The following is a 72,089-nucleotide window of genomic DNA, read 5'->3' as shown; positions in this document are numbered from 1 at the left end:
ACAGGTTCCAATTCCAACTATTAAGGAACCAGAACTGGCGATTCCGATTCCTTCACAGGTACTAGCCCACCCCTATCATCTACAATATTTTCTTAATCTTTGTGATATCTACTAATTTGACAAACATTTGTGGGTTTTCTATAAGTATCCCTTTATTAAATAAATAAATTTTAAACCTTATTTAATATTTTAAATAAATTATATTTATTATGCATAAGAGCATATTAGGTTATTTGATTAATATGTTCTTAAAAAATTTGCAATGTTTAGATTTAAGTTACAAAATTTTCCTTTTTCTAATAAGTGAATTAAGTGAAAAGTGGTAAAACAAACAAACAAACCCCTCCATCAAAGCAACCGTTTACATGCAGTGGTCACTGGTTCACAATTACATGTAGGCATTTTATATATAGTAACAAACACTAGTTGCAACCTCTTAAAAGGCAATAAGTTTCCTATTTAAATGCTCTCCAGTAGAAGCTCCGAGACCATGATCATGATCATGATCATGAAAAACAAGTGTCAAGATTCCAACCAAGCATAGCACTGATCCTACAAGAAGTTTGTCATACCTCTCCACCCAATGAAATTTCAACTGGCTTGCGCCGTAAAATGATAGAGCCACCAGTGAGGTCATCACCGTTATCGTGCTGCAACGAAAAATACAATAATCTTTTCTCAATCTCAAGCTTCATGATATCATCCGATTGATAATCTTAATAAACATTACACCATTCAGTCAAGCATGTTGGGTAATGTATTAACTTTATAGCAATTGAGTACATAGTAACTGCAGCAGAGTAATTAAATATATAAAATTGAACAACCCGAGTTTAGAAACTAGAAAATCCACAAAGTCACAACACTTTCTGCAATCAGTCAATTAGGGATATGGAAGTGAGAAGCCAACTCTAAAGTATTTAAACTTGAATCTAGCGGGACATATTGAAAGATGATAGCATTACTAAGAATTGAACCCAACTAAACTGACCCTCAAATTGCTCATTTAAGAAGGGAAGCTACATGAAGCAATTATGGTCCATGGAACCCTTTCACATCCGTATATATATGGAATTGATGAAAATAAATGATGACACATTATGGAGAGAGAAATTAATGGATCATGTTTCCATTTGTCAGCCTATATGAAACTTTCTTGTGGCCTATGCAATTTTTAGCCAGCTTTGCTCCAAATTAGTTTTTGCTCGGTCAAACAGACTGAGGAAACTTATTGTTCATGATTGTCATAAATTAATAACATAAAACCAGAATAAATTAATTAATTTTTCTTATGCCTTCATTACTGATACCTGAATAGAAGCACTATGATGGCAAGTACCATCATGGAGGATGAATTCCCAACAGCAAGAAACACTGGAAGTGTGGTTGCACAAGGAGATAATGCCGGAACAAGAACAAGCCCAGCAACAGCCATTTTCTCCATTGGCTGGTTGTGAGAATGACTGTGGCCACCCTTCCCAGACACAAACAACAAGATATAGCTACCACCAAGAACTACAAGCAAAAGTGAAGCAAGTTTATGCACTGTTTCTTCACCAGCAATAGTGTTTGCCATGGTGATTGCTGTTATTCCAAGAAGTGAAGTGGATATTACATGCAAAACTGCTCCAAATGCAGCTGCATGATAAAATATAATATAAAGAAGAGTATCATTAGTATTGCCTCAACATTATTTAAAATAATATCTTCATTGCCTCTTAGGCATAAATTTCATATAAATAAAGGTTAAAAATAAAACTTCCAAAAAGAGTCATCAAAGCACTAAGTCCAGATTGCAACTTATACAATTATGACTATTATAGGTAAACTCAGATGATAATCGAAGACAGAACATAATACAATAGTACAGTTTGGTCAAGATGTATAAGATAATTCTCTTTTTCTAGAGCTGACCACTGGTCTGTCCAAACCCATTCTGCACTGAGATGGGGTAAGTTATAAATCAACCCATCTTCCCCAATTGCCTAAATTATGTAGTAAAATGTGAAAGGATATCAGAATACTTGCTTACAGAATAAACAAAAAAATAAAAAATAAAAAAAAATGATACTACCAAATTATATTTTCTTCTAACTCAAGTTTGAATAAATTAAAAGGGGCAAGTTCACCTAATTAAGTTTGATAAATGTAAAATTCACTAAAAAAGATTACTACAAGAATAACTTCCACCCAATTAAGTTGGATAAATGTCAATTTGCACTAAAACATGATCACAAGAATAACTTTCTAGTTGAGAACATATCTGACGGTTTTTTTTTTTTTTTTTTTTTGTATAAACAGATTGACTGTCTCCTACATGTTCAATGAGTTCTAAACTGGGGCTACTTCCAAAACCTACAATATCAGTTGTGAAGATTCTCGTGAAATATAATATAAAGGGGAGATTATCAATTCAGGCACAATGTTTGTCAAAATGATAAAAAACAGACACAAGTTTCAAATCATTAATTTAGAGATGTACAACCGTAAATAGTTGTTACACTTAACATCAAATAGAGATCTCTGAGTAATTTTATATTATATAAATTAAAAAATAAATGATAAAAAAATTCAACTAAAAATCTTCTATCTATTAAAACATTGACATGTAAAAACTTTTCTCCAATGAAATGCTGACAACTAGTCCTCCACTAAAAAAAAATTAAAAATAAATCAAAAATCAAAAACTAAAACTAAGAACATATAAGAAAAACTAAAAGCAGCACCACTAGTCGCCAGCACCACTGGCCAATATCTGTCTCGGAGTGCCTAGATCGCGCAATATCATTTACGGTCAGAGTAAGGAGTGCACACCCCACGTAACATCTGGATCATCATGACATCTGCATAGTGGAGGTTCAGTAGTAGGTGTTCTATCCATGTAACAATCATTTGTCAGAGGTTTAACCCAAACAACAATTTGGTTCTGTTTGGAAGCTATTTTCATCTTTCCCACAACGGTGCTCATTTGTTTCCAAATTCTTAGAACCTCTTCATCCTGTCTGGAGACGAGAAGGCAAAATAGCCTCCTGGCCGGACTAACCTATCCAGCTATAGAAGAAGAATTCCATTCCTTTGAAGCTAATCAATCCTAAAGCAGTTGTTCAAATTTCTTAACACACATTCCTCTCTCTAAGGTAAAATTGTATTTGGTTTTGATGAACTTGACTTAACATGTGCAATTGAATGAATATACTTATCAATTCCATAATGAAAGTGGATGCCTAAATTGAATAAACATTAAGGGGTATTTAAGACTTTTCGGTTTTTCTGCTAAAGTTAACTGTAATGACCCTTAAATCCTAAATTGAATGATTTAAAACTTGTGTCCGTTTTTAATCATTTCGACAAAACATTGTACCTAAATTCATAATTCCCTATTTTAAGTAGATGGCCCTAAGGGGATTTGAACTTTGAGCACAAAGAAATCACTCATTTGCTTAAGTCGGGGAATAGAAAACTCCAAGCAAACTGAAAGCCTTTCCAATACGGCTGAATTCATATTTTCTCAAACAAATGAACATAAACAGTCATAGTTTGTTAAACCTACTAACTTCAATCCAGAAATCCAACTTGTCACCATCTCAAAAATCATTGTCAACCACAACATATTCATGATAAAGGATCCAAGGTTACACAACAAAATTGTTATTCAAAGATCTACAGTGATACTTTCCCGTTCAGTCAAAGTAGACTCAAACTAGCTCTTTCTCATCTCATGAACCTCCTATTCTCCTATGTTACCTTTTACAACTAAGATGTGNGAACGACGGCTGCTAACGTGCGCCGGAGGACTGTTAGAGGCGGTGGTCTGCTAACGTGCGCCGCCCATGTAAAATGACCAATTTACCCCTTTACCGTTACATCAAACGTTTTTCCGTCACTTTAAGGGTGGGAATCTGGAATAAATGAAACCAGTAGTACTAACTTGGGATTTCGTCAAACCTTGGGTGGGAACATGTCGTTTACTCTTTTGAAAATAATGAATAAATAAGAATAATTTTGGAATTTTAAACAGTCAAACCTGGTCAAGTTATAATTTTGATGGACGGAGAGTCATGTTGGGTGGCACATATTAGATTACGAAACTAAAGGTGGAATCGTTGTTTCACGAAACATAAGAAAATGTTATTCGGTTCTTTTTTTTTTTTTTTTTTTTTTTTTTTAAATCATGCCATTAAACATTGATCTATTAATTTTGTAGTGCTCACATATATTATTTATAAGAGACAGTAAGTATCGATCGCCGACTGAATTAAATGATCTCTCAGGACTATATGAGCATTAACCTGATTTTGAATGTAAATACTTAAAATCTAAGAAAAGCATAATAAAGATCCCAAATCAGCAAGTATATCCTTGAGTTATATAGTGATTGAAACTTTTATACAACTATATCCAAACCTTAGTACCTTACAAGCTGCATATACAATAAATCCATATTTGTCACATTGACGGTTAAATTCAAATGAAAAATATTTGAAACGTTACAAATATGACATTCCATGCCACAAAAATCACATCTTAAACTACACAATATTACAAAACTTCTGTCGATTGCTGTATTCTTACCCCTGTATAGCAGCAATTTCCCAAAATTATACATACTGCTGAAACTTCCAATATCCAGAAATTCCAAAAGAGATTCCAAACAAGCTTGTTGCAGAAGAACTATACAGAGGTTTTCTCTATATACATCTAATATGATGGTCTTCAAATTCACTGTGCAATTAATAGTTGTGGTATACAAGGAGCGGTGTTATTCACTCAGTTTCAGTGAGTAAAGAAATTTCTCACCTCCCCTCTGCAATTATGTCACTGAACCCAGGGGCTTATTCTGGAGAGCAATGGATCAACTCCAGGGCTAAGATCAGTTACACTGCCACATTGGCTCTTCTTTCTGCTATAATTTCTTGTCGATGAGGATGTAACAGTATCTTTGTTCAAAAGGCTATTTGTTATGTCCTTATAATCCTTATCAGTCAAATAACTTGGCTTTGAAGCACCAGTTTCCACTTCGATGTCTCCAGCAAGCTGTTAACAACGCGTGACATTGGTAGCAGTAACATTGGTGACAATTGAGTGCACAAGAGTGCAACTCCTATTACTTGTACAGTGCCAATTTCATTGAACTCAGATAATTGGGAATTTATCAGCCCCAAACTTCGGTTACTTTCATGAAGACTCCAGGCCTACAAATACCATAGAGACAATTCAAGGAATAAGTTTTTTTAACACTAGGATACATAGAAGAAAGCATTAAAAAAAAAAAATGGTAAAAGTGCCCATTCAAGAAGATAAATCTTTTCCCTATCCAGGTTAGTCTCAGAGTTTGCCCTTCCACTGATAATCTCCAAAGCAACAACACCAAAACTGGATACATCAGCCTTTTCTTTCAAGTGTCCAAGCTTTCCATACTTTGGTGTCAGATAGCCACTGCAAGAAAATGAATGTTTCTCAAGGTTAAAATCCAAAAGAAAAGCTTCGGTATATAGATTGCTCTCAAACTGGATTCAATAATCAGCCCTATTCCAGGCGCCCACTTGCCTTTACAAAGTGAAAAGCTTTATAAGTTAGCAAATCTTTCCTAATACAAAACAATTACATCATTATCAAAGATGACACAAAAAGTTTCTCAACATACATTTATTGCTCTCATAGTCATTCTCATCAATACATGTATGTTGAGCATGATGAGCACTTTGAAATACTCACAACAAAATCCACTAGATGTTTTGAAATACTCTGCAGCACATTCTAAAAGGAGTATTAAGGAAGAATGGTAGTCAAGGAATGATTGAAGGAGCTTACATGGTCCCTGCAACTCTGGCGCTGATGTGAGTTTTTCTGTCATCATACAACTTGGCCAATCCAAAATCTGATATCTTTGGGCAGAGTTCTGCATCGAGTAAAATATTGCTTGCCTTGACGTCTTGATGTACAATCTTTGGCCTAGAATCCTCATGAAGACATGCTAGACATATTGCAGTTCCCAAGCATATATTGAACCGGGTAGGCCAATTGAGATGCAATTCCCTTCTTCCTGCAGAAACATGGCTGCAATCATTAAGAACTTCAAGAGTTATTGATATGGATAACTGAGGATTCATGGACAATTTATCCCCATAAACAATTTGGAGCTCAATAAAACTTTTACAATCAGCTCAAACCCGTTTGTGCTCTTATTTGCCCATTAAACTTGCAGTTTTTTCTATATATATATATATAACTAAACACAATTTACATAGGAGAACAGATATTTGTTTCTTTAAACCTTGCAATGGTTAAAACATTTGAAAGTCAGCAAAATAGTATTTTGTACTTAAAGATTTATTGTTTATAACTGGAAGCAAATCATAGGAGAGAAATCACATGCATTAACATTGCAGTTGCTTGCAAGAAAAGCAAAAGTAGAAATTTTAAACTAAAGTTGATCATCAATTAGCATCCTCATACCAAACAATACTTAATCAAGGCTTTTGTTTTCAAGGTACTCATAAAAAAAGAGGAGCCTAGTTCCCTCAATGCAGCGACCATCCAATTTCACAAGATTGCAATGTTGCACTGAAGTTATGGTAGCAATCTCATTAACAAACTGATTTTACCCTTGGAGGGATCCTAGAGAAAGTTGCTTCACAGCTGTAACCCTTCCATCAGAAATCATACACTGTAGCACCAGATTTATAGACATAAATTATATATGCTACATCTTTGGTGAGTATCCAAAAGCTGAAATTCACCTAGTTTTCTTGTTAATAGTGTTAAACTATGATAATGCATTTCAAATACAACATTGCAACCCAAGTTCCCTGTGTGCTAAACATTGTTTGTAACTTGTAAATCAAAAATGTAAATGTAAGATACAAAAGTTACCTTGTACACAGGTCCAAATCCTCCCTTGCCAAGCTTATTTGGAGGGTCGAAGTCTTATGTTGCAGGTCTCAACTAGGCATAACTGAAAGTTTTGAGTTCAGGTCCTATTCCAAGTAGCACTGCATATCAAAGCAAGATTACATAACATTGAGGATTTGCACGACAAGTGATGAATTACACCAGCAGCTTTGCCTATTTCATGAACAAACTCAGTTGCACTAGGACAAAATTCTTACTTCTCTGGAATCTACTTTTCTCAAATGCCCAGAGAACCTTTAACTTTGTGCCCAAGTGAAATGCAAATTCATAAACTTTCTTGAACAAACTTGGTTCCTGATACTTCAACTATTATTAATTTAAAAATCTCTTGGGCTCTCTTACCTTCCGCATCGTCATTGTGCTTTTTGTCCTCATGTAAAAAGTTAAAAATATCAGTATCAAGCTCGAAATTCCGAGAGCTACTAAAATACCAACAATGAGCCCAGTCTGGTTCTTCTTATGTGCAATAGCAACAGTTGGNAATAAAAAATTCCATATCCAACAAATTCCACCATTTAACATTAATATTAATAGAAACCCAAATCTTCATTATTCATACAAAAAAATCAATTTGGCATAAAAATCTTCATTATTCATACAAAAAATCAATTTGGCCAGAAGTTCAAATTCTTCCTACTATTTTTTAAAATTCGGCACAAATCCTTCTTTAATAAATGCGAAAAAGGAGAAGGAGAAGAAGAAGATAAGAGAAGAAAAGAGATATACAATAGGGTGTTCTTCGTTTCTCTTGGCTAGGGTTTTGTGGTGGGAAAAAGAAGATAAGAGAAGAGATGAGAGAACTTGGCTTGTTTTGTTCAAAGACAAAGGGAACAGAGAGAGGTTTTGTGTGGAGAAGAAGAAGAGAAGAGAAGAAAGGGAGGAAATTTAACTCCTTGGACATCCCAAGTTTGCATTTAAAAAAATAACCTTGAAAAATTTTTGTAATTTTCTTTTAAGTTAAAAAAACTGATGTGGCACACTTAGGATTCATTAAACATGTAAAACGGGTTAAACTGAAAAGATTTAAACATATTTGAGTAATATTATAATTAATGAAAGTTTGTTTAAATTGTGAAAATTGCAAAGGACCCCCCTTCTCCAATCAAAATCGATTAAGCGAACTCAATCGCTTAATCAACCCTAAAAAAGCCTTGACGAAATAACCACCCTTCATCGCGTTTTTCTTGTCATTTTCCACCACCCATTGTCGCAATCGTTTACTATTTGTATTAAAGACATTCCCTCTTACTTAAAAGAAACAATGGCTGACCTAAACAAAGATTTTGACAAAGAGCCAGCCCCTCTTCAAATCGTGGACGTGAGTGGTGCGAAAATTGGAGAATCGGAGGTTGCAGTGGAGCAAATTCTGATGACTGAAGTTGGTCCAATAGTAGACAATACGACGCTGGTAGAAGACAGCCCGCCAGGTGAACAAGGGAGGGCAGGAGCTGAAATTGAAAATGAAGAGGAGGATGTTGGCACAACGTCAAGTGAGAAGGAGGAAGAGGATGAAGTAAAGGTAATAATCTATATATTTTATGAAATTATTGGTTGTTTTAGGGGATATTTGGTTGGTGTGTTGTTAGGGTTATTGTTGCATTTTGTTGAACAATTGGAAGGCATTGGAGAAGTGGGTGTTTTGGTCTTCCAGAGGACTGGGGAAGCCAATGGAGGCCCTAGGGAGGTTGTTTGTGGTAGTTTGGATGGCTTTTGTTGGCAAAGAGAGCAGAATAGGGGGGCTAGGGGGCTGCCCTGCATATTGTAGGGCTATCCACGTGCAGCTAGCCCTATAATATGCAGGCAAGCCCTGAGCCCCCATTATGCAGCTCTCTTCTGCGAAGTCCAGAGCACCGAACCTGCCATAACAGCCTCCCTTGTCTTCACAGACCTTTGGAAGCCAAAAACAGCCACTCCCCCAATGCACTCCAACATGTTGCTTGTTTTGGTTTTTTGTTGTACTGATATGTAGTGTATATCAATTGTGCAATGTTATAAGAGCATAAATTATAAGGTTTATGGGCTTGATGTTGTAAATGATGTTGTGCCATACTTCCCAGCAAGGGTTACCGTTAGGTCTAGTTGGCAAGTGTTTAAGAAAATTAAGGACATTCTAGGTAAGCACCAGAAAGGGATGAAGCGATTCAGAAACTGATGTTTTGGTCATTTTGTGGGGTTGGGAGATAATTGGAGTAAGGCCTTCTGGGGGTAGGGTGCACATATCTTTTGGTGCACGTTGTTAAATGCAAAAAGAAGAATGAAATATGGTTTTTGGTTGATGGAAAGCCGATTCGGTTTGGGATGATGGAATTCGGGCCTAAATTATGGGCCATTTCTAGACGTAGAAGTTAAAGAAAGGGTAAAGAATAGCAAGGCTACTGAAACATTTGTTAGAAAGGTGTTCGTAGGGCAACAGTCAATTACAGGTCATGATTTAAAGGAGAGGTTAGAAGCGGAAGAAAATCAATATAGCTCTTCAGAGAAGTTCCAAATGTGCTTGGTATGGTTCGTGCATTCAGTCTTGATGGCTTATGACTCAACGAAAGTCGTAAACCAGGATTGGGAGCGATATGCAAGTAATGAGGACTTCTTTTATTCTTATCTGTGGGGGAGGTTGTCATTTAAGTTAACCATCGATTCCCTACAAGGAAAAGACATGGTGATTAAATATCGCTAATATGCCGAGAAGCGGAAACCCAACACATACAATTTGCTTTGCTTTGCTTCCCTTGGGCAATGCCGGTAAATATTAATAGGTTTTAGTTAATTTCTTTGTATTATATGTGTTTTAATTCTGATATGAACTATTTTTTACAATGTAGGCTTGGATATATGAGGTCGTCCCTGTCTTGGCTAAGGCGGGGAGGGGGGGGGGGGGGGGGGGGGGGGGGGGGGGGGGGGGGGGGGGGGGGGGGGGGGAGGGGGAGTTCGGATGAGGCATTGTAGTTTCCTAGGATGTTGCAGTGGCACACTGAAAAGAGCGTCCATTAGGACTATGAGAAAATTGAAATGGAAATTAAACTGGTTCCGGTAAGATTAAAGGATTTGTGTTTTGAATATATAATAGATTAAATGGTTTTTGTAAATTTAATTGATTTTTTTTAATTTTTGCAGGGAGTGGTCCATCCGTTCATCACTCCTACTAGAGCTGAATTGGTGATGAATTATGTTACATCATTCAAACTGTTGGACGATGTTTTTGATGAGAAGATAGACCGCCTAATGCGGGACTTAGAAGGAGTCACACATTTGATTGCAGTGGAAGGGTCGTTTGTTGAGCATGTGACTAAGGCCGAAGGCCAAGTAGGCGGGATGGATGAGGAGGAAGACATGGAGGCTCCTGTTCGTACTTCTCCTTCTAATTGGCAAACTGGTACACCAAGTATTAGTTTGCCACCAAGTACCGGTTTGCCTACGCATCCTGAATCTAAGTTGGTTGACCTCATAAACGGTTTACACAGCAAGTTTGACTTGTTAAGTGACAAGTTTGACATGTTGAGAAGCACTGTCTATGAGAAGGTAGATAAATTGGAAGAGAGGGTGCAAAGGGTGGATGAGAAGGTTGATGTGTTGTTGGAAATGGAGGAAGTTCAACCTAAGAAAAGAGAGACTCGAAAAAGCAAGCATGTGACATCTCCTTTCATGTAATTAAGGTATGAAAAGAAGAGGAGAGTTGCGAAAGAAAATGAGGAAGTGGGGAAGCTAAACCGGTTGATACAGAGGAACAAGGAGAAAGTGGGGAAGTGAAGCAAGCTGATACGGAGGAACAATGAGGAAGTGGGGTAGTGAAGCAATTAAAGCTTGATTTGTTTAGGGTAGTAGATGAGGAAGGGAAAAAAATCCTTTTATGCCTATTAAAATGATGAACAAAGCGATGTGGTTGTGAAGTGTAAGACCGAGGATTATCCTCGGAAGTGGTTTGATCAAATTTTAACAATGGGTCGTTGGGTTGAAGACTCGGTGAGTTATTTTCCTGTATTTTGCCTTATTTTTGCTTATGTTTTGTATCGTCTGATCGCTTAAGCAATTTGTTTTGTTTACAGATTGGTTAAGTGATCTGTTTTGATTTAATGACACTTACCATGTTTTTTTTTTTTTTTTTTTTTGGGATGTAGCACATTGATGAGGTTTTAGCACTTAAGACGTTGCAACAGAGCATTGAGGGTGACAATTTTTATCCGCATTGTGCCATAACCGATGTGTCATTTGGCCAAAGCCTAGTAAGCATACATGAGAAGTTAATGAAAAAGGCCAATGATGGAGGAGTCATAAAGGGAGGCAAGCGGAAAAGAATGGCTGCAAATAAGTATGACAGTGTCTTTGCCAGTGATCGGTTTGATGAGAGGATGATGCAGTATGTGAGAGGGGAAAGGCCCAAATATGGCAAGAGTTAGGCAAATATGAAAAGAGTATACTGCATTGTCAACATCAAAGATATGCATTGGATGACTGTCTTCTAGCAATTGGAGAAGGGCTTGCTGCAGATTTTTTATTGCAACCCCAATATTTGTCGAGGGAGGCAGTTGGAGAAAGAGATAGAGTCGCTGTGTAAATTGTTCCTACGGTTGTTGCAAGAGAGCATCATGTTTCAGCACTTGGGCGATGAACTACTGATGCGAAAGTGGCAACACAAGCACATCCCCGTCCCGACAAATGACGCAAGGTAAATTTTGTATAAAACTTACATAATACAATTGTTCTATAAGCTGATTGTAATATTAATGTCTTCCTCATATTGTAGTGTTGATTGCGGGGTATATGCAATAAAATTTCTTGAGTTCGACATGACCAACACCCCAATGGACGGCTTGAATGACGAAACAATGAGCAACTTTTGGGAGCGCTTGGCTGTTGAGTGCTTTTGCAGTCATATATGTATCTGTTAGTTACCACGGAAGGTATGCTTGTGATTACTAATTTGTACCAGTTCTTTAATTTTGGTTGTTTTCATTATTAATACAGATTTTGCTGATGTCTATTAGGATTGTGAAGCACGCCATGGAAATGATCAACCTTTTGGCTGTTAGGCTCATACAGAGACGTCGTTGAATGCAACCCCTAGAGTCCGGTGATTACAGGGAAGATTAGAGTCAAGGAAGATGGAAAGGTAAAAGAATTCATCTCAGATACTACTGGCCAAGACTGAGCAAAGATTGCATCAATTATGTCAAAAGGTAGTATTAATGGGTGTGCCAGTTGCATTCAATCCAAGCCATTGTTGATGTTGTCATCAACAGGTATGGAAGTTGGACTTAGACTTTTGTAGTTTATGTAAATTTCATTTCTTATATGGATAATTAGGTTGTCTTGAATTGGATAATTGGATTGTGGTGCATTAAACTGATATTGTTGGAAAGGTTGTTATAGAAGAAGACAAAAAGGTTGTTGTTGTGTTGTTGTTGCTGCTGATGCTGATGCTGATGCTGATACTGAAGCTGATACTGAATGCATGCTAGATAACTTTGGAGGATGGGGAAGTGGCTGAAGACAATGATGAAGAGGGAGGATGGAGCCTGCCGAGGCTATTGTTAGTTTAGGTTGGTTTAGGACATTTAGTTAATGTGTATAATATTGTATTTTCATGTAATTGACACATTTAAGTTTTCTAATAAATCAATTTAGTATTTCTTTCCCTTTTTTGACTTTGAGTTTATTTAGTAATGTTGTTAAATGGAATGAATATGTGTTGATGCAAATAGGTTGTCAAATTGAGAAAATATAGAGTTAATATGTGCTGATGCAAAAAGGTTGTCAATTGAGGAGAAAATACAGAATTAATATGTGTTGGGCATGATTGCTTATGCGACGACGTATATCACTTAAGCGATCAAGGGTTTCATAAACTGGATCGCTTAAGTGAGACCTTACATCACTTAAGCAATCATGGCCAAGGGATGATCTTCATTCTGCCTTTCACTTGATTACTTAAGCAAACAATGGTATCACTTAAGCAAAGAAGGCTAGATACACTGGATCGCTTAAGCAAGCAATGAAATCGCTTAAGCGATCGCGCGCTTGAGGATGATTTTGTTATTGCCTTGGACATGATTGCTTAAGCAATGACTGTATCGCTTAAGCGACGAAGGCTGAATAGATTGGATCGCTTAAGCGATCGTACACGAGGGGATGATCTTGATTCTGCCTTTCACTTGATCGCTTAAACGAAGCATGGTATCGCTTAAGCGACGAAGGCTAAATACACTGAATCACTTAAGCGAGCCATGACATCGCTTAAGTGATCATGCGGTTGAGGATGAATTTGTTACTGCCTTGGACATGATCGCGTAAGCGATGACTGGTATAGCTTAGGAGACGAAGGCTAAATAGACTGGATCGCTTAAGTGAGACATGACATCGCTTAAACGATTGTACACGAGGGGATGATCTTGATTCTGCTTTCACTTGATCGCTTAAGCGATCCATGACATCGCTTAAGCGACGACGACTAAATACACTGAATCGCTTAAGCGATCATGCACAAGGGGATGATCTTCATTCTACCTTTCACTTGATCACTTAAGTGAAGCATGGTATCGCTTAAGCGACAAAGGCTAAATACATTGAATCACTTAAGCGATCGTGCACTTGAGGATGATTTTGTTACTACCTTGCACATGATCGCTTAAGCGAAGTATGGTATCGCTTAAGTGACGAAGGCCTATATATATTGGATAGCTTAAGCGAGAAATGCATCGCTTAAGCGATCAGTTTTTTGTTTTTGGATTATTTGACAACCCCATATTAGGTAACGTTAATGTTAACTTGGGACGTTCACAACATCACAAGATTTGTGATAAACAAAGAAAAAAGTTATTGTGATAACAGCAGCCACTATTCATAGTAAAAAAGTTTTTGAAAAATTCAAGCACTCACTCGGTCTACAGAGTGCAGAGCAGATGGTTGAAGAGTTCAATTTTATATAAATATTGTATTTATTTATATATTATTTTCTTGCCAAGAACTAACACAAATAATAGAATAACAATAGATCATTCAGTTTTATGTACGATGCTGACTGACAAAGATCGAAGTATTATTTTCACATTCTATTGAAATGAAAAAAATTATTAATAATAATAAATATTAAATAAAAAAGGACTAACAATAGTAATAGAATAACTGTAGATAATTTAATTTTATGTACGGAGCTGTAACTCTGCAAAACCATATGCACAAACAATCTTTTCACTAGTCATTCAAACTTCGTTTACTCCTTAAAGTAACAACTCTTTTTAAAATCAAACCGAGAAAAATCTCAAAAGAGTGTAATATTTATCAATGCTCTAAAAAATTTCACCATCTTCTTCTCCGTCCATATCTCAACTCTGAAGCCATTTTCTTGCTCGAACTCTTAACATCTTTATATTCCGAAGAAAGAAGAAGAAGATATGTTCACTAAGCTTGCATGGTTATCTAGTTTTGTTCTACCCATCTAGTTATGTTCTACCCAAATCTCTACCCTTGAATTTGAGAATGATTATTGTAGAGTACAAAGGAAATTAGGCATGATCGCTTAAGCAACGCGAGATATCGCTTAAGCAATCATGACTTATGTATATAGGATCGCTTAAGCGATATATAACATCGCTTAAGCAATCCTGTATTTGACAATGATTATTCTACAAAAGGAAATTCGGTTGATCGCTTAAGCGATGTAGGCTGTCGCTTAAGAGATCTTGTATACATAAGCCGTGATCACTTAAGCGATAAACCACATTGCTTAAGCGGTCAAGGAAAATTTCCTTTGTACTAGTAATAATTCACTCCAATACACGATTGCTTAAGCGATTTAGTATCTCGCTTAAGCGACCCTGTATACATAAATTGTAATCGCTTAAGCGATATACCGTGTCGCTTAAGCGATCATGGCTAATTTCCTTTTGCACTCTGCATTGATTCATTCTCAAATACAGGATTGCTTAAGCAATGTCATGCCTCGCTTAAGTGATCTAGTATACATAAGCCTTGATCGCTTAAGCGATAGACCACATTGCTTAAGCGATAGACCATGTCGCTTAAGCAATCAAGGCTAATTTCCTTTTGTACTCCAATAATTTTCTCAAATACAAGACATCGCTTAAGAGATTCAATATACATAAGTTGCGATCGCTTAAGCGATAAGGCTAATTTTCTTTTGTACTTGGAATAATTCATTCTCAAATACACTAGATCGCTTAAGCGATATCCCACGTCGCTTAAGCGACCATGGGTAATTACCTTTATACTTAATAATCATTCTAAATCACGGATCGCTTAAGCAATGTGGCTGTCGCTTAAGCGATCCGGTGTACATAAGCCCTGATTGCTTAAGCGATAAAGGCAAATTTCCTTTTGTAATTGGAATAATTCATTCTCAAGTACATGATCGCTTAAGTGATTTCATATCTCGCTTAAGCGATCTAGTATGCAGAAGTCGTGATTGCTTAAGCGATAACCTTAGTCACTTAAGCGATCAAGGCAAATTTCCTTTTGCACTTGGAAAATTCATTCTCAAGTTAGGATCGCTTAAGCGATGTCTTCTCTCACTTAAGCAATAACCCAAGTCATTTAGCGATCAAGGCAAATTTCCTTTCGTACTTTGAATAATTCATTCTCAACTACAAGATTGTTTAAGTGATTTCATATCTCGCTTAAGCAATCCCATATGAATAAGTCGTGGTCGCTTAAGAGATAACCCACGTCGTTTAAGCGATCAAGGCAAATTTCCTTTTGTACTTGAAAATTCATTCTCAAGTACAGGATCGCTTAAGCGGTGTCTTGTCTCGCTTAAGCGATCCAGTATACATAAGCCTTAACGCTTAAGCGATCATGACTAATTTCCTTTATACTTAATAATCATTCTAAATTAAGGATCGCTTAAGTGATGTGGGCTCTTACTTAAGCGATCCAATATACATAAGTCGTGATCGTTTAAGCGACCAAGGCAAATTTCCTTTTGTACTTGGCATAATTCATTCTCAAATACAGGCTCGCTTAAGCGATGTCTTATCTCGCTTAAGCAATCCAGTATACATAAGTCGTGATCGCTTAAGCAATCAAGGCTAATTTCTTTTGTACTCTACAATAGTCATTCTCAAATTCAAGGGTACAAATTTGGGTAGAAGAGAACTAGATAACCATGCAATCTTAGTGAACATATCTTCTTCTTCTTTCTTCGAAACATAAAGATGTTAAAAGTTCGAGCAAGAAAATGGCTTCAGAGTTGAGATATGGACGAAATAGAAGACAGTGACAATTTTAGAGCATTGATAAATATTACACTCTTTTGAGATTCTTCTCAGTCTGATTTTAAAAAGAGTTGTCATTTTAAGGAGTAAACGAAGTTTGAATGACTAGTCAAAAGATTGTTTGTGCAGATGGTTTTGCAAAGTTACAGCTCTGTACATAAAACTAAATAATCTACGGTTATTCTATTACTGTTGTTAGTCCTTTTTTATTTAATATTTATTATTATTAATAATTTTTTCATTTCAATAGAATGTGAAAATAACACTTTGGTCTTTGTCAGTCAGCACCGTATATAAAACTGAATGATATATTGTTATTCTATTATTTTGTTAGTTCTTAGTAGGAAAATAATATATAAATAAATATAATATTTATATAAAATTGAACTCTGTAACCATCTGCTCTACACTCTGTAGACCGAGAGAGTGCCTGACTAATGTAGTAACCTTGGACTTGGTGTTGCTTTTTACAGCTCACTCGTGACTAATTCAATAAATTGATTGATTTGACATGACAATTATTTTGATAATATTTAAAATGGATGAAAGTTACAAATAATTAATTTTATTTAATACCATATAAAGGATGATTTATTCAAGCTTCTCAAAACACAAATGTAATGTCATCACACATTTACAAGATATAACTATTGTGCTGAAAAATTTATTGTGATGGCAAGAGCCGTATGTTTTAAAAAAATTATTTAAAACATACTTCACGACTATATCACCACCTTAGCAACTCAATCCACCTCTTCTAATAATTTCATCAATACATCATCAAAACTAACTTTTGTACTCACCGCAATTGGTTTAACTTGCTTACTCTTCCCAATCCTCTTCTGGCAACTTTCTTCCTCCACCCACTCACCAAAATATTCAACACCCCAAACAACTTGTCACATATCTAATAATAGCCAAGTACCTATAATGCAAGAAAACAAAAATTATTAATTGATATATTAAGGGTTGATAGATTTTAAAAAGCATCTGTAGAATTGCTTAAGCAATGTGGTGTATCGCTTAAGCGATCTGCTATATCGCTTACTGGATTGCTTAAGCGATCCAGTATATCGCTTAAGTGATCCAGTATATCGCTTAAGCGATCTAGTATAAATAAGTCTGATCGCTTAAGCGATCTTATGCCATATGCCTAATCACTTAAGTGATCTTTAATCTGCTGCATTATACGACATACCAGATCGCTTAAGCGATACACCAAATCGCTTAAGCGATCCATCAGATCTAGAACATATTTTCAGTCATCTCCACCTACAATCGGTGCTACCACTGCCAACTACCCACAATGCAAGAAAATATTTAACAAATTTAACTCCTTTCAACTTGCATTGCATCAAACACAACCCAACAACCTAAACAACTAAATCAAAATCATAACCCAAACCCAATCCATCATTAAATCTTTGTAAATCGAAATATAAAATGGAAAGGGGAGATACACATACCTTGACGAAATGTCAGAAGGAGGAGGAGGCGGATCTGTGGTGGAGAAGATGTTAATGGCGAAGGAAGAAGATAGTGTTAATGGCAGGAAGAAGAAGATGTACAAGAAGGAGAAAGAAGAAAATGTACAAGAATAAGAAGATGTAGAGGAAGAAGAAGATGCAGACGAAGTTTAGAATAAACAACAACCAGGGGAGGGATGTGTTAATGGCAGGAGGAAGAAGAAGAAGATGTTATGTTTGGGTTTGTTTGCAATAATTTCAGGTTTTTGGGGACATATTATAATTTTTAAAAGATTACACAATACTTCATTAATCCTAATTAAGCCATGATTACTGTTTAATTATTATTAGTTTGTCTTAATAAAAAAAATAAGGTCAATTAGTAAAGACTAAAAAACTACATGGCCTTTTAATTAAATTCAAGGCCAATATGGCCTTTTAATCATTTGCCCCGAAGAAAGGAAAGAACTTGACTTAGTTTGTTTGCAAGGGGCGCTTACAGTTTTACTTTTTAGCTTATAAAAAAGCTTTTTCAAAGTGATTGGTACATGAGTTATAATCCAATGGTAAAAATTCGTTGTGAGATGGGGGTTTATTTGTAACTTTTTAAGGGTTTATTTTTATTTTTGAAACAAATATGGATCATTTTGTAAATTTATCGCGTTCCCGAAACCGGAAGCAAAACCTGTTTTGCAGGTTCCGGTTACAGCTATTAAAGAATCAAAACTGATTGTTCCAGTTCCTTCAGAAAAGGGCGGGTACTCACACCCATCCACCCCTACTTTAGACATATATCTTTGTATGAGGACTTTGTAAGTAAAATATTATTCACTCAGGAAATCAATTTTGGATCCAAGTTTGAGTAATACTCATACGGGTTCCAAGTCTTCCCGAACCAAATTTTGTACTTGGATTTAAAAAAATATGTTATATTATTTAAGTGTGCATTTGCTTCAAGGAATGTTGTATTATTGAGAATATTATATTAATGGAAAAATAGATTACCTTGAAATTATTGCGAATATTTAGGGAAATGTGTTTTGTTAAGTTGAAATAAATTGGTGGATATGTTATATTGATATGTTTGGTTGGGAGGCTAAATTGGTGGATATGTTATAGAATTACTAAATTGCCCTCCTTTTTAAATATTAATATAATATTATTTTTTGAATCATTTTTTTTAACTCTCTACATTTGAAAATTTGCTAAAACACCTCAGCCATATAAAACTTTAATTTGTAACAAAGTCAGCCCCACCCACCCCAAGCCATTACCGATAGCCAATCACCACCGTGGTAGTCGCTAGAATGGGGCACGATCGATTGGATTTAGTCGGTCGTGTGCCGTTCTAGTGATTGCTAGTGGTGGCCGGCGCTGGTGGCCAACGACGATCAACAACTAGCAGTCCTCTTGGGTGGTTGGGATGGATGTGGTCTTGGGTAATTTGGTTTAAGTACAAGGGTAATTATGTCTTAAAAATCCTAAGTATGAGGTTAAAACTATCCATAAATTTATTGTAAATTGTTTAGATAACAAGGGCATTATTGTCCTAAAATTTTATCAATAAGGGATAAAATTACATAAAAATTAAGATTACCAATTAGTCTTAAAATACCTAAGAAAATGGAGGTGATCAGATTACTTCCTATATAACCAATATTATTTACTATTGGTTTTGGAAGATTACCGGAATCTTATATTACTTGATAACCAATTGTGATAATCAAGTAATATAAGATGACTTTACCTCAGTAATGGGTAGAGATGACAATGAATTGGGCCAAGACCAGGTACCCCTTGGCTCGGACCCTAGTTTGACCCCATGACAAAGGCCTAGTCCTGACCTGGGCTCGTCATGGGGATGATGGGTAAAGCCCAAGCTTGGCCCAACGGGCTTTTTATAATCTCAGTCTCGGCCCAAGCCCGCCCTTTTTTATAATGTGAATTTTTAAATATTAATAAATTTCAATATTTTTTTTATATTTTTAATTCTAGAAAAATTTTTAAATATTAATTTATTTTTTAATACTCACTAAATATTAATAAATTTCAATTTTTTTTATATATATAAATAGGATAATTCTGTAATTAAATATATAGTATAAGGGTAATTTAGTAAATTAATAGTAAAATTGTCGGGTTGGGCCCGGACTGAAGACATACCCATGCTCGACTAGTACCCAAGGGCGAGCCTTAAAATCAATCCTAAGCCTAAGCCCAAGCCTACTAACACCAGGTAAAGCCTAGCTTTTTCAGGAAGGGTCGAGCCGGGTACCTGAAAGTTCCAAGTCCATTGCCATCTCTAGTAATGGGGGATTACCCTTAACCAAACACACCCTATAAGTTATTAAGGCAGTACTCAGCTTATGATTTGTGCGGTTTGTTTTCATTTTCTTTACATACAAAATTGTAAATCTTTGTTGCTTCATTAGTTCATTATTTTTAGTGAATTTCAATTAAGAAAATGGGAAAAAGGCCGGTTAGGAGAGAGAAATGTGGGTCCTGGTTACCATGAAAAAATTAACAAATGTAAGGAATTAAAAAATAATCTAAATATTTTCAGAAAATGTTTTCCAAAAATTTACCAAACACATTTTCAAATTAAAATTTTATTCTCGTAATAACAATCCAACTTAACTTTTTCAAAAATACTATTCTAAATACTCTACCAAACACAGAGTCCTCACTCCTCCTAAACCTTACCATGCTCCCACCGAAGCCCATCCTAAATCATCACTGTGACCCCCTACCGCTAAACCCTTAAAGCTAAATCAACACCACATAACCCCAAGGGGTTGACTTTATAGTTAAGATGTTTGTTTCATTTTTTGAGTTCTTGTGTTCAAACCTTAGGATTACCTACCACAATAATATTGTGATTTACCTAATCCTTTGGGTTTACAAGATGTTCAATAAACTCTCGGGATTAGTTGAGGTGTATACAAACTAGCCTGTTTACCAAAAGAAAAAAAAAAAAATCTAACACCACATCAGATTAAGATCACAAAACAATTTCACCGCCATCTAGCAACAATAAACAAAAATTATTGACATTCGTTAGTTCACCCCAAAAAATAAAAAATCTCTTCAGGCCTTCTCAAAACAATTTCAATCCACCGTAACATAAAATTATGACAAATCAAACACCAACAAATTGAAATTCAAACAAAAAATTTGGTAATTGGCATATGGCTGGCGCTGTCGCGGCCTCGCCATTACCATAGTGGTGACCTCGTAAGGCTTGATCTCGCAGTGACAGTCTCGAACGAAGATGGGGTGGTCTTGTGAAGCCTGTTGTGGCTACAGGTGGGGTTGTGGGGAGGTGAAGCGAGGGATAAGAAAGATGAATTAAAAGCATAGGAATAAGATGAATGGATTAAAAGTTAAAACTCATCATAAATATAAGTTTCAGGTGTAGCATGAAAAAGATTTTATCTTTAAGGATGATGGTGCGTATTTGTTTGTTTTGCAAGTGTACTAGTCGCTAAAAGTAATAAAATGATAAATAGAGTATCGTTCTCGCAAAGAAAGCGTCACTAATTACTGAATTCCCTATTTAAAATACTAATTGAAGAATTAATAAATAAAATGATTGAATATTAACAAGCTAATTAACAATTAAAAATTAATGAATAAAAATGAAATTAATGCAAGACTCAATATCACAATGAATCAAATAATGATAAAAATGGTTATGGTGTTTGATTTCACTTAGTTATGCTAAATCCAATTTACAGATTTTATCACCGAAGCTCTAATTTCTTGATTGAAAGTTGAATTCCAATGTTTGATACTCCATTTCAGGTCCAAACAAAAAATTAAAGTTTAATAGTTCTAGCTCTCTTAAAAATTGTAAAATTTTATCTAGATTTCATAGTTGACCTTTATGTATACGTAGTTTTCACTCAATTTATGATGTATATCTCAAGAGATACATATCATAAATCACTTACTCAATCAACACATCATTTGAATGGTGATTATTGGAGAAATAATGAGATGTACTGTAAGTTTTTTAACATCGGATTGGTTGAGCTAAATACTAAATGTAGTTAGCTAGTTGTATATTGCTAGTAAGTTAGTAAACAGCTATACTGTTATTTTTGTTAAAAGGTCTTTAACCACTGTACAAGACTTAAGACTGATAGTGAAGTAATACACGAGCTAAGCTTTCTTTCCCAAAATACTCTACTCTTTGTGTGCTAACATGGTATCAAAGCAAGACTCAAAATTTTCGCTTCTTCATCTTATTCTTTGATCGACTAGAGCCTTACACTTATTATCAAACAAATTGAGCTAATTTTCCTCAAAAGTTTCTTATCATTTCAGCTCAAGTAGTCAATTTAGAGCAGATTGTTAACAATGGCGAATATTACATTAAATAAAATAGTAATAAGAAGTCAAAAACATGGCAAGAAAGTTGTTGCTGTTTGATTCAAACTTATCTCTCTACCTAATTGACCCGCTTTGGATGGATGAAACAGTGCAAACACCAGCTGATGTAGTGAACGGAATATCTTTATAGTGGGCCACCAGTTGTGCATCTGTGTGCAGATCAACTTGCACCGTCTCCCAGACCTTTTTCTTAGGGTTTAAGACATCATCAGGCTCGCCCTCAAACCCAGGGAATGTAACTCTCTCTCCAATTTTTGCTGACTTTGGTGGCTCAACCAATTCAACCTGAAAGTGAACCAGCTACAATCAAATCTGCATCTACTTTAGTGGTGAAAAGACTTAAATGACAAAGGAATAGTTTGAGGAGAGACTCTGGTAAAAAGTGCAAAAAAGATAACAGATTTTGTTTTAAACAGAATTGTGAAGACACTTGAGTATTGGAGAAGGAAGGAAAGAGAATTTATAACATTTATTAGTATGACAAAAGACAAGTTTGTTAGCTGTTGTAAGACGAGACTTCCGTGTCAACTTTAATCTTGGCTATTAATATTAATATATATATTATAACGTAATGATTAATAATGAGTGCAAAACTTGTTTTAAATCAAATAGACTATTGAACCTAACCCTCATACATAAAGGACTGATCAAAATCATCTTAACACCAATTTTACCCGTTAGATTAGAGATCAATCAAAGGCTTAGACAAGCAGATTTTAAAAGGCAATTCAATGTACATAAGAACCACGGACTATTTTCTTAGAATTTGCATTTTCTCTCCTCAAAACCACTTTCTACTTTGACCATCTTATCCCATTCAATATATATGCGTAACTGCCACAGGCTTTGAGTTTTCTTATTTTCTTAAACAATCTCTCCTCTCAAACAATTGATTTTCTCTTAAAAATCTAAGAAGTAAAACCATATGAAAAATACAATTTGACAAAACAAATGTGTTAATGGTCAACCAGTTTCAATAAGATTGCAAGAGTAGTTAAAATTCAACAACTGCAATAATGCATACAAAGGTTTTTTGGGCTAAGCTAGGTGACAATGTTTCTACATTGTTGCCTAGTATGGTGAGTTGCAAGAAAGCTTATTAGTAGATTAGAGGTGGGAGATGGACACATCGTCAAAATTGAAAGGGGAACTGTTTAGCTTTTTTCCAGAATCGGTATAGAGAGAGAATGTTTCTAGACCTGGATTACAAGGTTTGGATTGGAATCCAAACTGCAAAAATAAGATGGTGTGGTTAGAAATACCTCTTGTGATTGAAGAAATCAGAAAAGAAGTTTTTGAATGCAAAAAATGAGAAATCTAGGGGACCAGATTGCTTCTCTAGGGATTTTTATCATGCTTGTTGGGATATTGTGAAGGAAGACTCTAAATTCTCCAAGAATTTCATAAAAGTGGTATCTAATATTTTAAAGTAAGATGGTCTGGTTAGAAAGACCTCTTGGGATTTAAGCAATCAAGAAACACAAAGTTTTAGCACGAAATGAGAAAACTCAAGGTCCAGATGGCTTTTCTATGGGGTTTTATCATGCTTGTTGGGATACTATGAAGGAAGATCTTCAAAGTTCTCCAAGAATTTCACAAGAGTGGTGTGATAAATAAAAAGGATTCATTTATCGTTGATGACTTTAGACCCATCAGTCTAGATACAAGCCTTTTAAAGGTGATAGCTAAAGTCTTGTTTCTCAGATTGAAAGAGGAGCTGCAGGAGATAATTAGTAGAAACTGGTCTGCTATCAATAAATATGGACAACTTCTTGATGTTGTTTTGGTGGCTAATGAGGTAGAGTGTGGAGTTACAGAGGAGGGCATGGTTACTAATTGATTTTGAGAAAGTCAATGATCATTTGGAATGGGGTTTTCTATGCTCTGTTTGGGAGTCAAAAGGTTTTGGTTAGAGATGGAGAATAGATTAAGGTTAATTTCTACTAATGTTTCAATCTTTACAAATGGAAGATTGAGAGGATTTTTTAGGCTTCCAGTAAATTGAGATTGAGGATCCTTTTGTCTTCCCTCTTATTCACTTTGGTGGTGGATGGTTGGAGTAGGATGGAGAGGTCTCAAAGGTACGTTTGTTTAGAAAGTTAGGTGAGGAGAGACCTGGCTGATATGTCAAATAAAGAATTTGAGAAGGATACTTTTTTTCTTTACATGCCAGGTACAAGCATAATATAGAGAGAAATAAAAGAACTTTTGACGAAGGTAAGCATGAGGATTTGAAATCACTTTAGAAAAAGTGTTCAACTGTTGGTGGCTTAGTTTTTTTTTAACCAGTTAGCATTGTTTTAGAGGGCTCTTGCAGTGAAGACACTGTATTTTCCCCCGTCTTTTTGTGCACTTCTAGTTCAAATAAGTATTCTAAGTTCATTTTATTTTTTTTTAATTTTTAATTTTTTTTTTTTTTTTGCCTTATCAAAAATAAATAAATAAACAGACATGGTACACACATCTTTGTGTTCCAATTTTGGTTGTTGAATGACTTTTACTTGTAGTGGCAGTGAAAGGTTAATTGTAAGAGAAAAGCAAGTACTTGAACTAAAAAGTTTTCAAAAATTGGAAAACAAAACCTTCTCCATTTCTGCATACCGTGAAATGAGATGGCTGAAGGAGGGAGGGGGGAGGGGGTTTGAGGAAGATGTATAGTCCTAATTATGTTAATCAGATATTTTTCTCTAAAATCTACTTAACCACGTCATCTAATATACAAATAGAAAATTCATATTAGAAATTTTGTAGCTAATCCTTCTTAAAACAATGTGGATCACTAGATCTATCAGACTATAACAGTTAATACTATACCTAAGATACGTCAATCCTCAAAGTGAATTAATTATACACAACATATTGTACTATCAACTATAGAAAACTCTTAATCTAATGGTTAAAAAATTGTTAAAATTTGTCCAAAGAACCATTAGAATAACGTACTGTCAACAGTTGATATTACATATGCTTAATGCATCTTTAGATAATATTTATCTAAATGCAATCAAGCCATTTAAAGTGCTTTTATCGTAGCATCATCATCTTATCCCTAATTTGTGCACAAACAAGAGGTTATTAATCTATATATGCATGTAAACATGTTCTAAATTTTAAGAAAAAGCAATTAGTACAGACCATTGTTAATTAAGATCCAAATATGTCAAACAGAATCACAAGTGCAATCCCTTTTTGCAAGGAAAAAAGAAAAAGTAATTTTGCATCAAATGCAGGAGCCTAAATTAAAGCATGCAGTTCATCTCTATAATGATTTTCTGTCATTTAATGCAGTGCATACAAGAAAAATATTATGGGCAGGAATGATGCCAATATTCGCGTCTCTGCTTACCTTGGTGTGATCACTGCTGGAAGCACAGAGGATCATTGCATGTGATTTAATTCCTCGCATGGCTGCTGGTTTTAAATTGCAAAGAACACAGACCATTCTCTCCTGCTCAAGAATCATTACAGCAAATAAAGTATTGTCCACTTTCATGAACATCAACAAGAGGCATTCCAAGGGAAAAAAAAAAAAAGAACAAATATGTATAAGAAAGTGTGTATAACTATGATCAGCAAGAGCATAGGACAAAACCTGCATTTCTTCAAGAGGTATATACTTGACAAGGCCACTAACTACAGTCCGAGGCTGTCCTTCACCCACATCAATTTCTTCAACGTACAAAGAATCAGCATCAGGATGCTTCTGAACTTTTGTAATTTTGCCAACACGTATATCAAGCCTTGCAATGGAAATTTCTGGTTCAACAGTAGTCTTAGGTTTGGCTTCAGATGCAGATTTTGTTGGCCGTTGTTTCTTTCCACTTCCATCTGTAACAAACAATGTAAAGGACAGATAGAAAAAGTTAACATTAACCAGTAAAAGATGTTACATTTTCAATAACGAAAATGGGACAAATTAGTACTTTTATCAATCTTGTTATTATGTGATAGTGACTGATATGTGATGCAATTTTGCCAATAGAGTGCTCTTTTTCACAACCAATTCCTTTTTTAGACATTTTAATTTATATTACCTAATTTTGGATAAGATATCTTAATTTACTTTGTTTCTCCTAATGAGCAGATTGAGAAAAATAAGCATAAGAAATCAAATGGCAAGGATTCTAATATTCTCTCTTATAAACTTAGACTCTTTTACTCTTTCAAGAAAGGTTCGGAGAAACCAAACAAGGCTGGCACATGTTTCCAATTCCCCTCTCTTTCCCCTACTCTTTCACTCTCAAGTGAATGAATGTCCTTGACTTGTAAGGGGATTGGAAAAATTCCATAAATTAGGTATAAATGAGCTGCAATTTCTTATTTATGACAAGCTAATCCCCCTATTGTTAGCTCATTTTCAGTTTCAAAAAATTCTGCATAGCAAGTATGATGATTAAAGAACACCAAGACACATCATAACGTGATTAATATGTGTTCCTCACACACTTGTTCAGAAGAAGGATGTAAAATCAAGAAAATCAGACAAATGAAAAGACAAGGGGCAGAGCACACTTCCTTGGTTGAAAGAATTGACAGGAAAGGATTCTGAAGCAATAGCATCTCTTATAATTCATCTTAATTCTTGTTGTCCAAAGTTGAGAAGAAAAAAAAAACACTAAGCACTTTGACCTTAACCTCTTGGATTCATCTGACTGTTCCCTATCCTTCTCCTCTGTTCTCTTCTAACAAACAAGTACACAAAAGATGGATCTCCATCCCCTTCCCTACCTTCTTCCATCCTATCATCCTCTTATTTCCATCCTACCATATAACATATTAAATAAATGCAAATGGTTGTAGACATAAGTTTTATGGTAAAAGAACTACACACTTTGACCTTAACCTATTAAATAAGCTTATGCTAGTGCTTCAAGAGTTGAAATTAAAAGAATTGTCTTCTTAGGCAATATCATTTTTCTTTGATTTTTTTTATGAGCTGTTACAACAGATTGAAATTTTGTTCATAAAACAACAGCAAGCTTGAAGAAGCATTTGACATACATGTGTTAGCTCTATACTCGAAAAAAAAATTCTTCTTTTACAGACAAAGATATCCAATTATCAGGAGAACTGAGAACTTAATTCAAGAAAACTTTCCAAAATAAAAAGTTTGCGTTAAGTGTGCTTGGTCAAGATCCAGACAAAAAAAAAAAAAAAAAAAAAATTCCTCAACTCCAGAAAGATATACACCTTATACAAATCAACATATCCTGCCCGCACTTCAACAGTATCAGCCCATGGTAACTTCACCAGTAGGTATCCAATAAGAAATCAAGAAACTTTAATCACTTGAAGGTACTGATTCCAGCAAAATGTTATAATTGCAATACTCATTACTTGTAATGTGGAAGTGTTAACCTTGTGATATTGAACTCAAAACTTGTAAAAACAAGAATAGGTATGATCTCATGTCAGGATGGTAATCATAAGTAACAAGAAGAAAGGCATTGATACTTACGTACCATGATTATGGCACTAGATTCATCCAATAAAAAAATAAATGAATTAGCAAAAAATAAAACAAGTAGTATGAAATATTTAATAAATAAACTTTAATGTAACCTGAAACTTTTGTTTTCTTCAGTTGTGCAGCAATTTTAGCAGCTTCCGCTTCTTCCCTAATAATCCTATCAGCTTGACTTCCAGCAAACTTCTTCCGAAATTCTTCCACTTCTTCGTCTTTCTGGACATCAGTTAATTTGACTAATTGAGTACGAATCAAAAGGAAGAAAGATGAGCAAACCAAACTTATCACCAGAGAGAAAAAGAACCAATTAAAGAAATTTGGCATAATAAGAAATACCAATTCTTTGAATAATGGTGCTGGCGTCCCAATTTTATGACCAGCAGGGATTATTTCCCAAGGTCTTCTTGCCCTATCAATTTCCCCCTTTTCATCACAAAGGGAAACTTGCTTTTCAGGTTGCAAATTAAGCTGCTTAAATACCTTCAAGTGCAATCAAAAAGAGAAAAAGTCTTTGTATAAGGAATCAGTAGTAAAATTGAACATATATGCATGTAGATCTGAAAGTCAACTATATTACCTCAACCGTAAAGGACGGCATAAATGGTTCTAACAAACATGCTAGAAGATGTACTAGACCCACTGAAGTTCTCATAACAATAGAACAAGAAGGTTGGTCTTCCTTGTAAAGCTTCCAGAATTGGCTTTCCTAAATGGCATCATTTACAGAAGGCATTAGTGTCACTATACTATTTCAATAAGCACCCAACAGAGATTTATGATAGCAAGCACACTGATAGAAGTACCTGATAAACAGAACCAAATCCCAAGCACAACACACAAAAGAACAGACAAACAAGATAACAAGCAATCCTAATGGTAATAAAAAATTGTATTAAGCAAGAAAAGAGGTGCAAATCCGAATAAACAGCAGACTCAGTAACCATATAATCCCCAGCAGTTCAAGGAGCTAGGAGCCTCCATTGATAATCCCTTAAAAAATTACTTACCCCTCACCCCAGACTAATACTCATATATATACTAAATACCCTACTAATTATCCCTACCCTAACAACCACTCATCCACATGGAGATTCCCATAACAAACTCTCTTTTTACAATTCTCATAACAAACTCTCCTTTACCCCTCTCTGCCCCTTCGTGCCCTTTTTCGCCCTTTTAACTTGTAGACCTTATTGATAGGAGGTCTATCACACACACACACACACGCACACGTGAACAAGCCTAAAATCAGAAATTCAAAGTCTTCCAGGCTTTCTTGTTCTTTTTTTTTTTATAAGAAATGTAAAGCTATTTATCATTGTTAAACCAAACACACAAACAGTGGATCACGTATCCACTACAACAAAAAGAACCCATCTAACTAGGATCTAACGCTTTACGAAGACAATCATGAACCTGTGCAGACTTACTTGAAGATATGCATTCCCCTCACTTGAAATGCTCATTGCAGTTTTTAGCCCTTGCTTTAGTTTAACCTACATAAACAGGCAAACAAGCAAACAAGCACTTAAACAAATGCAAGAACAATTGGACAGAAGAGTTGTAGTAACTACAACACCTATGTAGTAAACTATCAGTCACCTTCTCCATGGCTTCTATATATTGCTCCACATGTTTACCAACTTTTTCAGCCAATGTCTTTGTCAACAGATGCGACTTGGCACCATTAGCATCAGGAACAACAGAACCATATCCTTGACCTTCAAACATGAAACAAATTTATATTCTTGTTTAAAATGACAAGGAAACTCGTGGATAAAATCCATAGTCCAGTTCAACACATATCTTATAGTAATATATCAAACATTTAAACCATTCTTAACTCCATAAAGTAGACATCCAAGTTTTCCAAATAAACGGATATTGTGATGCAACGGTTGGGTAGATAATGTTTTAGTGGTGATTCATTCCTACGAGCTAAAATAACTGTTGAATCCATCAGAAGAATGTAGAATCCTCAACAGAATAATTCCAAAAGGAAATTTTTTAATAAATTATTTTTGAACTTTTGCCTAAGTCATGAAATAACAAGCCTCCTCATAGCTAACAAATCCTAAACCTTTTTAGACTACCAAACAAAACAAAACATGAATCCTAAATAATAATAAAAATATTAAACTAAAAAAAATTCATAAATAAAATTGAAAATTAATAGGACTTTAACTATAAAAAAAAAATTTGACTTATCATTGCCTACATTACATTGTCAAAACAAATCAAGAAAAATAATAAATTATAAAACTCTGCACCAAGATCATTCCAAAATAAATGTGACCATCTTCATTGAAGTGACTGACAGATAACTAATAAGTACATTTAACAATTTGAGAAAAATAAAATAAACATAAAGGGAGCAGTGTGGCATGACTTTGACTTCCAAACAGTTTCACAAACAATAATAAAATAAAATACTTCTACGATTAAATAGTTTTGGAAGAAGGTCAAAATCAAATTAAGTAGCTAACCCAGCCGCAAATATTTCATAATAAAAGGCTTAAATGTTGAATAGCTTACTAACCTGTAGGTTTAGCAACGAAACTCAAAACTCGATTGATGAAGTTGCCCAAATTATTTAGCAACTCACTGTTCAATTTCGCTTGCAAGTCAGCCCACGTAAATAATGTGTCAGATACCTAACCCACAAAAAATTGCTATAGTTAGCAATAATTCATACACTAAGGTCAGAAAGTAATAACATCAATAAATGAAAGAATCATAAACGATATTGTAACAACAGATACCTCAGGCCTATTAGTTAGCAAGTAATATCTCCATACTTCTACAGGAATGTTTGTGTCCTTTGCATCATTACCAAAAACTCCTACACCTTTGCTCTTGGAAAATTTGCCTACAGAGACAACAATTCTAAGACAAATAAAAAAAGAAAAACATGATTTGGAAAAGCATTTTTCGTTCATCAAATCAACAGCCATTTAAAATTGGGTAACCCAAATCAGATGGTTAACTAACCAGCTTCATAATTTAAGTATTCAGTGACACTGATAGTCTTCATCAAAGTCCAGTTTTCACCAGTCCCAAGAAGCGTAGAAGGAAACATCACCTGAAATATTAACATAGTATGCCAATAATTAAAAACTTAAGCTACACATCACAAATAAGATACGATCTCCATCATTATTTAATATAACTTCATCAGTTAAAAGAAATAACTACAAACTTGAACCATGAGCATCTTATCTACTTCTAGCAAGATTTAAAAGAAATTTGAAGAAAAAACACTTACTGTGTGAAATGGCACATTATCCTTTCCCATAAATTGAAACAGCTCTACATTTTCAGGATTCTTCCACCACTTCTCCCACTCAGGGGTGTAGCATGAAGTGATTGAGACATACCCAATAGGTGCATCAAACCAAACATAGAAAACCTATCATTGCAAGACAGAAATTAGTAACATAAATAATCAATCTCCTAGAGCTCTTGCAGCCAAAAGGTATGCACATAATCCAAATAAAAAGAACTATAAACAAAATCACAATCAAGCAGTATTGCAAAATAACCATGTGTGATACCTAATGATTATCTTATCTTACCTTTTCCTTAAATCTCTCATGAGGAACTGGAACCCCCCACTTAAGATCCCTGGTAATGCATCTTACTTTCAGCCCTTCTTTAAGCCATGCATATGTTGCTTGAATAGCATTTTGACTCCAAGATCCAGCCACTGACATATTGTTGATATACTCTTCCAATTTATCCTTTAGCGCAGGAAGATCAAGAAACAAGTGGTTTGTATCACGAATATGTGGAGTGTTCCTACAGACCTGTTTTTATAACAAGGTTAGATGCCAAGAACATACGATTGGACAACACACCACATTTCCAGGTCTTTTATATATTAAAAGCATATGCTTTAACATTCTTCCTTGTGGCTTTTTTGTCATGTAATGTTCAGCAAAAATAATATTCGGTTTGTTAAAAAAAAATGAAAACGAAAATAAATAGGAACTCAACGAGAAAAAGCAACAAAATACAGACCCAATTTCAGTCCAAAACTTCAACACACAATTTCACTTTTTCAGGTAACTACAACTTAGATGGTGTTAGGATCCCACATTGGAAATGAATGGAGGGGTTAAGTGGTTTATAAGGAGATGGACACCCTCCCTTGACAAGCCGGTTTTCCAAGGTGAGATCTACCCAACCACCTAGGCCCTTAACCTAGGGATGGGCATAAAATCCGGCCCCGCGGGACCTGCCCCGCCCCGAACAGGACGGAGTTTTCCCGAATCATTCGGGATTTGGGCTGGAATCAGGCCCAAAATTAGTCCCGAAATTCGGGGACAGGCCGGGGCCGGGATAGGTCATGCCCCAGCCTGGCCCCGTTTTGTCCCCGGCCTAGCCCGGCCTGTATATATATATATATTAAAAAGTCAATTATATATATTATATATACCTACATTAATTTTAATATTTGAAAATCATTCATATATTATACAATAACAGATTATAATTGTGTAAGTATTTTATGAAATCATATACAAATAGGTAATAAATAAAACTAAATTAAATGTAATAAATCATTATAAATATTTGTAATATATAAAATCTATATGTATTATACAATATACATTAAACATTATACACTATATATGGTATACATTTGACATTATATATTATACATTGTACATTATACATTATATATGGTATATAAGTATAATGTATATAACATATACATGTTATACATTATACATAATATGTTATTATTTATAATCATATATTAATACATAATATATATGTTATATATGTGTAATATATCATTTGGTGTTTCAATTGATTATAATAGATCAATAAATTATTATAGATTTAATTTCTTTTTTAATGGTATATTATAATTTGGAGAAAATGGTAATAAGGACACAAGAAGACACAAAACCCCGAATTCCCCATTTGGGGAATGGACTTTATTCGAGGATTCCCCAAATTCCCCGAACGGGCTACGGGCCGGGATCGGGGAATCCCCTTAAGCTTTCAGGTCAGGGCTGGAGACAGGGGACCTGGCCCCACCCGACCCGGCCCGTGCCCATCCCTACCTTGACCCAAGGTTTAGGCCTATTCCTATCAATTGGTAACGGAGCATGATCCTACACCCACGTGACAGCGCCTACATGGTAGGCTGACCTTGGGCCCAAGGTTACATTGGAAAGGAATGGAAGGGTTAAGTGGTTTATAAGGAGTTGGACACCGTCCCTTGGCAAGCTGGTTTTCCAAGGTGAGTTCTACCCAACCACCTAGGCCCTTGACCCAAGGTTTAGGCCCACTCCTATCAGATGGCAACATTCATTTTTTATTTAACAATTACCACAGACTTGCACAATAGAATTTTGCACGAACTCAAGTGTTGTAGATAGAGGGTTAGAAATATTAATTAAAAAAATCCATAATGGAGATCTCTTAAAGCCTCTTAACACGTATTGGGTTACACTACATGTCTTACTACCAAAATATCTCTAGCCAGCATAAAAACAATTTCATTGTAAAATGACTTAAAATTTGTCATGTTGGGTGATAAGACATAAATATGATACATTGATAGAGAAGAATCCATGATTACCTTGCATTTAGGATCTTTCAAGTCTGTTGCATTCAAAAGCTTTCCACAATTTTCACATTGATCTCCCCGAGCAGACTCGTAATTACAGCCTTCGGTTGGACAGGTACCCTCCACTAGTCTGTCAGCTAAGAACCTTTTGCATGTATCACAATAAGGCTAAATGGCCAAAGGAATTCAAGTCAAAAAAGAGTCTAAGTAAATCATGGAAAATATAAATGCAAGTTAAAAAGAGTACCTGTTGCATTGTGTTCTCAACAAGCCAGTTGTTCTCCAACAGTTTCTTGAAAATTTCTTGGCACACTTCAGTCTGCTGTGGAGTTGATGTACGTCCAAAATCATCAAAACTGATGTTGAACCATTTATAGACTTCCTTATGAATTGCATGATACCTATAAAGCCACGATTCACAATTACACACGACAGAAAGTCTTGCAAACAGGAATTTATCATCACGTGTGAAAATCAGAGAGAACTAATAGTGTGTTTTATTACTTGTGTATTGATAAAAAAATAATACATCAATATATAGGAAAATAAAGAACTAATCTAGGAAACAAATAATCTAATCTAGGAAATGAATAATCTAACTTCCTATTTTGCAGATTTTGTTCTTAATATATATTGATTACAATCTTAATATCCTAATATAAATTGATTACAATCCTAATATCTTAATATAAATTGATTACAATCTTAATATCCTAATATAGAATTATACACTTCAACACTCCCCCTTAAGCTGGAGCATATAAGTCATATACACCAAGCTTGCTAAAGATAAGATCAATGCACGGACCCCTGAGAGATTTAGTGAGGATGTTTGCTAATTGGTCGTTGAAACTGACATGACTAGTGGTAATACAACCAAATAGAACTTTTTCCCGAATAAAATAACAATCAATTTCTATGTGCTTAGTCCTCTTATGAAATATTGGATTAGAGGCAATATGGAGAGCAGCTTGATTATCACAGAGTAACTTCATTTGTGACACTTCTACAAATTTCAACTCTTGGATCAATTGCTTTAACCAAATGAGCTCACCAGTAGCTAAGGTCATCGCACGATATTCAGCTTCTGCGCTTGATCGGGCAACAACAGCTTGCTTCTTATTTTGCCAAGGCACTAGGTTTCCTCCAATAAGCACACAAAAACCTGAAGTAGAACATCTATTAGATGGAGACCCTGCCCAATCAGCATCAGAATATCCAACAATATGAGAATTACCCCTGTTCTCATATAACAAGCCTTCGCTTGGTGCACCTTTTATCTACCTTAAAATCCGAACAACTGCATCTCAATGACTATCACATGGAGACTGTAGAAACTGACTTACAACAATAACAGAAAAGGAAATATTAGGTCGTGTGATAGTGAGATAATTAAGTTTACCAACCAGTCTTCGGTATCTTCTAAGATCAACCAGCGACTCCCCCTATCCTAGTGAGAGTTTTAAATTAGGATCCATAGGAGAGTCTATTGGTCTGCAATCTGACATTCCTGTCTCTTCAAGAATATCTAGTGCATACTTTCTCTGAGAGATAACCATATCAAATTTGGACTAAGCAACTTATATACCAAGGAAGTATTTAAGAAGTCCTAAATCTGTGGTCTGAAAGTGTCTTAATAAATGTTTTTTCAATTGTTCAATACCATCTTGATCACTTCCTGTAATGACAATATCATCAACATAAACAACCAGATAGATACATTGCCCTGATGATGTACCTCTATAAAAGACAGAATGATCAAACTCGCATCGAATCATACCAAACTCTTGAATAATAATACTAAATTGTCCAAACCAAGCACGAGAGACTGTTTCAAACCATACAGAAAACGAAGAAGTTTGCATACCAAGGCAGACTCCCCCTGAGCAACAAACCCAGGAGGTTGCTCCATATAAATATTTTCCTGAAGTTCACCATGAAGAAAGACATTCTTAATATCCAATTGATACGAAAGCCAATGTTGAACAACAACCATTGCTAAAAATAAGCAGACAAAAGACATCTTAGCAATCGGGGAAAAACTATCAAAATAATCCATCCCATATATCTGAGTGTAGCCCTTGGCAACTAATCGGGCCTTTAAGCGATAAACCTGACCATCAAGACCAACTTTGACCGTGTAAATCCAGTGAAACCCAACAGTCGAATGTCTTGGAGGTAATGGAACTAACTCCCATGTGTGATTATGATGCAAAGCAGTCATCTCATCAACCATTGCCTGACACCATTCGAGATTAGAGAGTGCCTCATGACCATTTGAAGGGACAAAAACAGAAGAAAGTGTGGACACAAATGCATAATATGATGAAGATAAACGATGATAAATTAAATTATAGATTGAACGAGGGTTGCGAGTAGACCGCATACCTTTACGAATAGCAATGGGAAACTGATCATCAGGAGAGAGGACCGTGGCATTGGAGGAATCAGGAGCAGGACTGCCATTGACAGGAGCCTCAAGGACACTAACAGGATCAAGACTTGTACCTGTAAATGGAACAAGACTATGGTTTGTAATGGGAGACTCGATAGTAGAAGATCGTGGGGCTATGACAGACTCAGGAAGATTGGTAATGTACGGTATGGGAAGGACCGTGGTTATTGACTCACAATCTAAGGTAGAAGGAGAAAAGAATGGAGACGACTCAAAAAACGTAACATCAGCAGAGAGAATATCGATGTGTTGATAAAGAATAACACTTATATCCTTTCTGAAGACGTGAATACCCTAAGAAAATACACTTAATAGATTTGGCTGCCAGTTTGTCCTGACCAGGAGGGAAAACATGGACAAAGTATGTGCACCCAGAGACACGAGGGATAGAATACAACGATTGATTAGGAAATAAAATGGAATGAGGTACCTTGTCTTTGAGGACAGAAAAGGGCATCCGATTTATTAAGAAACAAGCGGTCAAAATAGCATCCACCCAAAAAGGGAAAAGGACTTTATTATGTAAAAATAGGGTACAAGCAGTTTCAATGAAATGTCTGTTTTTACGCTCAGCAACCCCATTTTGTTGTGGGGTATAAGCACAAGAGAACTGATGAAGGATTCCCTGAGAAGACATGAATTTAGTAAAGGGATAAGAAAAATAATCGCGAGCATTATCACTGCATAATACTCAAATAACAGAATTAAATTGAGTCTTAATTTCTGCACAAAAAGATTCAAAGATGGAAAATAACTAGGAACGAGTTTTCATTAGGAATAACCAAGTGCAGCGTGAGTAATCATCAATAAAGGTAACAAAGTATTGAAAACCTAAAACAGATGACACACGACAAGGTCCCCACACATCTGAATGAACTAACTCAAAAGAGGACGCAACCCGTTTATTGACACGCTTTGGAAAGGTGTTACGAGAATGTTTTCCAAGCTGACATGACTCACAATTTAAAGACGATAAATTAGATAGACCAGGATGCATCTTTTTAAGCTTTACTAAACTAGGATGACCCAAACGATTATGAAGGAGTGTTTGTGATTCAGAGACAGTGCATGCTATAAATGGTAGATGGAGATGATAAAGGCCCTGTGACTCATGTCTTGTGCCAATCATCCGTCTCGTGCCTCGATCCTGTATAACAACAGGGTCAATATCAAAAGATATAGAACAATTTAAAGAGCAGATAAGTTTATTGACAGGCACAAGATTAAATGGACAATTGAGAATATAGAGAGCAGAGTCTAATTCTAAGGATAGAAGTGGTTTGGCATGACCTACGGCTTTAACAACAGCTTTGGAGCCATTGGCTAAAGTAACGTATGGTAAAGATGCAACATTAGTTAAATGAGAAAGTAATTGAGGGTTATTAGAAATGTGATCAGAGGCACCCAAGTCAAGAACCCAAGGTCCAAAAGAAGAAGACTAAGTAAGGCATGCAACTGAATTACTCGATTGAGTGATAGAGGCAATAGATGAAAAAGACTGCTTATTTGCCTGAAACTAGAGGTATTCTTCATAATCAACCCCAGTGAGAGTTAATGATGGCTGAGTGTGTCCTTCAAAAGAGTCAGAACGAAGGTCAACCTGAGCAACATTAGCGGTCCAAGTAAGGCGACCATGTAATTTGTAACATTTTTCCCTGGTATGCCCCCAACAATGACAGTAACTACACTTGGGTCGTCTGCTTCGACCACGATCTCCCTGCTCTCCATTATAAGTAGTTTGAGACTAAGAAGCCAGAGTAGAAGAGTCAACAACGATAGAACTGGGGACAGTACTTAGGGATGAAACCTGAAGTAACATAGCAAATATTTCATCAAGAGATGACACAGTAGCGATAGCTAAAATCTAATCTCGTACAGGAGTGAGATCAGGACTAATAGCAGCAAGGGTTAGAACCATGAAGAATTTGTCTCGTTGTGCTAGATCTTCTGCAGTAGATTTACCAGATGGTAAGAGAAGATTGTACTCTGCCTTGAGGGAGGCCATCTTACCAAGAAAATCTGACATACTCATATCCTGTTGTTTTAGATGAATGAGATTGGATATAACGGAATACAAGCATTGAATATCATTGGCATATAATGGTTTAGATTGACTCCATATCTCACAACATGTGTGGTATGTTTGTAAACGGGATGCAGATTATTGTCAATTGACTGCCATAATAGACTACACAATAAAGCATCAGTTTTGATCTAAGAAGACTTATTTGATGTGATGTCAGCAGCCTTTGTGGTCAAGTGATCCTCCAGCCTTGACCCGTACACCATAACTCCACAGAGGCAACCCAAGAAGAATAATTCACACTCCCAATCTACTTATCAGTGGTGATTAGTAGGAGAGACAAGAAGGAAAAATCACTAGAAATGGAGCTTGAGTTGGAAGTAACCATGATAACTAGCAAATCTGATCGGAAACCAGAACCAGAGGTAACATGGATCAAACAAACAGATTGGAGACACAACAGGCTGTCCAAAAAAAAAAATCAAGAAAAGATCTGGAGAGGACAGTGGCGGAATCTGGTGAAGCTGTCGGAGTTTGACGTCGAAGGCAATAGAACCTTAGTGGGTTTTGCTCGCCGTCGTCTTTTGAGCAAGCTAGTGCCAGCAATGAGAACTGACACTTGTCGGAAAAGGAGATCGGAGTTGGATATGCCGGAAAGAAACACCGTGTGTGCAGGCGTGTGCAGCGGCCGATGACGTCGATCTTTTGACGTTCTGCCGGCGAGATGGAGACGATGAGACGTGTATGGTCGAATGGAGGTTCTGACCACTGGAGAGAGACGCCTAATCGTCGCCGGAAAAAAAAAAATTTAAATTTCTTACAACCTAGCTCTGATACCATGTGAAAATCAGAGAGAACTAATAGTGTGTTTTATTACTTGTGTATTGAGAAAAAATAATGCATCAATATATAGGAAAATAAAGAACTAATCTAGGAAACAAATAATCTAATCTAGAAAATGAATAATCTAACTTCCTATTTTACAGATTTTGTTCTAAATATATATTCATTACAATCCTAATATCCTAATATAAATTGATTACAATCCTAATATCCTAATATAAATTGATTACAATCCTAATATCCTAATATAGAATTATACACTTCAACAACATGTACTCATAAGCAGCAATGGCTACAGTGCACGTCCTTGCCAATGTGTGAGGGAAAAACTACAGCAGTAAAGAAAAAATTAGCATTGATAGTTCCCACAGCATATAGACCTTGCGTTCTGTTATCATTTCCAGTTTGATGATCCACAAATCCAGCTAGGATCAATTTTATTTATTTATAGTGGAGATTGGAAATAGATGGACTTTCCTTAGGACCTATTTTACTAATGGGATTTATCACTACTTTAGGTACTTTAGCTGCTCGGCCATTCATTCATCAATTATAATTACATAAGCACTAAATGTGGACCCAAATGTGAATTAAGGCACATAGAGTGTACCATTAACAGGCACTGATTTCTGATTATCACATCATTCATCACGTCAAATAGGAAAATTATAGAAGTACAAAAATTGTAAATATCAACATTGTTTGAAGTAAACCTAGCCCTTTTAGTAGTACACAAATAATCTTGATAGCAAGAAAATGAAATTTACAGGTACATAAAACAAAAATTGTAAACCAGTTTAAACCATATATCCCATAATTATACTGGAAAAAGAAAACTTACTTGTCACAAATTTCTTTAGGAGAGCAATTCTCTTCCATGGCCTTAGTCTCAGTGGCAGTACCATATTCATCAGTCCCGCACACGTAAATAGCATTGTACCCTCTAAGACGACAATACCTAGCAAACACATCGGCACTCAACACGCCTGCAGATACCAACATCAGAACAACTCAAATAACACTAAAAATTACAATTTTTTTTTTTAATAAAAAGAAATATAAACAGAATTGGTACAGCCGATGATGTTGCCGAGGTGAGGAACGTTGTTGACATAAGGCAAGGCGCTGGTTATCAGGATGTTACGCTTCCCCGGAACCGGAAGCTTGGGGACCGTCTGATCCTCTCCAGTGCTCCCCATACTGTGTGCGCAAGTGATTATACAAAGGTTAGATGATGCAAGAAGTGGAAAAACTGCAAATTCTGCTTATTCCGGCAACTTCTGAGGTTTTGGTCACGGGGAATGGCAAAGAAGCAGCGGCACCGGAGAAAAATTAGTTTGCAGCCATGAAAGAAGAGGTGGGTGGGAGAGGGATGGAGCGGCGGCTGTATTAGGAGTGTATGAAGACGGAAGACAAATTCCTCTTAAAAGAAAGGGTTTTATTATTGTTACTTTTTATTTTGTTATGTTTAACTTTTTATTATCATTTTCATTTACTTTTTAATTCTGTTAGTTTTAACATGCTAATGGTAATTTTTTTTCTTTGTAATTTTTATTTTTTTATTTTTTAGTGTCATTGTTAACTTTTAGTGTCATCTAAGTAAGATAATTAGGAATTTGGATGAGGAAAAATTTTGCACGACGAATTATTAAAAGGTTATTTCAAGTTTGGAATGAATTAAATAGTCATAAAGTTTTAAATGCATTATCGTTTAAGTAATTTAAATTTTAAACATATTGCTTAAGAGATAAGTTTATATATAAGTCTACATCGCTTAAGCGATAAACTTATATTGCTTGAGTGATGGTCATTTAGTAAAGAATTTCAAACTTTATGGTTATTTAATTCATTCCAAACATAAAATGGTATTTTTATTGCATTTCCCCGTATCTTGTCATTTCTATTTTAGCATCATGTGTATGTTTTATATATGCATACTCAGTCTGATGGAAAGAACTATCCGCAAGCTTTAGGGACAAAGTCTACTCAATGGTGTATAATCTATCGCTTGACTTAAGTATATTGTTTATACTTATATACCAGTTAATAAAATTCTCACCATTTCATTTATTTCCCCGTTCGATCATTTATCGCAGTGATGATGGGTTCATATTGCTCATTTTAATTAATCTACAAGCGCAGAAAAACAAGTGTTATTATCATGTTTATTATTATTATTTAATAAAGTCTTTTATGAAATAATTGTTCTCATTATTTTCCTCAAGCTAATATCCCTCATTATTAACCCGGTGATGAACAAATTCTAATTCCTCGTAAGTGTACGAATCGCTATAGTAGTCTAGTGTGCAAAAGCAAGGGTCGATCCCTTAGAGATTTGTAAGCAATTTACTAGTCTTAATAACTATGCTTCAATTAAATCTAATTACTAGAATTAATAATAAACAATTCAGGAAAACAATTGAAAAGCACAGCTGATTAAAACTAAAATTAAATAACTATTAAAATTATCTAAAATTCAATTGACCAAAACCTAGGGCTCCAATTTCACCATAACTATCAAACTCTATGTTAACTATATATCTATTGTTTATTAATTCACTCTCTAGGGTTTGCATTTACTAAATCAAGGTATTACCGTAAGGCTTTCTGTAATGGCTCTTTCTAGCTAATATACTTGGGAAATATAATACGATAAAAACACATAAGCATATAAGTAAAAGATAATGGGCCCAAAAATTTCTTTACTTTATATATAAAATACTTTACATTAATAAAAGTCTCATGTACATAAACTCAAAACTAGTAGACAGTGGTGCCATTTCTCTCCGCTTCTCGACGTCCATCCGACCGCTTCACACTTATTTCCTACAAAAACAAGAAATCAACGGAGTGAGCACTAATTGCTCAGTAAGTAAATCCGCTATACTAGCCTTCTCTTTCCGTTGCTCACATTCTAAATTTCTTTCCTTACATTACTCTTCTCTGTTCTTATCTCTATTTCTCACTTTCTTTGTTCTTTCTTTCTAGTTCTTTGTAAATTTCTCACTACCCATGATAGAAATCATGGTATCATGCATAAGTGTGATGCAAATGCACAAATGCATAGAGATGCATTTTCTTTCCACTTTTCTATTTCTTGTTCTGTTTTCTTGTTTCTTTTCTTTATTTCTTTATTTATTTATTTCTTCTTCTTTTCTATCTTCTTCTTTCTTATTCTTTGCCGATCGAACTTAGTTGATGCATGGATTCGGAACCCTGACCATGTGAGTGAGTGCAGTTCTCATCTACATACACTCTTACAGACTGTACGAATTCTTTTTCTTCTTAGTCCACTCATTTAAGGTGGCGTGCATGTAGGTACTTCTTTTGGGTACAGCACTCATGCACATGCACTCTTACGGGCCGTACAAATTATTCTTCTTATTCTTAGGCCGCTCACTGAAAGCGGCATGCATGTAGGAATATTCTTCTTTTTGTCACTCACGGGTTCCCCATCGCAACAACCTGTTCTATTCTTCTTTTAAAGCATTTTAGCTTTTTCTTTCTTTTTTTTTATTCTTTAAATTCTTTAGTCTCTAAATTCTCATACATATGCATATGTTTGCATGTAGATGATTCATGCTTATTATTCTTTCTAAATGCAAGAATGTCATGTAGCATAAAAATAAGTCTTTCTCTATCATCTATAGTCTCATATCAAGATCACAAATAAATACACTCATACATGCACTTCTCTTGGACATTTCATCAAACATAATGCATGCATACTCAAATTCTAATTTAGCTATACTTCTACTTCTTTTTCAAGCCACCAATATTTGGAGTAAAACTCCCTTAAATCAATACTAAACCTGGCCAAGAAAAATACACTTCATAATTCTTCTCAAACTCTTTCTAAATTCAACCCAACTTCTATCAATCACCACACAACAACTTCCACTTCTCATGGCTAAATTCTACTCATCCACATCCATCAATCTCATCAACAATTCTAAAAAACATAAACACATACATAATATAAAAAATTCTTTACTCACTTGATTTCTCAAATCATAACTTGAGTTGGCTTTACTTACCTTGAACTTGAATAATTTCACTAGAATCTCTCTCTCCTTGGTAGACTTCCACTTTCTCCAAAATCCTAAGCATAGAAACTATAAGAATTCAACACTTTAATAATTCATCACACCTCTATTTGCAAGAATTCTTACCTTGGGATGCTTAGGAATAAATCTCTTCCAAAATCCAACTAAAAGCCCTCTAATTTTCCTTGGAAATTTGATGAAGAGATTGAGAGAATTGAGAATGAAAGTGGCGTGTCGGGTGTAAAGAATGGTAGGGTTTGTGTGCTTGAACCCTTAATATCTCATATTAATATTCATACTTTCCCATTTTGCCCTTACACTTTCTTGAAAATTTCATCTTTGTCCTTTCGTCAATTACAAAAATGCTCTCATCACCATTGCATTCTCCATAAAATTTATTTACTTTTCACTCCCCACATTTTCAACTAATTGGGGTAGAATGGTCATTTCTCCCTTAAGGAAATTTTCTCTACAATCTTCTCAAGAATTCCAGCCAGCTCTTTGCCCTGGCGAAGCTTTTCTTCGCCCAGACAAAAAATTCCAGAGCATACGTCGCCACGACGAACTTTCTTCTTTGCTGCGGCGAAGTCTGCAATTCCCAACTTCGCCAATCCTCCACCTTAAAACAAGCAATACCATGGGCAAACAGACAACACTAAGAGCATATAAGCTTAACTAAGGGCGAACAGCATAAAATAGGTTACGTGCCTCAATGTGGATGTTACACTTTTGGGATTACGTATAGTCTAGCCTATGAATTAAAAACTCATTAAACATAAGAATACTTGAAATCAAGAATAAAGGAGCATTTGTCAGGACGTATGCACAAACACTAATTATTCAAGAAATCATGAACCTACTAATACTCTATTAGGGCGTATACACAGAGTACTAGTATACACAGAGTACTAATCATTCATTCACATGAGTTCTTCAACCAATCTCAACACATACAACCAAATAATTCACACTAAGGGTTGTCACACAATAATGATAATTAAAGATTAAATTAATAACATGAATGAATCAAGATTTCCATTAAATTGGTAACAATAACATATGTTTAACACAAAGCCTTCCAATTAAGCTACATTGGATCCCCAGACTAGAATTTAGCTACACATTGATATAAAGAAAGCAAACCTCAATTCCCTTAAAAGCATGAAAATCCAAAACCCTAGGAAGAATCTCCTTCTCTTTCTTGCTACAAAGTGGCTCTCAATTTAGGTCAAAGAGAATAATCCTAAAATAAATTACAATATCTTATTTATACTTTTCCTTTGCTAGGGGTGCTTTGGGAAAGTACAAGTTCAAATCGAAGTTGGAAAAGGAAAGATTTTTCTTTTTCTCGCGATCCACGCTGCAGCATGATTTTTTGGTGTTGCGGCGTTGACTTCTCCCGCAAACCTTAAAACCTTTTTATGCCATGGCGCCAACTTCTTCACACTGCGGTATAAACATTCTGCCCAAATCAGCTTTTCGCACTACGACACAGCGCAGAAAATCCATCCCGCGACGCCATCCAGTAATTTCACCTTCTCTCTTCTACTTGACGATCTAGTCTCTCTCTTTAGCACATACAAAGCCTCCAACCATTGTGTGAGCATATAATCATCACTCTTCCACCTAAAATCCTAAAACTCATACACATACCTGTGATTCTTGAAAAATAGAAATATATAAAGAAACTTGCGTAAAAATAATCCATTAACATCATGAATTCCTTACAATCTACCCTTAAAATCATGAAATATATATATTATTTTACCACTCATTACAACCCCTAACCAACGTTTTGCTAGTCTCTAGCAATCAAAGCGATCGACAATAACCTAAACCTATTATGACGACTTTAAACTAAACCACTTCTGTAGGTTGACATAACTGCATTTAGCATATGTAACTAGCCTTTAAACCGCTAGGTCCCCCTAGTGGACGAGTTATAGTCTCGTGAGGGTTTACAGCGATGTTACCCACAAACATCCTACAAATCCTAACTAACACACAAACATTCAATCATAAAATAAAAATAAAACAAAAGTTTCCAAACTAATTCATATAAGTGTCCTAGAAATCACATACACACACAACATAGAGAATAATCAAACATCACCTGTATTCTAGGAACATCCTAAACATCAATCTCACCTTGTTTCTCAACTCTCTAACATCCATCATTCCACAATTTGTCAATCCATATGCAACATCCATAGACAAAAAAATTGATCCCAATAATTATGAAATATGAATAAAATTCAGTAACAATAAACTCTATAGGCCTACTTTTCAAACCACTCTCCACTAATGTAGAACAATCACACAACTTTAGATCACTAAGACTTTATTGAGCTTGTAATGTTTAGGCTAAGGTATTAGGTTATGAAAGAATGGAAAAGAATCAAACAAAATAAGAGGATTAATCTCACTTATTTGTAACAACGTCGCTCAAAGCATATCACATTCTCTCTCAATTTTCCAACCCTTTTTTATGTCTCTCTTCCCAACGGCATTTGCATTTACACCCTTTCCATACTTCCTTGATTCATTCATTTTTTTTTTTCATTTTTTTAATGAAACTATAGTTAGGAAGCATGGATATTACAATCATTCCCCTTGTTACCTTGATATTCACAATACACCACAACCCCCAACCCATTCTTTTGAATACCCTTCAAAATTTTGAGAAATCACTTTAAGCCACACACATTCCTACTCTCACTTCTAGTAATATTCAGATCAAATCATCTTAAAAATCATGGGTAGATTAGTTTGTTTAAGGGTTAAAAGGGTATGTTATTGTTGGATAAATGAAAGAAAATCAAGGCTAATGTAAATTCAATATCGGCACAAAAAGGTGACAAGAGATAATAAAATTTATAGGGTTGGCTTGAAAGGCACAAACAGTCCAAAGATGGCCTAAGTCATTTCTTCGGTCATGTGTTGTCTAGGATTTCGCCTCAAGTGGTCATCAAATAGGTTCTAGAATTTAGGGATCTAAAAAAAATTTCATAGGATAATTACACATAAAACATCCCTAAATGCTAGAACTAACCCACTAGACAAACCACAAACATGAGAGTCTCAAACTTAGGCAAAACCAATATCCAGAATTATTCCCAAACTAAAGTCAAATTTGATTTCATCTAAATGCTCATGTCATTGCAATCATGTTATCATCATTGACATATAAATTAATCTAGAAAAATTGATACACACTCAAAAAAAAAAAAAATAAAAACACACCAAAAAAAAAAAAAAAAAAAAAAAAAAAAAAAACAATTCAATTAAAAAAATTCAGAAAAAAGGGAACTTCCCCACCTCCAACCTAAAACCTACTCTGTCCTCAACGTAACAATTAGAAAGGAAAAAAAGAAAAGGAAAGAGAAAGTTACCCCCTTTTTAGAGACATCATCAAAACTTGGGTGGCCCCGCAGCACCATTTGCATCACATTGCGACATCAAGTTGCAACCCAAATTGAATTATGTCTCTTCCTTGCTCTGCTACAACATAAATATTTTGCGCCGCGACGTGAAGCTCTTTTCCTACAAACAACTAAACCATAATATACAATGAAATAACCTAAAACAAAATAGCAAAAACACTTAAAACACTTGAAAAACTAAGAAAAATAAAACCATAAATGAAATTAACATAAAGTTCAAAGTAAAAAGTTGGGTTGCCTCCCAAGAAGAACTTTATTTAATGTCTAGGCTAGACAAAATGTATGGTCTATTAGGCTCAATCATTGGAATCTGAGGGAAACGCCAAGGAATTGAAAACTAAGAACTCCACTGTTTCATCCAAAACCATCATAGTGAGCTTGCCATTCTGAACATCAATCATTGTCTTAGTTGTAGCCATAAATGGGTGGCCAAGAAAAATGGGCAAATCTCTATCATGAGTTGACAGCTTCTCCATATCTAAGACTACAAAATCAATAGGAATTATCAGTTTATCAACTTTAACTAAGACATTCTCTATAATACCTCTTGGATATTCAATTGAATTGTCAGCCAGTTGAAGAGACATTGTTGTTGGCTTTAATTCCCCCAATCCTAGCCGTAGATAAGTAGAGTAAGGCATGAGATTAATGCTTGCCCCAAAATCTATCATTGCTCGTTCTTCCTTTTAATCACCAACGGTAAAGCTGATGATGAAGCTACTTGGATCTTTCTATTTGGATGGCAAATTCCTTTGAAGCACATCACTTACCTTTTTAGGAACCATTACTTTTTCATAAGGTTCAAACTTACACTTGTGAGTAATCAAATCCTTCAAGAACTTTGTATAAGTTAGCATATTTCTTATCACATCAAGCAAAGGTAAGTTCACATTAACTTTAGATAAAATATCATAAAAAGACTAATCCCATTTGCTTTTCTTCAATCGGCTCGGAAAAGGAATAGGTATAACATAAGGCTTTGTTGGAGCAACAATGGGACTAATTTCCTCATTCTTAGTGGATTCACTTGGTTGCTTCTCCTTAGCTTTATCTTCCGCTACATGATCAATTAAAGGCTTATTAGATTCAGAATTAATTTCCTTGCTAATTACCGTACCATTTCGAAGCATTGTGACTGCTTTCGCTTGCTCAGGTTGGCTTGGTAATTTCCTAGGAACATGGCCTTGTACTGCCTCTGCTATTTGTCTTATCTGAACCTCTAGCTTTCTAATGGAAGCCTCTTGCTACTGAAACCTTTGTTCAAAATTCTGTTGGTTCTGTTGAGACACTTAGATGAAGTTATTCAATGTCTCTTCTAGTGAAGATATCCCTGATTGACTATTTGAGCCAAATTGTTGATGATTGTTATTCCATAAAAAATTAGGATGATTCTTCCAACCCAGGTTGTACGTATTTGAAAATAAATCATATTTAGGCCTCGGGTTGTAAGAGTTTATCATATTAGCTTGCTCTGAATACTCTGAAAAATTCCAGCCAGAAGGACAAAAGTTAGTTGCATGACTAATATTACCACAAATAGCACATACCTCCTTGGCAATACTTTGTCCTTGTCCCATCATCATATTGCACATAGTTCTCAATCAATTATTATAGAATTGATTCTTTGTAATAATGTTTATTTATCAATAAAAGGCATTTTCTTCTATATTGTGTAAATCATAATGGTATGTATTGATATATGTCCTTAGGATGGCAGAACCGTGATGAGGGTATCAAGCGTTTCAAATCTTGATAGTGAGAACCCTATGATCACATATGGTGGCTATTCTAGAAATGTCTGTAGCCCCAGTATTATTCTGACCAAGGACACAGATAATATAGTAAGGCTATCATAGTGTTAAATGACCCTATCGAAAGACAATGACTAATCTCACTTGTCAAGGTTGCTTGGTGACAACCTAGTACAACACATGGGTGCTTGCTGGTAACCCCAGTGTCTATGGAATAAATCCTCTAACGGATGGTGGTGCATGTGATCCTTAGACTTGAGATCACAGGAGCACCTTGTGCACCAATTGGTGTAGTTTGACACTAGCCCAACGTAGTTCTATTCAGGACTATCAAAACGGTAGTGATTGGCTATATCGAGACGTGTATCAAGAGTATGGTGGATTGACAAATGATTTATCACTCCTAGGTATGGGAGAAGTTATCTCACTGTGCAATTCAGTAAATGGTAATGACACTAAATCTATGGCCATAGTGGTATTGAGTTGTTGCTCAATCTAATTTATTATTTCGGTCATTGGTCCAGTAACTGAATACAAAGATATCAAGGACATCTGAGGTTGACACTATTTCTATGTCTTAGCCTTGATGAGATAACGGTTGATGAAAGGATTTGATTGCGTGGTAACCATATTGTTGATAGGTAGCTATTTCGCTGAATCCGAATCTATTAGGTGGCCATGATGCCTTGCTAGGGCGCCAATCTTGGTTTGTGTGCAATGAGATGATTGATTGGTGTCAATCGCGATACTACTCATTGCCGATATGATAAGGAGCCTACGGGTCATACACTTAGAAGATAATTTAAGGATCGAAATGTGAAAGGGGTATTTTTATCTTTTAAGACAAAATGGTATTTTGGTAATCTCACGGTGCAATTAAATCTACTGAGGTTGTTGCCTGTATTCAATTTTAATATTGAAATTAAAATTAGTGAGATTATATTTAAATATATGTGTGCATATATTTAAATGGATTATTGTTATTATTTAATGTTAATATATTTTAATATATTAATTGATTTTAATAATAATAATAATTAATTAAAATTAAAATACCATTATGGGGTGTTTTGTTGCAAGAGTGGATTGATGTTGGAGCCCATGACCATTCCTAAGTGGAATAGGGTTTTAATTAGTTGCACTATATAAGTGCAACTTAAATTAAAACACAATAACAATTATTCAATTAATAAAACCCTAGCCACCCACCTCTCTTTCACGTTTTTCATTGATTGAAGAGAAAAAAATTTCTTCTTTGATTTTTCTTGATTCTTGAGCCTCTACTTGTTCTAGCAAAACAATAGTTGGTTTTTTGAATTATCTTCGTGTGGATCAACATTTGTGTGATTTCGTTCTTGAATCGATAACGAAATCAAAGCCTTGAACGAGCCTCCAAATATTCGTAAATATTCTAAATCCTTGTATGGGTTTTTCACATATTTTATAATATATATAAACATTATAATCTATACCCAGATCTTTGGGATTAAATAATTGATTGATTTCTTTTTAAATTGATTTTTTCGCTGCGCAAATCCAATCAGTTACTTACACTTCATACATCCCTCTTGATTTTCCTCTTAATACTTTTCTGCTACGAGTTGGCTCCAAGCATCTCATATAACTCATTCGTCTCTTATGCAGTCTTTTCTGCCATAGCACCTCCTGCAGTATTATCAACCATGGCTTGACAATCCTGTGTCAGTCCATCATAGAAAAAATTGGTTCAGTAACTCTAAAAGATATCTATGATGTGGACATTGAACTAAAAATAATTTAAAACGTTCCCAAGCTTCATGGAATGACTCACCTTCCATATATGAGAAAGTAGCAATCTTACCTCTAAATTCTGCAATTTTGGCATGAGAATAGAATTTATCGATGAACTTATTATAAATTGCATCCTAGGTGGTAAGTAAAGTGGGAGTTAATGACATGAACCATGTTTTAGCCGCATCCTTCAAGGAGTAAGGAAAACGACGCATTTGCAATTGGTCTTTTGTCAAACTCTGCAAAGGAAATGTTTGAATAGTAGAATAAAAATCACGAATAAAAGTAAATGGGTCCTCTGTGGCTATGCCATGGAATGAAGGTAACATCTGAAAGTGAATGTTCTTCAGCTCGTAATTTCTTACTACATCATTTAGCACTATGCAAGATGGCGACGTTCCTATGGCAAGACGTGCATACTCCTTCATAGGACGAGGTAATTCAACCATTATTTTTGGTTCTGAGCTTGAATCTGACAAATCTGAATTTGATGAATTTTCAGGAAATTCTGGTTCCTTCCTCTTTCTACCGATCAAATCCACTATATCCACATAAGGGAACTAATTCTTTATCTAGTAATTGGCGACCTTGATTCAAAAACTAACACACCAAAGAAGAAGAAGAAAAAGAAGTAACCCAAATAATAATAAAAAAAAAAAACAATCAAATTAAAGAACACAGAAGAATAACAAAACTAAAGCGCATGTTATCACTAAATAACTTAAGTCAAATCCCCGACAATGTTGCCAAAAACTTGATGAACAAATTCTAATTCCTCACAAGTGCACGAATCGCTATCGTAGTCTAGTGTGCAAAAGCAAGGGTTGATCCCACACAGATTTTTAAGCAATTTACTGATCCTAATAACTATGCTTCAATTAAATCTAATAACTAGAATTAATAATAAAAAATTCAGGAAAATCACTTGAAAAGAAACAACTTATTAAAACAAAAATTAAACAACTAATAAAATTATTTAAAACCCAATTGACCAAAACCCAGGGCTCCAATTTCACCATAACTATCCAGCTTTATGTCAACCATATATCTATTATTTATCAATTCACTCTCTAGGGTTTGTACTTACTAAATCAAGGTATTATTGTAAGGCTTTCGGGATTAACCTAGTATCTTTAACACAAGACTAGCTAGGGCATATAGTCTAGCCTATAAATTAAAAACCCATTAAACACAAGAATACTTGAAATTAAGAATAAAGGCACATCTGTCAGGGTGTATGCACAAACACTAATTATTTAAGAAATCATGAACCTACTAATACTTTGTCAGGGTGTATGCACAGAGTACTAATCTTTCATTCACCAATAATGCTATGAACACCGAAGGTTTACACCAAAATTTTGCACCGAACGACGTGTCATTTGAGTTAGACGTAGCCATGTAACAAATTAACAACTATTCTATGAATGAATAGCCGTCCATCAAATATGGACACTTGTCCATGATTATTGGACGGTTGTTCATTTTATATGGACTCCCGTCCATGAGAAAATAACAATGGACTCCTGTCCACCTAGAATGGATACCCGTCCATAGTTTAAATTAAAAAAAATTTAAAACAAAAATCATAGACGCCCGTCCTTATATTATGGACGGGCATCCCAATTAGACAGGAAAAAAAAAAAAAATCTTATCTTCAAACTCGTCTTCCTCACCTAGCTCTTCAATGCCATCCATGCCATCTTCACCCTCTCCCATGGATTCAATCACCTCAACCCTCCACCATCTCCTCAACCACCCCACCATCCTCCATTTCACTTGGTCCCCACCTCTCACCTTCGCCTCTTCTCCCCATTTCCTCTACCTCACTCTCCTCACTTACGTTTCCCTCACCTTCCTCCTCTCCCGTTACTTCCCCCTTTTCTTTCTCCCTCCCCACTTCCTCAAACCCATCCCTACTAACTTTCATGTCCAACTTTACACCCTTAAAACACTTTTCAGATGTAGCAAAGTGGACCAAAGAATGGAGAAAAAAAAACCTTTCCTTACTCTATATATGTAAGTATGTGATTTTTACACATCATGAAGAGTGCGTGTGACTAAATATATACAAGGACAATAATGTATTAATTTTGGTCCCTTTTAGGCAATTTCCCTTCCACCAAAAACCAAAATCATACGTTATCACCACTCTCGTCTCTGTCAACGACTGTTTCATAGCAACTCCTTTAAGCTTTCAGAAAATTCACTTTTTTTGTCAGTCTTCATTGCCTTTTGCTCTATATATTAAACTCTAGCTGTTAGTTACATGTTATTGAAACCATTGAGCTAAGATGGCAACTGATTGAGTATCTAAACCATCCAAATGGTTCTCAAACAAGAGGCTGAGGTTAAGTTTTCCTCGTCATTGATCAAAGTCTAGGTCAACATCTAAGGAGGCCGTGGAGGGCGGAGATGGCTTTGAGGAAGTGGGGAGGGAGGAAAAAGAGGGGGAAGTAACGGGAGCAGAGGAAGGTGAGGGAAAGGTAAGTGAGGAGAGTGAGGAAGAGGAAATGGGGTAAGGAGGCAAAGGTGAGAGGTGGGGACCAAGTGAAGTGGAGGATGGCGGAGTGGTTGAGGAGATGGTGGAAAGTTGAGGTGATTGAATCCATGGGAGAGGGTGAAGATGGCATGGATGGTATTGACGAGCTAGATGAGAGAAGACGAGTTTGAAGAGAAGATTTTTGTTTTGGTCTAATAGGGATGCCTGTACATAATATATAGACGGGCGTCCATGATTTTTGTTTTAATTTTTGTTTTAATTTAAACTATGGACGGGCATCCATTCTAGATGGATGGGAGTCTATTATTATTTTTGCATGGACGAGAGTCTATTTAAAATGAACAGTTGTCCAATAATTATGGACGCTCATCCGTATTTTATGGATGGTCGTTCATTCATGGAATAGTTGTTAATTTGCTATGTGGCTACGTCTGACTCAGGTGACTCATCGTTCAGTGCAAAATTTCGGTGTAAACTTTCAGTGTCTGTAGCATTATTGTTCATTCACATGAGTTCTTCAAGATTAGCACATAATATTTGTCCAATCTCAACACATACAACCAAATAATTCACTCTAAGTGTTGTCACACAATAATGATAATTAAAGATTAAATTAATAACATGAATGAATCAAGATTTCCATTAAATTGGTAACAATAACATATGTTTAACACAAAGCCTTCCAATTACGCTACATTGGATCCCCAGACTAGAATTTAACTACACATTGATATAAAGAAAGCAAACCTCAATTCCTTTAAAAGCATGAATAATCCAAAACCCTAGGAAGAATCTCCTTCTCTTTCTTGCTACAAAGTGGCTCTCAATTTAGGTCAAAGAGAATAATCCTAAAATAAATTACAATGTCTTATTTATACTTTTCCTTTGCTAGGGGTGCTTTGGGAAAGTACAAGTTCAAATCGAAGTTGGAAAAGGTAAGATTTTTCTTTTTCTCACGATCCACACTGAGGCGTGATTTTCTGGCGTCGCAGCACCAACTTCTACTGCAAACCTTAAAATCTTGTCTTGTCACAGTGCCAACTTCTTCACGTCATGGCACAAATATTCTGCCCAAATCAGCTTTTCATGTCGTGGGCCAAAAAATCCATGTTGCGGCACCATCCAGTAATTTCACCTTCTCTATTCTGCTTGACGATCCGGTCTCTCTCTTTAGCATGTACAAAGCCTCCAACGATCGTGTGAGCATATAAACCCTCGCTTTAGCGAACAAGCCAAAATGGGTTGATTAGGTAGGCCAACAAACTTAACTTACACTAGTTAATAGCTCTGACTACCAACCTCTAATGTAAACAAAACCAATAAGCCAATTACACCATTCAATGGCACCAACCATTGTCCTCAAGTGTAATTCTCAATATCAGTAGGTGGACACTACATGTCACCATATACACTTGTATAGAGCACTTCTCTACTATGTTTATGATATGCTTATCAACCTTCACTTTGGCGAACAAGCAAAACATATCATTTAAGTCGACCCATCACCATTAAGGAAAACTCCAATGAAATTTAACCTCCCACTGGTAGAAGTGTACCCTTCACTTTGGCAAACAAGGCTCTGACGAATAGTAGTTTGATTAAACCCATGGTGATGGAAGGCTTTTATTGATTTGACTTAATATACTTTATCAAGGGATTTTTATTTTGTGTGTCTCACCAATTTTATCTTGGTTAGCATGTTATAGTCATAACATACACCCTTAGCATGCATACTAACTTTAAAATAAATTTGTTGGTGCATAGCCTTAACTAAAATCGATTCCCCGAGCCTAGAGGAATTTGTAGATCAACCTAGGTTTAATTACAACTTTGGATTCTTCAAGTAATTTGCCTTCTCCTTCGTTTGCTTCTTCTTCTCGAACATTATACAACTTTCAAAATAAAATTACAAATCTAATTTTACATATTTGAAAAGAAATCTCGAGTTACATTCTAGGGGAGTGAGATGACAGAGAGAAATACAACGGAAATAATAAAGAAAGGTAAGACATGCATACCCTATTTTAAAATTACATAATCCAAAATTAAACTAGGTCCAAAGGCTTATGCACCATACACCATGCATATTCATATACAAGAATCATGCATAAAACAATCAAAATTGAATTTTTTTATTAGGTTGGTAAATTACAAGTTAACCTTTGCTGTTTGGCAATGCTCTTTAAGTCCAACAAGTTTTAAAAATTTCTTTTTGGTCCCTTGTTAACAGGCATCACTCAATTGGGCCTCCAGAATGTTTCTAACATGCAGCAACATTTTTTTAGAAAATTATGGATTAAAAATTATTGCACAACAATGCGATCATGGCCCAAAATTTAGCCCAATGCATCTTTACATGGGCTACCCAAAAAATCTAGATAAAACGCATACCAGATCAGGCCCTTGGTTGAAAAACAAAGTGCTGGTCAAGGCCAAGTGCTGGGAGCACTTGGCCACCTTGGGGTAGCCCAAAAACAGCAACAAACGACAAGGACAACAATAGCGTATTTGCATGCGTTGCTATTGGTGTAACAACAGCCTTTGTGCCATCGCACCAAGCTGTTACTATGCCGTTTGTGGCGGCACAACCCAACCTCATTTTAACCAATAGTAGCGTGCAGCTATTGGTGGCTGCTACTGTGCATGGCACTGCACAACAACAGGTTCTGCCCTCTCAGCAGTCCACTCATCATGAGAAGATCAAGTTTTATTTGATCTTAATCAAACCCACAATTCAAATCAAATGCAAACTCACCTTAAACACAACAAATCAACCGAAACAAAATTTTTAAACCAATTTTCCATATTTTATAAAATCGGTAATACCATAATTGGTTGACAAAAATTCCAAAGCATCCAAACAAATATTTATTGATGTAAATACGTAAAAGTGGCTTTGATACCACTGTTGGGTTTCAGATCGAATGCGCAACAGATAAATTAAAAAATTTTCGATCATCAAACCCAAAGATCCTTTTACAGATCTACATCAATTTTAATATAAATAAATTGGATAAACAAAGTTTGATGTTATACTAGTTTTTGGAGGCTCCTCCAATTGATGTGAATCGCTCCCACTCCAAGTTAGGAGTGAACTCCCAGTATCCACACGAAGATGGGACAAACATCGTTGAGGAATTTTTAGGCTAGGAAATTCACTCAACTGTAAGATCAAGATTCAGTAGAATTTTTCTTTGAGAGAAAAATTCTTTTCTCACAAATGGAGGCTCGCGAATTTTAGAAAGAGAGGGGTGGCTAGGGTTTTCAATTTTGAAAATGAATTCCTTAAATGATTTAATTTTAGTTGCACTTAAAAAGTGCACACTAAAACCCTATTCCAACTTAAAATAGCCATCTATTCCAATTATAGCTAACTTATTCCTAATTGGAATTGATTCCCCTTGTGACTAAACATGGCACTTCAATTCAAATTTAAAATCAAATTTGATTTCACATTATCAATATTAATATTAAATAATATTTATTATATTTAAATATATATAAACTAAATATTTAAATATACAATCTCACTAATTTAATTTCCATGTGGAATTAAATTTAGGCAGCAACGTCAGCAAATTCAATTGCATCGTGAGATTACCAAAATGCCCTTTCATCCTAAAAGACGAAAATAACCTTTCATCATAAATGATGAAAATGCCCTTGTCATGAAACTTATTCTTAATATGTCTTCTATGTGTGATACTCGAGGCTCCTCATCATATCAACAGTGAACAGCATCGCGGTTGACAATCAATCAACCGTCCCACTAGACACAGACCAAAATTAGCCTTTAGCCTAGCATTATGGCCAGCCGATAGATTCAGATTCAACGAAACCATTACCTATTAATGATATGGTTACTGTGCAAGTCAGTCCTTTCATCATCTATTATCTCATCAAGGCCGAGGCACATAAGTAATGTCAACTTCGGATATCCTTGATATCTCTGTATTCAATTATTAGACCAACGACTAGAATAGATTGGATTAAGCTACAACTCAATCCCACTGTGGCCATAGATTTAATGTCATTGCCATTTACAAAACCACCCAGTGAGATAATTTCTCCCGTACTCGGGAGTGATGAATCCTCTGTTGATCCACCATAGTCTTGATACACTTCTCGGTGTAGCCAATCACTATTGTTCAGATAGTTCCGAGTAGAACTATGTTGGGCTAGTGTCAAACCACACTAATTGGTGTAAAAGGTGCTTTGGTGATCTCAAGTCTAAAGATCACATATGTTAGAGGATTTATTCCATAGATACTGAGGTTACCATCTATGTGGAATCCTTTGGTAGGTCTGTCCGGTGAACTCATCTATATCAGGCACCCATGTGTTGCACTATGTTGTCAGCAAACAACCTTGACAAGTGAGATCAGTCCCTACCTTATGACAGGATCATTTAACATTATGATAGCCTTATTGTATTATCTATGTCCTTGGTTAAAATAATACTAGGGCTACGGACATTTCTAGTGTTAGGAAATGATCCATATACACAGCGGAAAACAAAAATCATAATACAAAGATCGTTTCAAAGAGCCAATATCAAAGGTATAATTTTACAGTTTATATTTAAAGTAGAAATCTGCAAAAAAATTAATCATGAGTTTAGAAAACTTACACACGTTTGGAGGCTCCTCCAAATTTGTCTTTGAACGTTTTGCTACCGACCCAAGTGTAGGATCGATCCGACGTAGTCCACACGAAGACAATCACAAAGAACTAAGGAGGGATTTGCTAGATCCTCCTTAGCTTTAAGATCAAAGAAGAAAAATCAAATAGATTGATTTTGGGCAAAATGGAATACTACCGTGGGAGAGGAATTGGGGCTGTGGGGTTTTTCTTTTACAAAGGAAAAAGTAAATAATGAATATCTATCATTTTTTACAATTAACATTTTCTTTTATATTAAAATTTAAGTTGCCCTATTCCCATATGGAATAGGCTTGGGCTCCAACCCAAACACCTCATGTTACCAAACACTCCCAATTAGATATTTATTTTATTTCATCATTATCTCAATTAAAAATCAATTAATATATATTTAATATATGTATATAATAACATTTAACAATAATGATGATTTAATTAAATATACGCGATCACATATTTAAACATAATTTCACTTATTTAATTTTTCTAATAAATTAAATAAAGGCTACGACCTTAGCAAATTTAATTGCACTGTGAAATTACCAAAATACCCTTTCGCCTAAAAAGACGAAAATGCCCTTCTTTCTTCTTGGCTTTTAAATTATCTTCTATGTGTGTGACCCATAGGCTCCTTATCATACTGGCAGTGTATAGTATCGCGATTAACACCAATTAATCGTCTCACTAATACACAGACTAAGATTGGCCCCTAGCAAGGCATCATGGCCACCCGATAGATTCGGATTCAACAAAGTAGCTACCTGTCAACGATATGGTTACCGTATAATTTGATCCTTTCATCATAAGTTATCTCGACGAGACGAAGGCATAGAAATAGTATCAACCTTCGGTTACTCTCGATATTATATATTCAGTTTCTAGACCAATGACCTGTATTATAAACTGGATAGAGCAACAACTCAATCCCACTGTGGCCATAGTTTTAGTGTCATTGCCATATACTGAATTACGCTGTCAGATAACTTCTCTCGTACCCGGGAGTGATGAATCCTTTGTCAATCCACCATAGTCTTGATACATTCCTTGATGTAGCCAATCACCACCGTATTGACAGCTCTGAATAGAACTGCGTTAGGCTAGTGTCAAACTGCACCAATCGGTGGGTCTGTCCAGTGAACTTGCTGCAATGTATTCGCCTATAGCAAGCACCCATGTGTTGCACCATGTTGTCACCAAACAACCTCGACAAGTGAGATCAGTCACTGCCTTTCGACAGGGTCGTTCAACACTATGATAGCCTTACCGTATTATCTGTGCCCTTACTTCAGAATAATACTGGGGCTACGAACGTTTCTAGAATGGTCACCATATGTGCTCATAGGGTTCTCATTATCAAGATTTGAAACACTTGATACCCTCGTCATGGTTCTACCATTCTAAGGACATATATCAATACATATTGCAATAATAATAATAATTTACGCGATATAGAATAAAATGCCTTTTATTGATTAATGAACATTATTACAAAGAGTCAATTCTACAATAATTGATTGGCTCTAGGGCATCTACTCTAACATCTAGAACGGCCACCATATGTGATCATAGGGTTCTCACTATGAAGGCCACACATCCAGGCATGCCACCTGATCATTTAGCTTTGGCCCAGGAAGAATTAGCCCAACTGGAAAAGGAAGGATTAATTGAACCAACCCAGTCTCCATGGGCCTATCAAGCCTTTTATGTTAGTAAAAGAGCTGAACAGATTAGAGGAAAACTCCGATTGGTCATCAACTATAAACCATTAAATTGGTTCCTTGCTGATATCAAGTTCCCTCTTCCAAGAAAAGACTTTCTTTTTGGATACCTCTCCAATGCCAGGGTATTTTCCAAGTTTGATCTTAAAGCAGGTTTTTGGCAACTTGGCCTTACTCTCGCAGACAGAGAAAAGACTGTCTTCTGCATTCCCTCTCACTACTACCATTGGACCATCCTGCCATTTGGACTAAAAATAGCTCCTTCAATTTTCCAAAAATCCATGATCAGTATCTTTCAACCAATTCTAAAACAAGGGCCTGGTTTACATTGATGATATCCTTCTCTTTTCTCCTGACCACTCAAGCCACCTTGCCCTCTTATTCCAATTTTACTCCCTCATCAAAAAATATGGAGTCATGCTTTCTGAAAAGAAAATGGTCCTCAATACTACATTAAATTGACTTCCTTGGTATGCACATTGCCAATGGACAATATCATCTCCAACCCCACATTGGCCAAGAGCTCTTCAAATTTCCAAATTCAAATCTTTCCCTCAAAGAGGTCCAACAATTTCTTGGCATTGTGAATTATATGGCCTCCTTCATACATAAATTATCCCCCCTAATCCGACCTCTCCAAGTTATGCTAAAAAAGAATCCACCCCTGTGGGGCCCTGCTTAAACAATAGTTGTCAAGGAATTGAAGGCTTTAGCTTCAAAATTGCCTCCTTTACAGATTCCATCCAATGGAGAGCATATACTCCAAACAGATGCTAATGACTCTCATTGGTCTGCCATTTTACTTGAAGAAATTGATGAAGTTCGAAAAATTTGTGGATATAAGAGTGGGCATTTCAAGCCCAGTGAGGAACATTATCACTCAACCTATAAAGAAATTCTTGCAGTCTGACGTGGCATTGAGAAATTTGAATTCCACCTTGTCAGCCACCACTTCCAGGTTGAAATGGATATGTTCGCTTTTCCTCGTATGCTTGAATTCAAACAGAAAGAGATTCCAGACACCCAACGGCTTTAATAGGCTCAATGGTTTTCCCGATACCAGTTTACTATTAAACACATCAAAGGAAAGCACAATACCCTTGTAGATCTGCTGTCTCGTCCTAAAAAACCCAAACAGAATTTCCACATTGCTCAAACACCATCCATACCTGTTATCTGTATGATAAACCCCTTCTCTGACCACCCACTTGAGATTCCAGAGCTTCAAAAGACAAACACTTTACCCTTACAAATCTCTAACCTTACTCAACAATACCAGACCATGACTATTCATGCCACAGGTTTACAAACACTCGGTGGTCTCCATTATCATCCGGAATACCCTTTCCTGACCTTATTCTTGCTCAATGAAGATACCACCTTCACACCACACCTCCTATACCTGTTATGGTGTCTGCTATACAAGTATATCATTGCCATAGAATTCCCCATCCACCAGACAGTGTCGTATTTATGTCTCTTAAAACAACGGGCCTCATCCAACTTTTAGGACTATCTTTTTCAAACCTTCCTTGAATGGTTTTACCCTATCTCCTATTGGATAAGCCTTTTCAAAGCAAAAGAGACCTTTTGCGCCAAAGAAAATATTCAGTCTTCCCATGTTATTTTTACCTTCCACCATATCCCCTATGAAAACCACAATTTTACTTATATTGGGATAACTAGGGAATATGTTGTACACCCTTTTTCCCTCCATTCAGATTGGCCATTACATATCTCACAAATTAAATATTTCCAAACTCACATGTACCAACTCAACCAATATATTCCCTTTTCCCTTTGGCCACGACATGATCCAACCTCTACACCCTAGAATTCACTTCCCCTTGAATACAGCTAGACCCTCCTTTCAGCTATAAAACAGCATGCCAATACCAGAGGAACTTCATCCTCTCGTCCACATGTAAAACACACAATCCTGCTCACCAATACACTCAACTTCTTAGCCACAACCCACCTCAAACTTTGTACCCACCAGAGTACAATCCTGGATCATCAGTTACTATTCCTAGAATACAAACTGGTGATCAAGATCTTGATATGGTCCTTAACAATCCAGCATATATACTATATCAGGATGCTTAGAAACCAAATTCTCCGGATCCAATTTGGTGGAAGACTCTCGGGTATACCCATAACCCAATCAACTCAGAAGAAGACCCGAATAAGATAGACACCTCATTAGATGATGACTAAGGATGATGACTGCCCGACACTTCAGCAGTTTTCTAGAATTTCCCAGTTTGTCTTAATGTTGTAAAATATTTCATGTTGTAACACGTGTATTCACTGTATTGTCGGCAGATTTATGACCTAACATATGTTGCTCTTATTTTTCTTGTTTTATGTCCCAGTTTTACATGTGTCCCTTTTTAAGCGTTCTCCTTCGCTATAAAATGAGGGCTCCCTTCCCTTGGAAGGTATGAAAAAAAAAAATAAACTTTTCTCTCTTTCTCTGTCTCTCTCTAGCTAAAAACTCTCTCATTGCATTCGTTCTTCTAAGAAAACAACACTGGTCGGACACTCATCCCCTCTCACAGAAGTTTCTTTCCTTAATAGGCTCTCAGTTTGGCTTTGCCGCGGTTGCCTATTAAGCTTAGAATATTTCTATGATCATGGACGCGGCGATTTCCAATGAACCATGTCTGACAAACAAGATTGATACACAACAACTTCTGTCGGTTTAGGGTGATTTTTGGAGTAATTGGCCTCCTTCCATATTGTAGAGGCCCCAACTCATCAGCCCTCTACAGCAGCCACTGTAGTAATACTATTCACTTCTGTCTTATGGGCTAATTCTTCCTAGGCCAAAGCTAAATGATCAGGTGGCATGCCTAGATGTGTGGCCTTTGTTGGATTTATACCCTCATTTTTCTTAAAAGAAAGGCTGACAAAGAACTCTGGATTTAGCCATAAAGGATGTGAACATTTGGTTAAGAAATCTGTGTGGGACTGTGCGAAGAATTCGGTTACCAGTTGTTGGGTTACATCTGTGTTGGGTACAGGGGTAGGCAGAGTGGTGAAGTAATTGTGGGGGTGTTTGTATGGCATAAAGTAAGATTTGTGTTTCAGTCCTTGAGGAGTAAAGGTGAATTTGGCCTTAAGGAGTTGATTGAGAAGATCCCAACCAATGATCATGTCTTTGCCAGGATGGTGGGAGCCGAGGCATTCATGAGTAAGAACAAGGTTAGGGAAAAATTGGATATGGATTGGTTTACTGATAAGATTTGTAGAGAAATGTTCACCATTTGCTGCAGTAAACCAATGAATGTGGGGTCTCCAGTATGACGTAGGAAGGGCATCTGGATTTAAAATGGTAGAGGCTGCACCAATATCAAAAAGTGCCATGAACTTGATAGGGCGGTCATACTTGGTCTCAAGAAACAAAGTAATTTCTACCATGGGAACCTAGACGGCTAGATTTATGGGGAGAAAGCCAAAGTGGAGTGAAAAATCACTAGAGCTCTCATCTGATGAAGAAGAGTCCTCTATGGGTGGAAAAGTCAGAAGATCAATAGCAAAAATAGTGGCAGGAGTTTGTTCTTCTGTTTCAGAGTATAAGGACTCAAGATCATGATCCGTAAGGGTAGGATCAAGAGAAATTTGTTGTCGAGCGGATTTTTTTCTTTTTTGGACAATTTTGGCAAAATGTCCAGGTTGTTTACAAAAAAAACAGCGTTTGCCTTTTGGAAAGACAAATTTCTTTCGTTGAAAATAATGGCGACATTTTTTGCGGAACCGGGCATTTGGCTTTTTTCTGAAAAGGTTGGCGGTCTTGGTGTGGGGGCTTGAATAGACGAAAATGTCGTTTCTTTTTGGTAGGACAATGACAGGAAGGGTCTTTATGGGAACATTTGAGAAGTAGATCTGGTCTATGACATGATTTCTCGATATTCTGGCCTGTGTGTTGAAATTGTTTGATAAAGGCCCACTTATTACAAAGCCCATGGAGAGCTTTTTCAATAAGTTAGCCTAGATGACCGAATGTGACTGTGGCCAGAGTGAGACCATTCTGTTCAAGCAACCTTTGAGTTTCTTGTGAAAGGGGCTCAAGGATCGAACTCAAATAGGCCTGCTTGATATTGGGATCATCAAGTCCACCAATGTCATGAAAACGAAGAGATGCCCGATGAAAATGGGTCTGTAAATCTTTTAGCTCAAAAGAACAACATTTCAGCTTAAAAAATTCTTCTTGTAATTGATCAATCCGATTGTGGCTATCTCCCATAAATTCTTGGACTAGAAATCCAGCAAATTGTTCAAGAGAATTGACTCAAACCACTTGAATTTGTCTGTATTCTCCAAGGTTATTCCACCATTGTCAAAGAATTCCCATAAATCGAGCCATAATGGCTTCCAAAACTTTGATAAGAGTAGCATTTGGTTTAATGTGTTCTGTCTGACCCCAAGTGTAGATTTCGTGAATCTTATCCTCCATTTGGAAGGATGATGAGGATCCAAATTGAACCAGGGTCCCGAAGAGGGAGGAACATACTGGTGGGATTGATTGGAATCTCCAAGAGGGTATCCTGGAATGTCAATGGTAGGAGGGGGTGGATTAGTTGTATCTTGTTAGAGTAGATGCCCTAGAGCCAATCAATTATTATAGAATTGACTCTTTGTAATAATGTTCATTAATCAATAAAAGGTATTTTATTCTATATCGCGTAAATCATTATTATTGCAATATGTATTGATATAAGTCCTTAGAATGGTAGAACCGTGACGAGGGTATCAAGTGTTTCAAATCTTGATAGTGAGAACCCTATGAGCACATATGGTGGCCATTCTAGAAATGTCCGTAGCCCCAGTATTATTCTGAAGTAAGGGCATAGATAATATGGTAAGTTATCATAGTGTTGAACGACCCTATCGAAAGGCAGTGACTGATCTCACTTGTCAAGGTTGTTTGGTGACAACCTGGTGCAACACATAGGTGCTTGTTGTAGGCGGATATACCGCAGCAAGTTCACTGGACTAACCCGCTAGAGGATTCTATATGGATGGTAACCCCAGTGTCTATGGAACAAATCCTCTAACGAATGGTGGTGCATATGATCTTTAGACTTGAGATCACCGGAGTGCCTTGTACAGCGATTGGTGTAGTTTGACACTAGCCTAATGCAGTTCTATTCAGAGCTGTCAATATGGTGGTGATTGGCTGCATCAAGGAGTGTATCAAGACTATGGTGGATTGACAGAGGATTCATCACTCTCGGGTACGGGAGAAGTTATCTCACGGCGTAATTCAGTATATGGCAATGACACTAAAACTGTGGCCACAGTGGGATTGAGTTGTTGCTCTATTCGGATTATAATATAGGTCATTGGTCCAAAAACTGAATACATAATATCGAGAGTAACCGAAGGTTGACACTATTTCTATGCCTTCGTCTCATCGAGATAACGTATGATGAAAGGATCGAATTGTACGGTAACCATATCGTTGACAGGTATGCCTTGCTAGCGGCCAATCTTGGTCTGCGTGTAGTGAGACGATTAATTGGTGTTAATCGCGATACTATACACTACCGATATGATGAGGAGCCTACGGTTCACACACATAGAAGATAATTTAAGACTCAGGAAGGAAGAAGAGCGTTTTCATCTTTTTGGGCGAAAAGGTATTTTAGTAATTTCACAGTGCAATTAAATTTGCTGTGGTCGTAGCCTTTATTTAATTTATTAGAAAAATTAAATAAGTGAAATTACGTTTAAATATGTGTTCGCATATATTTAATTAAATCATCATTATTGTTAAATGTTAATATATACATTTATTAAATATATATTAATTGATTTTTAATTGAGATAATGATGAAATAAAATAAATATTTAATTGGGAGTGTTTGGTAACATGGGATGTTTGGGTTGGAGCCCAAGCCTATTCCATATGGGAATAGGACAACTTAAATTTTAATATAAAAGAAAAAGTTAATTGTAAAAAATGATAGATATTCATTATTTACTTTTTCCTTTGTAAAAGAAAAACCCCACAACCCCAATTCCTCTCCCACGACAGTATTCCATTTTGCCCAAAATCAATCTATTTGATTTTTCTTCTTTGATCTTAAAGCTAAGGAGGATCTAGCAAATCCCTCTTTAGTTCTTTGTGGTTGTCTTCGTGTGGACTACATCGGTTCGATCCTATATTTGGGTCGGTAGCAAAACGTTCAAAGACAAATTTGGAGGAGCCTCCAAACGTGCATAAGTTTTCTAAACTCATGATTAATTTTTTTTGCAGATTTCTACTTTAAATATAAACTATAAAATTATACCTTTGATCTTGGCTCTTTGGAACAATCCTTGTATTATGATTTTTGTTTTCCGCTGTGTATATGGATCATTTCCTAACATATCTGGATCACTATGAGGATCAGGATTATCAACCGCAGGGTCGGGGTCTTGGACATGGGGATCAGTCTGATGGAATTGATTCATAAAAATAATAGGAGATTCAAAATCGGCAAAAGAGGAATTTTTTGAATCAGAAGATTCTGAATCATCACTTGCAGAAGCTCCAATTGTGGAATAATGAATAGGAAGGTTCTGTATGGGGATTGGGTCTGAAAGAGTATGATGAGTTAGAAAGCCTGTAATGGGATTAGGTGAGGGTGACATCATGTATTGAGGAGGTGGTTGGGATGAAGATCCTTCAATATCTTGTAAGGAAGGAGTCATTAATTTGGGTTGTGATGGTGGTGACTTTGGTTTCCATGCCACAGTTTGTTTAGGTTGCAAAAATATTGATGTATGGGAAGTCCCTTAGGGAAATAAGGGGGTACTTTGTAGTGGTTGGGAGACTTTAGGATTATGGAAAACAGATGAGGGACCAACTGATGGTGGGGACCAAAGTGTTGTAGGATATGCAGGTGTTGGGGGTTGAGAGGTTTGGGTTCTTTCAATGTGGGTTAACTGGTTCTTTAAATGCTTGATTTCCTATTCCTGTCATGAGAAATCTTGTTTATATGAAATAAGACAAAGAATCTCCTAATGAAGAGATTCTATCCGAGCACGTAATTCTGCTAGACAGGCTTCATGACTTTTAAGTCTGGATTCCAATCAAGTCTCTATTCGTTCAAGATAGGAATTCTGAGCCAAAGCATTTTGAGATTGCCAGTTTAACATTGTTTCTGCAGGAGAGGATTTCTTAAGTTTTCCATCTAGATCAACAATAACTGGATCTTTTATCTTCCAAGAATGGGAGGTGTTATCTGTGGTAAAGGGAGTGAGTGGAGGAAAGGCCTCTGGTGAAAAGAGGTTAGGGGCCGAGGAGGATGGGGGAGTAGAGCTACTTGTGTACATGGCACAAGAAGCAGCGATATATGAAGATGTCTTTTTTAGAGGAGGAATGTGTTTGAGGGCCTTTTGATAGTAATGGTTTACATCATGTGTATCTCAACCAGTGGGTTGAGAAGGGTATGGGGTTTCCGGAGGAGCACCATAAGAGACAAGATAGTCATACTTGCCAGAGGGTTGGCCCAAACTACCAACTGAGGGGTCGCCTTTGTCAAACCTATCTTTAAACTCTTTACAAGAGTTGTTTTTCTTCGACTTCTTCTTTCTTCGAGGCAAGTCGTACTCTGCATCTTCATGACAGGCATCACAATCACATAAATCAAAGTATTTATGGCCTGTAATTGGGTCAGCAAAAGCATAAACAGGAGCACTATTTGCATCAAAGGATACAATAGGAATATCCTCATACATTCTTCGTGGTGGAGAGGAAATGAGCAGAGGAGTGCAGAGAAACTGGGTAAGGAAGCAAGATAGAGTATCTTGAGGAGGAGTTTCCCTTTCATACAGTTTTGCCATCATAAGGACATATATCAATACATACAATTATGAATTACACGATATAGAAGAAAAAGTCTTTTATTGATAAATAAACATTATTACAAAGAGTCAATAATACAATAATTGATTGGCTCTAGGGCTTAGTTAGTAAATACGGGTGCGGAACTTTTACAGGTATAATACGACAAATGGTGAAAAATACATTTGTAAAAATTTGGCCATAAAATTCGGATATGTGAAAAATACGGTATGGGTTTAATACGATACATTGTCAATAATATGTTTTGAAAAATACAACAATATTAATGCCGGTTTTAGCACTTTTGATGAACCACCTGGTTAAAATCAATATAGCATTTCAAATGCAAAGTATTCAATTAACCAAAAACCATTAATCTATTTCATCATGCATTCCATATTGCTACAAGTAAGGCAAATGGATTGATGTACAAGTAAGGACTATTGAAAGAGTGGCATTAGCATGTGAATAGTTGTTTTAATGCAACTTTAAAAAAAGAAAGTGGGCAATATGTGAATGTTATGCAATCATATGGTTTACTTTCAGCTAGAATTTGGTACGAAAGCTACCATAAAACTGTAGCTAACTCACGTTTATACGACTATTCTTCTCATTCATAAAAGCGTAACCTGCTCATTATTATTAAAACTTCTGCTTTCTTTCTTTTTCTTTATTTTTTCCCCTTTGGACATCTCATTTTGCTTTCAGAACAATAAAGCCATTTCAATAGCGAAAAAGGAACAATAAACAAAACGCCTTTCCTTCTCTACTTAAAATAACCCATATAATCTTCTTGCTTCCCACCACTATGTTTTATTTCAGAACAAATTTTTTGATCAAACCATATGAATATGTCACGATCTCTAGTCGTATAATGATTAGAAATAGAAACATATAAAACATCACTAATCAGGTTTTTGTTACCTCATTTATAAGGTGAACTTTTTTTGTTCAAACCCGCTTTTAAATTTAAAGTGAATACATTGGTAATGGGTTATGTATTTCTAAGCTTAAGATGAACTGGTTAAAGAGATGAAGAACTGTTGAAGAGATGAAGAACTGTCAAAGAGAACTGAGGAAGAGGAGAAGGAAAAAATCTTCTAGTTTTTTAGTCAAACCCCACCCAAATGATGTCGTTTTGGCTTTTCACTTAATGATTTTTTTGCCTGCAATAATTTAGCAATAATTTGCGAATTATACGGATTTGGTATATAATTCACGAATTATACGGTAGCCTTGTTAAAATACGTAAATTCGAGTTTTATACACGAATTTACTAACTAGGCTCTAAGGCATCTACTCTAACATCGCTCCCCCACATCATTTTGACTAAGTTCACCAACAGTTTCCAAGAGTTGGTCTTGCTTTTGGCCTTCTCAAAAAAATAATGTTAAATGGGAAGAGCAATTCAAAAAAAAGAGAAGGCGAGCTGAAGTTACCTTAGTGATCATGCTTGTGGCATGACATAGTCTTTTGTGAGGAGGCATGTCTTTGTTTTCCTCATATATCCTCGGGGGCATGACCTCTTTCAATATAAGAGCCCTCGAAGAGATGTTCTCAGGTAGTTGCATTATACGAGCCTCAAGCTCAACAGCTTTCACCTCATCATTTTGTTCCTTTGACGAGGCACCCTTCCTGATTACTTGAACAATAGTCTTCTCGACTGTTGAAATTTTTCTTCTTTTTGAAGAGTCCCTCGCCGTTTCTCGAAACATACCCGCCAAATTTTGCTAGCCCTAATTCGGCTTAGTAGGAATGTCTTTCGAGCTCTCCTGCAGATTGATTATGTCCCTTGTTGGACCCTTCCTAGGCCCAATTACGGGCTTCTTGGAGCTCGAGGCCTTCTCAAGCTCGACGCTGACTCTCTTGGTGCTGACCTGAGACCCCAGTTTGGGGTTGACTTTCGTCGTTTGGCTGAAAGCTGCTGCTTGTCTCTTCGATATCGTATTAGGCAGCTTAAGCACCTTCATTTATGCAAAGACAACAACACATCAGATTTTGTTGAAGAATGATGTAACTACAAAAGGCGAACAAACTCGCAGTTAACCTTTCTCAAAGATTGTGTTAAACTTCGCTGAAGACGGACACAACCCAAGCAAAATTAAGTTCTCAAGGGTGATTAGCTTGGTCACATCGCGAGCGTCATCAGGAAGAGCACTGAATGCTTCAAGGCATCTCCTTCAACTCTCCTGCGAGAAGTTTTGGTGGGAATTTTTTGCAGGAAAAAATTGTTCAAAGTCCGATCAAGGAATGCTAGACTACAAAGAAAATAAATGAGCACCCACCAGCTTCAGCCCTAAAGAAGCCATCGTCCCCACAGAAAAAGAAAAAAATACTTAGTCCCAGTTCACAATTTTCTTTGGGACTCTGATTAACCCCTTTTTGCCTTTTCTCCTCGCGTTGGAGAGGTGATAAACCAATATTTGTCCTAATATTTTGTTTTTTTTTTTGCTGTTATTTGTGTGTTTTACCTTAAGAATATGTTAATTTGAGATGATTTTTACCATTGTGAAGGTACATGAGCTTTTGGAATGCTTTTGGGAGAAACTGTGCAAAATGGGTCGAGAATTGGAGTTGAAACGAGGAAGTTATGGTGCTTTAAAGATGAGATTTGAATCTTGGAATTTTCGTGAATTGTGAGCATGCTTCAGTATTTTGATCATAACTTGAGTTGTGGACCTCAGAATTGGATGATTCTTATGACGTTGGAAAGCTGATTCAAAGAGCTACAATTATTATGTTGATAACTTTGTATAATTCTGAATATATCAGGCACGTTGGAACTCAAACGTGAAGCCAATTGGTGATCACTACAGCGAGCGTCCATGACCCTTAAGTGCACAAATTTTTATTAGTTTTACCTGATTTATCATTTTGTTTTATTCCCAATCATGCCCTTAGAAACCCTAGGCTATAAATACATACTTTTAACATAATAGACCAGAATTGTGTGGAGTTTTGGATGCTCTTTTACGTTTTTGAAAGTGTCTTTAGTGTGAGAAAATTGTGAGTTTTCAACAAGAGAGAGAAGGAAGAGGATCAATCTACAATTCCTGGGTGATTTATTTTCAGTTACATCTTATTTGGCAATATGATTAGTTTTTCATTCATTGAATTCATTGGTTTGAGTTTGATTATGAGCAACTAAATAAATTATGGGAGCTTAACTTGACTACCATGATTGTATTGGCTATTTGGTGATCATTTTTTATGAAAGTTTTAGATTGTTTCTTGTTTAATTGTTCTTCATGATCTTAATTATAATATGTTGATTGACTGACTACTTTTTATAATTAAAATTGAGAATTAGGGTTCTATTGATCATCTCACCTTCATTAAGCTCTATTAAACAAGAGTTCAAATTGAATACATGATCATTGTTTTGATTTGGATGGTTGTGTGATTTCCTTGTGCAGAATACGATTAATTAGTTAACAACTTGATCATAGAAGTTAATTAGTTAATTATAAACGAAGAATAAACACGATCACTGGAATTCTTTATGGCTTAGTGGAAAAATCAACAATCTGAACTTAGGATTTAATTGTTTTATTTGCCAAATATTCGAATACATGATTGAGAAGTTAGCTAAATCCTCACTATCACTCTCATTGATTTAATTCACATTCAACAGATTGCATTTGTTATTTTTAATTAATTCAGAGTCTTATTTTAGATTAGTCTCATCAATTTTTTAGTTAGAGTGTTTAGGATTTAATTAACTGTTTAGTTTAGTTGTTAAAGAAAATAAATTAAGAATTTAGACCACTACAATTCTGCGAGAGATCAACCTTGGGAGTATACTTATTGTTAGCTATTAGTGATTTGTGTGCTTACGAGTATTTAATTTGCACATCAAGTTTTTGGCACTGTTGCCGAGGAATTGGCGTTTAAATTCTATATTTGTTTTCTTTGTTTTGTTTGAATTATGTTCTTTGTTTTTGTTTTAGGTATATGCATGGTCGAAGATCCTTGGGAGGAAACCTTGCACCACCAATTGATAATATTCATAGGATAAAGAAGAACTTGTAGAAGTTAGTTGAAGAACATCAGCTGCATCTTGAGGACATCTTTAAAGAAGAGTCATTACATTCCAAGGACGAAAGGAAAACTTTGAAGAAACGGAAAGTATGGAGCCAGCAGTGAACCAAAGGATAATGAAAGAATATGCAAGGCCAATCATTGGGACTGCCACATCTTGCATACCATTGGGGGAGGTAGCCAGGAATTATGAGTTGAAAATATCCATTATAGTATGTTGCCTTCCTTCTACGGAGTTCCTAATGAAGATGCTTTGACGTTCATAAGAAATTTTTATGCTACCGTGAAAACTTTTCCATTGCAAGGACTCAATTAGGATCAATTGAGGATGAGATGTTTTCCCTAAACCTTGAAGGATAAAGCTAAAGCTTGGTTAATGACTCTTCAACCTAGTTCATTGACTACATGGGAGGCGGTTTACAATAATTCATGGGCAAATTTTACTCTCATCAAAAGACAGCTGACTTGAGGACCAAGATTATGACATTTTCTCAAATGGAAGGAGAGCCTTTTCATGAGGCATGGGACATATTTAAATTGCTTCTCATCTAATGTCCTCACCATATTACCTGCTTCAATTACAAAATCAGTTTTTCTATGATGGATTGAAACAACAATGTCAATATACGGTGGACAACATTGCTAGTGGAGCAATGGGTGAGAAAACTGCTACAGAAACATTTTTGCTATACGAGATGTTGGGTGCTAATTCCCAACAAAAGAGTGTGAGAGGAAGAAGATTTGGAGTACACGAATTAAGCTCCAACAGTGAGATGGCTATGCAACTTGCTGAATTGACTAAGCAAGTCAAACTTCTAACTACCAAAATTACAACAAATAATGAGGCATGTGGTGTTTGTGGTGTTTCCGGGCATGGTGCTAACACTTGTTCTTTGTCTTATGACTCTTATGTAGGGAATGAATAAGAACAAGCCAATTTGATGGAGTCTTACCAACCTAAGCCTAGGAACGATCCTTATTCAAACACTTACAATCCTGGGTGGAGAAATCATCCTAATTTCTCCTGGAAGACTAATAATAATCCCGCCTTTACCCAAAACCCAAGGCCTAGTCAATTTCCAAACCAAGCCATACCACCTAACTGTTAGCAAATCGATGAGCAGAGGCAGCGGAAAATAAAAATTTTGCCTATCGATTACTCTGATTTCACCAAGATCAGGGTCTGATATATATATTACATGTTTAAATTGAAATAATAAAGATCCATGCAACGATTAGATTATTCCAGCGTTTGGAGGCTCCATCAATATCTCTGAACACGATTTCGATACTGCTTCGAGAATAGAATCAAACTCACATCGTTCACATGAAGATAGTACATCAAAGACCATGAATTCATTTTGCTAGAATCAATTCTTGGCTTTAAGGGATCAAGAAACTTCATAGAAAGAGTGTAGAGAAAAGAAGAGAAATTTTTCTCTTCACAAAAACTCTCCACGGCTCAAATGAGACTTAGGTGAATAATACCTAATTTTGCTTCATTTATATAATGAGGCAAATTTTCATTCCACCCTCATAGTTTAGCAACAAGCCAAACTTAGGTAGAATTGCATATTAGTCCCTATTTAATTATTTAGTTAAATATTGATATTAACTTCAATAATTAAATTTGTAATTTTGCTAAATTACTCCAATAATAAAATTGGACACAGGCTACAACCTCAGTAAATTTAATTACACAGTAAATTTAATTACATAGCAAAATTACCAATATGTCCATTCGTCTAAGAGACGAATATGCCCTTCCAAAATTTACCATCCTTAAACTGTCTCTTAAGTGTGTGGCCCGTAGGCTCCTCATCATATCGGCAGTGAGTAGTATCGTGATTGACACCAATCAATCATCCCACTATACACAGACCAAGATTGGTCCCTAGCAAGACATCATGGCCACTCGATAGATTCGGATTCAGCGAAATAGCTATTTA

At 35.9% G+C, this 72,089-nt stretch overlaps 2 protein-coding genes, 1 long non-coding RNA gene and 1 other non-coding gene across 4 annotated transcripts; 1 reads left to right on the top strand and 3 right to left on the bottom strand.

Moving 5' to 3' along the window:
* Positions 1–308: 308 nt before the first annotated feature.
* Positions 309–2,968, bottom strand: LOC116120485. The gene is made up of 3 exons (XM_031406431.1): positions 2,815–2,968; positions 1,311–1,683; positions 309–650 (listed from the first exon to the last, which is right to left on the bottom strand). The coding sequence occupies exons 1-3, from the start codon at positions 2,966–2,968 to the stop codon at positions 437–439; spliced, it is 741 nt and encodes a 246-aa protein (XP_031262291.1). The 3' UTR covers positions 309–436.
* Positions 2,969–4,417: 1,449 nt separating this feature from the next.
* On the bottom strand, positions 4,418–7,366 carry LOC116120492. Its single transcript, XR_004126557.1, has 4 exons — positions 7,255–7,366; positions 6,874–6,992; positions 5,812–6,057; positions 4,418–5,436 (listed from the first exon to the last, which is right to left on the bottom strand). It is a non-coding gene; the product is annotated as an uncharacterized LOC116120492 (long non-coding RNA).
* A 14,560-nt stretch (positions 7,367–21,926) lies between these two features.
* LOC116120488 (probable methionine--tRNA ligase) lies at positions 21,927–39,761 on the bottom strand. Its single transcript, XM_031406435.1, has 17 exons — positions 39,445–39,761; positions 39,211–39,355; positions 33,296–33,449; positions 33,061–33,216; positions 31,040–31,270; positions 30,730–30,873; positions 30,456–30,546; positions 30,227–30,333; positions 30,004–30,118; positions 29,067–29,185; positions 28,895–28,960; positions 28,042–28,170; positions 27,801–27,944; positions 27,560–27,680; positions 25,590–25,825; positions 25,344–25,445; positions 21,927–22,282 (listed from the first exon to the last, which is right to left on the bottom strand). Exons 1-17 carry the CDS (start codon positions 39,566–39,568, stop codon positions 22,052–22,054), a joined length of 2,415 nt encoding a protein of 804 aa, XP_031262295.1. The 5' UTR covers positions 39,569–39,761; the 3' UTR covers positions 21,927–22,051.
* A 9,590-nt stretch (positions 39,762–49,351) lies between these two features.
* Positions 49,352–49,459, top strand: LOC116120494. Its single transcript, XR_004126559.1, has one exon. It is a non-coding gene; the product is annotated as a small nucleolar RNA R71 (small nucleolar RNA).
* Positions 49,460–72,089: the final 22,630 nt, after the last annotated feature.

Source organism: Pistacia vera, unplaced genomic scaffold (assembly GCF_008641045.1).
Source record: "Pistacia vera cultivar Batoury unplaced genomic scaffold, PisVer_v2 Contig938, whole genome shotgun sequence".
Classification (NCBI taxonomy): Eukaryota; Viridiplantae; Streptophyta; class Magnoliopsida; order Sapindales; family Anacardiaceae; genus Pistacia; species Pistacia vera.
The sequence above is the reverse complement of the archived record's forward strand: the minus strand, read 5'-3'. Positions and strand labels throughout refer to the sequence as shown.

What these genes read in the sequence shown, in the direction of transcription:
- LOC116120485 (XM_031406431.1), bottom strand. Translation starts at nt 2,968, where the DNA reads ATGAGCACCGTTGTGGGAAAGATGAAAATAGCTTCCAAACAGAACCAA. An exon ending in TGATCCAGATGTTACGTGGG is followed by an intron (nt 1,684 to 2,814) that starts GTGTGCACTCCT and finishes AATAATGTTGAG; the next exon opens with GCAATACTAATGATACTCTT. An exon ending in ATCATAGTGCTTCTATTCAG is followed by an intron (nt 651 to 1,310) that starts GTATCAGTAATG and finishes TTTTCGTTGCAG; the next exon opens with CACGATAACGGTGATGACCT.
- LOC116120488 (XM_031406435.1), bottom strand. Translation starts at nt 39,568, where the DNA reads ATGGGGAGCACTGGAGAGGATCAGACGGTCCCCAAGCTTCCGGTTCCG. An exon ending in TGAAAGATCCTAAATGCAAG is followed by an intron (nt 31,271 to 33,060) that starts GTAATCATGGAT and finishes TTATAAAAACAG; the next exon opens with GTCTGTAGGAACACTCCACA. An exon ending in CACCATTATTCAAAGAATTG is followed by an intron (nt 27,681 to 27,800) that starts GTATTTCTTATT and finishes ACTGATGTCCAG; the next exon opens with AAAGACGAAGAAGTGGAAGA.